Source organism: Lactuca virosa, chromosome 3 (assembly GCF_052849685.1).
Source record: "Lactuca virosa cultivar CGN04683 chromosome 3, Lactuca_virosa_CGN04683_v6, whole genome shotgun sequence".
NCBI lineage: Eukaryota > Viridiplantae > Streptophyta > Magnoliopsida > Asterales > Asteraceae > Lactuca > Lactuca virosa.
In genome coordinates this window covers 24,901,022-24,973,110 of record NC_136428.1, presented here as the reverse complement: position 1 = coordinate 24,973,110, position 72,089 = coordinate 24,901,022, and the positions used below count along the sequence as shown (strand labels likewise).

General features: G+C 38.1%; 1 protein-coding gene and 1 long non-coding RNA gene across 4 annotated transcripts; one reads left to right on the top strand and one right to left on the bottom strand.

Moving 5' to 3' along the window:
• Nucleotides 1-26,359: 26,359 nt before the first annotated feature.
• On the top strand, nt 26,360-28,986 carry KLCR1 (Tetratricopeptide repeat (TPR)-like superfamily protein). Of its 2 annotated transcripts, XM_079084112.1 has the most exons (4): nt 26,375-26,449; nt 26,585-27,239; nt 27,507-28,415; nt 28,509-28,986. In XM_079084112.1, the coding sequence occupies exons 1-4, from the start codon at nt 26,440-26,442 to the stop codon at nt 28,744-28,746; spliced, it is 1,812 nt and encodes a 603-aa protein (XP_078940238.1). In that variant the 5' UTR covers nt 26,375-26,439; the 3' UTR covers nt 28,747-28,986. The 2 variants fall into 2 exon arrangements, with proteins under 2 accessions (XP_078940237.1, XP_078940238.1); XM_079084111.1 differs by having other exon boundaries at nt 26,360-27,239.
• Nucleotides 28,987-50,912: 21,926 nt separating this feature from the next.
• On the bottom strand, nt 50,913-52,277 carry LOC145162245 (uncharacterized). 2 transcript variants are annotated; one of them, XR_013738980.1, is made up of 3 exons: nt 52,213-52,277; nt 51,343-51,459; nt 50,913-51,139 (listed from the first exon to the last, which is right to left on the bottom strand). It is a non-coding gene; the product is annotated as an uncharacterized LOC145162245 (long non-coding RNA). The 2 variants fall into 2 exon arrangements; XR_013738979.1 differs by lacking the exon at nt 52,213-52,277 and adding an exon at nt 51,956-52,005.
• Between the last annotated feature and the right edge of the window lie 19,812 nt (nt 52,278-72,089).

Genomic DNA, 72,089 nt, shown 5'->3' with positions numbered 1-72,089 from the left:
ATCTGTAAGTTCTCAATGGCCCGTCGGGTGATGATGGTCCAGAAACGACCACACGAAATCTCTGAATGTCTCGTTGAGGAGTTGAGACTTTGCACCAGTTGCGACCAAATAATAGAGCCATAATCCAGGTTAATACCATTGTAGAGACCATAGAGAATGGTCATAAAACCCTTACTCGTACCATCTGACCCAGCTACCCGTTCCGCCAAACCCTTGTTGATAAGAGTAAGTAACCCATTACATTGCGGAGGCAAACAGGACTTCTTAAACTTTGTCACTGTTGTAAGGACATCAGTATACCCCATCTCATAAAACATCATAAACAACTGGGTTGTGGTGATGAAATCAGGAGAGATGACAGAAGCATCGACGGCAAGCCCTAACAGGGAGCAGAATCGGGCTTTCGAAATAGATGCCTTGTGATTGAAGATTTGAAAATAGATCCTCTCCTTGTTCTTGTCGTAAGACGTAGTAGAGTACACTTGTGACAGCAGAGACATGGGAACAGATTCCACCTGCGTAAGAGCGATAACCAGTGGGGAGTACTTGAGACATTCGACAACGTGGAGCATGTACGAATCATACAAAAAGGGGTTTAGTTGAATGATCAGGTTCTGATTAGGTTTGATCATAAGCAATGACGATGAAGCAGTTTGATCTTGAAAAGATGATGATTCCTCCATTGTTGATGTAAGGAAGAAGATGAACAGTTGAAGATCGCCTGTTGTATTTGAGAGAGTTTGAAGAAGGTAAGAAGGTACAATAGGTGCGAGAAACCCTTTATATACCGTTGCCAGGAGAGAGAAAGAATCTCCATGATGATGATACGATCACTTAAACGTCGCCTGAAAAAGCGTGATTTGACAGCTTGGTTTCCCCAGATAGACGTCATCAAGCGTGGGTTTAGGAACCGTTTCAAATTCATGCGCCCAATACGAATGGTTATCCGATGACGTGATTCAAAATCTTATCCACATATCGTATTTTCAAATTCACTTTCGCTCCATATGTCAAAATAACCACTTTCGCTCTAAAAAAAACTTTAAACGGGCCATAAGGAACATCAACCAGAATTTTGGAAAATCACAAAGAATTTCCGTGTAAGAGTGTGCCAAAAATAAAGAAATAAAGCAAAATGTGTATAGGATGTGAGTGATGTCTTTAATAAGACATGAAGCAGATGATTCCGGGCAAGAATCTTTTCCTTCAAAGTCAAGAGAGACTTGAAGTGCTTGTGTGGTTCCCCGAGAAAATACGATCGAGTGTTTGTAAAGAAACACTGAAAGGCTTCTTTTCAGATAATGGGTCTAAAGGGTGGCTTATCTTCAACCGAACATCGATACTTAACATAAGACCGAAAGTTGGATGAAGTACTTGTGAGACCGATGTGGTCTGTTGAACAAGTAGGTTGGATAGAATTTGTTGTGACTAATGACGTTATAAAAATCTCAAAAACAAAAACCAAACTGGATCTTTTTGGGAAGAAATGCCTTGGTGTTAGAAAATTTCATAAAGACCACTCAAAAAATATAATGAGATTTCGTTAGGTAACAAGTGAGATCTTTATAAATATTCACCGTCAATTCATTATTGGTGTTGGATTTTGGGTCTCACTTAGCACGTGGTGTACGCATCTAAGATCATAAACACAGATTTTGTGTAACCGTAAACCTCAGTGGTAATATTTGAGAGTCTCAAGGGTTACCTTGGTGAGACGAAAGTTGATGGAGAATGTAGAGGAGGTGGTTAAGGAACCGAAAGTACCCCTGCTATATAAAAGTGACAAAGCAGAAAACTCTTAACTCATTTGAGAAGAGTAAGGTAGCTCATGACTTGAGTGAATTAGCAGCCTGATTGGGAAGAAACGATAGGTATAGATCGAATCATTAAGGCCTTACTCATAGTCTTAGAGGCTTCGGTATACATGCAACAGCATGCTTCTAGGGACACTTAACTTGTTCAAATTAAAATGGTCGTACCTGCCCTAGCTCCAATTTATGTAGCAACGATGTACTTGGTACCTAGTAAAGAGAATAAACAAAGACAAACAAACCACACACACAAACAAAACAAAAAAAACAGAAGATAATAAAGAGATAAATAAAAGATAAAACCTTTTGGAATTTTGAATTTTCTGAAAAATAATAAAAACAAAATATTTTTGGATTTTTGAAGTTTCTGAAAAATAATGAAAACAAAATATTTTTGGATTTTTGAAGTTTCTGAAAAATAATGAAAACAGAAAAAAAAATTTGGATTTTGAAGTTTTCTGAAAAATAATAAAAACAGAAAAAGAAACAAGAATAAACGAAATTAATGTTAAAAACTATAGGAATAAAGATAAAAGAGAAAAAGATTTAAAAGAGAGTTTACAAAGTATACAGCCGAAATCAAACCTTAAAGGAATGAAGCGACATAAGCCGAGCGATCGGTTCATTTCGGTTCCCTAAAATTCTGGAGCTGAAATAGACCGAGCGTTCGGTTCATTTCGGTTCCCGAAAAATCCGAAACCGAAATAGACCGAGCGTTCGCTCTATTTCGCTTGTCTAATTTTTAGAGAGAGGTTTGAGGGTTCGGTACCGACTCTGCTTCCATCATTCCCAAATCTTGTAAAATTTTATTGAACCTTGCTTCTGGTAAGGCTTTAGTGAAGATGTCAGCTAGTTGATCAGAGGACCGAACGAAATGAACTTCCACGTTTCCATCTTCAACATGGTCCTTGATGAAATGGTATCTTAGTGCAATATGATTTGTCTTTGAATGTTGCACTGGATTGTGACATATTCTTATCGCGCTTTCAGAGTCACAATAGAGAGGTATTTTCTTCATACTCAGTCCGTAGTCTCTTAGTTGGCTTTGTATCTAGATCACTTGTGAGGTACAGGATGCTGCAGCTATGTACTCAGCTTCGGCTGTTGAAAGAGACACACAAGTTTGCTTCTTGGACTGCCAGCTAACAAGTTTACCATCAAGGAATCGGCATCCTCCAGTTGTGCTCTTTCGGTCCAGACCGCATCCTCCAAGATCGGCGTCAGAAAAGGCTTGAACAAAGAATCCGGATCTAGCAGGGTACCAAATACCGAGAGAAGAGGTTCGCTTCAGATAACGGAAAATATTTTTCACTGCCACCATGTGAGGTTCTCTTGGATTTGCTTGAAACCTAGCACAATAACAAACAGAGAACATAATGTCTGGTCTACTAGCTGTTAGATACATAAGAGACCCTATCATTTGACGATAGAGTGTTACGTCAACGACAGGTTTTTCCAGAGATGGTGTTAACTTTGTGCCAAACGCCATGGGAACCTTCACCTTCTAATCTCCCGTCATACCGAACTTCGCCAGCAAGTTCTTCGTGTAGGCCTCCTGGTTGATAAAAATGCCTTCTGGTCCCTGTCTTAGTTTCAATCCAAGGAAAAAGTTAATTGAACCCATTGCACTCTTTTCAAATTTAGTCTCCATCAACTTCCTGAATTCAGCCGTTAAGCTAGGATTCGTGGAGCCGAAGATGATGTGATCGACATAAATCTGAACTATCATTAGATGTTCACCTTCTTTCTTTCGAAAGAAGGTTGGGTCAACCGAACCTTGCTTGAATTTTGACATTTTAAGAAAGCGAGTTAATGTTTCATACCAGGCCCTTGGTGCTTGTTTCAGACCATATACAGCTTTATCCAACACATAGCAGTGATCAGGGTATTTCTCGTTCACGAACCCAGGTGGTTGCTCAACATACACCGTTTCTTCTAGTTCTCCATTTAATAAAGCACATTTCACATCCATCTGGAAAACTTCGAAGTTTTTATGTGCAACATATGCCAGAAAGATTCTAACTGATTCCAACCTTGCTACAGGAGCGAAGGTCTCCTCATAGTCTATCCCTTCTTCTTGGCAATATCCCTTCACCACCAGCCGAGCCTTATTGCGAATGACGTTGCCCTCTTTATCCAACTTATTTCTGAAGACCCATTTTAAGCCGACCACAGAAGCATCCTTTGGAGTGGGAATCAGCCTCCAAACTCGATTACGTTCAAACTCATGGAGTTCATCTTGCATTGCTTGTACCCAATCAGCGTGATCAAGTGCAGCATTAACCGTCTTCGGTTCGATTTTCGAGACAAACGAATTAAACATGCAGAATTCAACATGAGAGAATAAGGCAGTTTGTTTCGCTTTCAATTGAGAACGAGTGAGAACTCGCTCAGGTGATTCACCAATTATTTGTGTTTTGGGATGATCCTTAGTTCATTTCGTTAGAGGAGGGTAATTAGGGTCATAGACAGGATCCAACTCTTCATTTACCTCTTCTTCAAATTCTGATTGATCACCTTCGTCATTTGTATTCTCATTCTCCCCCTCAAATGGCGAAGCGTATCCCATGTCAGGTTCAAGATTCTCCCCCTCGGTTGGAGTTGGATTCTCCCCCTCGATTGGACTATCATGGGTTGGGGTTGGAGTTGGATTCTCCCCCTCGAAAGGAAAATCGGTTGTTTTTGGTACAGATGAACCCTCCCCCTTGAACATTGAGCTGTTGTTTGGAGGGTCAGTTGAGGGTTGACCACCAGTCGGCTTAGGAGGTTCATTTTCCATATCTTTTGCACCTTCATCGATGATCTTTTTCAGATTGTCAATTTTGTTGTCTGCTGCTTTCGCCTCTGAGTGTATAGCCTTTTCTGGTTCATCAAATAGCCTTATGTACTCTTCAAACAAGTTGGAAATGGGAACCGAGACTTGTCCTGATTCTGGAAATATTTCCCCCATGGTACTTTCGCTTGTTTGAACTTTCTTCATGTAGTTGTCATCAAAGGTTACATAGTAGGTTTCTTCAATACGCTTGGAGTGTTTATTCAAAACCCTATATGACTTTGAAGTGAGTGAATAACCAAGAAAAATTCCCTCATCGGCTTTGACGTCGAACTTGTTTCGGTTCTCTTTGGAGTTGAAAATGAAGCATCTTGAACCGAACACGTGGAAAAACTTAACGTTGGGCTTCCGATTGTTCAGAATCTCATACAGAGTGATGGAGAATCGTTTGTTAAGTAAGGATCGGTTCTGAGTGTAGCATGCAGTTGCAACTGCATCAGCCCAGAAGTATAGCGGAAGAGAAGCGAAGCTCAGCATGGTTCGGGCTGCCTCACATAAGGAACGGTTTCGTCTTTCAACAATTCCATTCTGTTGTGGTGTGTAGGGAGCCGAGAAGTTGTGAGATATCCCTTTTTCAGCCAAAAAAACTTCAAATCTTTATTCTTGAATTCAAGCCCATTGTCGCTTCTAATATTCCTCACCATCTTTCGCAGCTGCAGTTCCACTTGCTTGATAAACGCCTTCAACTTGGGAGTCGCGTCTGATTTCTGTTTAAGAAAGAAAACCCAGGTGAAGCGTGAAAAGTCATCTACTATGACAAGAATGAACTTACTACCACCGATGCTTTCGATAGCCGAAGGTCCACATAAGTCAATATGTAGAAGTTCAAGAGCTTCAACAATCTTTGTATTGATACGTGTAGGATGGCTCTTTCTGCTTTGTTTGCCCATCTCACACGCTGCACACAGGTGTTCCTTATCAAACTTGAGAAGAGGAAGGCCTCGAACATAATCACCAAGCACCAACTTATTAATGTCTTTGAAGTTCAGGTGCGATAGGCGTCGATACCATAACCAGCTTTCATCAGAGTTCGCCTTTGACAGCAGGCATATTGTTGGTTTTCCTCGAATTGGGTTGAGATTTACAGGATACATCTCTCCCTTGCGTTCAGACTTCAGCATAACTCTTTTGGATTGCTTTTCAATAATTTATGATCCCTCATCATCGAATGAAACTTTCAAACCGGTTCCCACAACCAATTGAGATACACTGATGAGGTTGTGCTGCAATCCTTCCACGTAAGCCACTTTTCGAATTTTGAATTCTCCGTTGGTTATCATTCCATATCCTTTGATTGTGCCATAAGAATTGTTTCCATACTTCACACATCCACCATCCTTAAGGGACCGAAACTCCCTCAGCTCTTCCCTTCTTCCTGTCATGTGACGTGAGCAGCCACTGTCTATGTACCATTAGTCATCGAACTGCTCGTCACTTATAACCTGCAAATTCAAGCAGATTTAGGAACTCAAACTCTCTTGGGCCCTGGTGAGTCTTTTACAGAAAAAGGAATATGTAACGCCCGTGTTTCTGGGCTAGGCATTAATGTTGTTGTAATAGTCTAGGTTAACCCTTGTAACTCATTTTGAAATAATAGAAGTGTATTAATTGAGTATTATGTGTTTTGTGCTTAATTATGTGTCTTAATTGAATTAAGAATAAAAATAAGCGTCAAAATGAAATGTTAGATAAAGTCGATATCTATGGATAATGTTGTAGTAGTTCAAAACGAGGTTTCCGAATATATAAAGAATGCCGAAATCCGAGTTATAACGAAGAAGTTATGACCTGTCGAAGTTTCACGACGGAACCGGCACGACGCTGAAGGACGTAAAATATGAATTTAAGATAGAGCGATATCTAGCCTTAGTTATCTAAACGGAAGTTGTAGAATACGTTAAACCGAGGGCGTGCATAAAAAGAACGTCTAAATCTGACTTCACATTAGGAAATTATGATTTTTCTAAGTTTCGACTTAGCAGAATGCAGCCCGAAATCTCGAAATTGAGATCGAGTGACTTTTAGCCGAAGCGATCTAAACGAGAATCGAAGATCTCGTCATTAGTATTGCAACGATAAAAAGACAGACGAAAACGGACGTCAGATGAAGAAGTTATGAATTTATAACGGAGTTTTCCTGTCCCGGCCTACTAAAAATAAATAATAAAAATAAAATCAAAATTAGCTGACGGAGTCTAAACGAAAGTTGTAGAGCATAGTCTCACCTACGCGTGGATATAAAGAACGTCGAAAACGGAGTTCATATGAGGAAGATATGAATTTCGGAAGTTTTATAAATAATTAAAATATATATTTAATTAAGAATTCCGGATAATATCCGAAGGAGTCATAGATCCTATCTGAAGGGTACGACCCGCGTAACCTTTAAGTACGCCCATCATACTTCGGTTTTGTGCGGTCCAAAGAAGAGACGCGTAGCACCACCGAAACGTCGCCACCTGGAGGTCTGATCCGGAGTACGCCCCGCGTACCGGAGCATTACGCCCAGCGTAATGCGAGGACTCAGCCTCTATAAAAGGCATGCGAGGGCAGCCGCCTTCTTTTGCCAAATTTCTTCCCTTCTCTCCCGTTTTGCATCGTTTTTCGTGCAAGAACTATCCCGCAGCCCCGGTATCATTCCCGACACCCGAAGCAAGTCCCGAAGCCCCGAAGATCCCGAGAAGTAAAGTTTCCGAGCCGAAACTCTGCCCGTGAGAAGCCCGGTTTTCAAGAAAAGCATCCCGGTTTTATCGGAAAATATTATTTTAAGAGACGAGGTGCTGTCCAATCATTTTCTTATCAAGTGAGTGTATATTCGTTTTCTTCTAACACATAGATATGAAGTATTCTTTATAAAATACGTGCTATGTGTTTATATATTATTTGTATTATTTGAACTAGTTGTTGAACGGATGTTTTATACAGGTTTTAAACTGTATATAAATGCATATATTTTATCTACTAATATGTTGGGTAGAAAATGGGTAGACAGTTGGTGTGTGATAAAATAAAATGATGAGAGGCCTCGTTGTTGTTGCTGATTCAGTCATCTAGCGGAGACTTTTCTAGACAGTCCAGTAGAACGCTAGCAGGCTCATTACCTGTAGGTGTTAATGAACTTGGGTGTTCATTTGCTGTACTCCATCCCCCTCATGGTTTCCTTTAGGACATCTATTGTTAAGGAAACCCCTTTGCAGTAATGTCCATCCCGATGAAAATCCTAGATTAGGTCCCTTGTAAGAGTTGTTGTTTTAGGGACATAAAGTGAGGATAACGGGAATGGGTAATCGGGTTATTGTTGGTTGATGAACTAAATATATTTATTTATTGTGGGTTGAAAACCCTATATGCTCACCAGGCTCCCAAGCCTGTCCCACTCAGTTTCTTTGTATTACAGGTAGTGGCGCGAGAGCATAAGTTGGATGACATTGTCAAGATATTTTTGGATTATAGACCAGTAGTTATATGTAACTGTTGCAAGGTCTATATTGTATTGTTTATGCTTTTGGTCTGTATCGGAACATGACATCCCGAGTTTTGATATATAATGAAAATACATTTCTTTAAGAAATGCTTTGATAAACTTTATTTTATCATGTTTTGTTTTGGGGACATATTTCCGCAACTCTTTTAAATCAATGGATTTACTCTAAAGTTATTTTTAAAAGCATAAATGAAACCGGTCTTTTCTGGCCGTGATTTTGGGGATGTCACAGAATAGCAACAGAAAGATCAACCAAATAAGTTCTTTTTATTAGAGTGGTTTCATCTTTTCTTTTGATGGTATACACCTTGATTTTGTTTTTATCTTGTTTAAATTGTGGTGTATCAGATGGTTTGTTGTTAGATGGTTTTGGAATATTCTTTTGAGTCCTAGGGTTAGCTGACTTTTTCTTATTATTGATGTCAGAATTCGAATCAAGCTTTCCCTTTCCTTTGACGTCCTTCACTGAATACAGCTTCCGTTGGCAGCAAGAAGGACCGAAGCTAGACTTTCGGTTTTTAGCTTTGACGATGTGACCGAAACTAGATGTTCGGTTTTGAGCTCTGGTGTTGGAACCGAAACTTGATGTTCGGTTCTGAGCTTTGGAATAATAGGAGCTTGGACTAAAACTTTCCTTTCGGTTTGGCTTGTCATTTTCTTTGACATTTGACTCTTTCTTGGAAGGAACGTGGTTAGGGTTTTGAGACTGCCAAAACCGTTTTCGCTCATTCAGATTCTTCATGTATCTCTGATTTCTTTGGCGTTTCTGTTCAGCCAGCTGCTTTTGAGATTTATGAATATTGAAGCTTGATTTTGGCTTCTCCTTTTGAGTTTCGGTTGTCTTGGAAGATACATTGGATGCCTTCTTTGGTTCTTCTGGTATCGCTTTTGTTCCACTCGAGCTTGGTTTATCAAAACTTGAGGGTTTGTTGATGGGTTCAGCAACGTATCTACCTCTTACCCTCCACGAGGTTCGCTCCGATAGCCGACGGTTTCGTCTGCATTATCGATAGGGGCGGACCAGAAGTAATCGTCGCACCCTTCAGCATTGTCTGTGTCGACCAAGATTTTCAATTCTGCTGTTTGTTTTTTAGTGATCCCTTTAACATCATATACTTGATTTGGCATTGTTTGAACTTTCTGATAGACCATTGCTTTCTCTTTGAGTTTCTTCGACTTGTCCTTTGACAGGCGAGCATATTCAACCGAGTTCTCATATATGAGTGGTTTTTCATTCTCGGTTTCGCTCTTCAAAAATTCAGAGCAATCAACCACATCTTCCACCGAGATTTCGCTCATCTCACTTTCCTCATCAAATTCAGACGTGTTTTCTATAATCATTTTATGTTCTGAAATTAATTTGGCGTTAGACGAGTCAATTGTTTGAATGATCTCGGACTTAATTTTCAACCTATCATTTTCATCTAAAAGATTTTTGAGCATACATTTATGTTCCTTAGAGTCAATAAAGGTCTCTATCTTGTCTAGTCCGATTTTATAAGTGATGGAAGTCTCTTCTGAGGACATTATGGATTCACACTCAGCGATGACCTCATCCTCCTTAAATTCAAGGAAGGGTAAGATCATCTTATGAATCTTTTTCCCTATTTCACAATTTAAGTGCAACTGAGTAATATTCGTATATAAGCGTTTAGCAATCAAGCAAAAAACATTTCGTTGTTTCAAAAACTTTAAATTGTCTCGTTGCAAATAAATAATCTCATCCCTAGCCATAGTTAACTCCGTCTCCTTCAGCTCAATCCACATCCTTCTCTCCTCACTCTTCGAAGACACCCTGCAGAGTTGGTCAATTAGGTTAGAGTTCGCTAAGCGAGTTTGCATGAGACTACCACTTAAGTTAGAAAATTTAAATTTTAGTTCATTTAATTCTTCTTTATAATTTGTTACGGGAACTTTAAGTGATTCAAGGATGGATTGTTACTTTTTGATCAGCCGATCACAATCATTGATCCTCTCACTCACAGGCTTGGCTGCAAAACACTTGTCCTCAGTCAGGTTCGGCTCCTTATGCTCACCTTCGGTTGGTCTTCCAGCAGTAACCATCAAACATTTCCCAGCCGAACTCGTAGCTTCCTCTCTCGCCACGTAAGCTCTTCCATGTGCGGGTTTTCTCACTTCTTCATCCTCAGAATCGGTTGATCAGACTTCAACGCCACCGAACTCATCTTCATCCACATTTTCCTGCACAATCAAGGCATTCATTAAACTATTAGTTGCCTTCTTTTTCTTTATTTCTTCCAACTTTCGCATGTAATAAGTCTCATCATCTTCACCATCCCTTTTCTCATCCATCTTCCTCAACATGCAATCTTTGGCAAAGTGGTTCTTGCCATGACAATAATTGCAGTCGAATCCAGAGTCTCCTACAAGCTTGCTTTCTTTCTTGCCATCATCCTTTTGAGAGGTGTTCTTTGTTTCTTCTTTCACCTTCTCAGAGCTGTAACTTCCTTGCCAGTTTCGGTTCTTATTGACAGGGAACTTCTTTCGTGCAAACTTCTTTGGGTTGGTGACCATCATTGCATATTCTTCGCCAGTAAGGTCACACTCAGACATATCTGAATCCTCCTCTTCTTCTGCTACACTTTTGCCTTTTGAGACAAGGGCCAATGATCCCACACCCAAAACTACCTTTGCCTCCTTGGTTACCACACTTTCATGGGATTTAAGAATACCCATCAGTTTCGCTAGCAAGTATGATTTAAACTGTTCATGAGCTTTCACCGTTGAAACCACTGCCATCCATTCTAGTCTTAAACCAATCATGAAGGTCACCTTTTGCTCAATCAATTTTCTTTCAATGCCATGCTTGATCATCTTGCTGAGGAGATGATTGAAGCGATCGAAGGTCTGTATCTGTTTCTCTTCAGGTTTCTGTTCGAAAGCTCCAAATTCTGAGAGCAACAAGGTTTGGATCGAGTGTTCTAGATCCTCATCGGTTGAGTACAATTCTTTTAACCTATCCCAGATTTCTTTAGCCGTCATGCATGAACCGACTAAACGAAAAGTGTCAGATTGCAATGCGAATATGATCATTCTTATGGCTTTCACGTTACATAGCAGCTTATCCTTTTCATCTTGTGGAATCTTCTCTACGTCCACCAAAAGCTGATTATATTCTTTTTGAGTCTTCACTGTCCTGTTCATTCCAGAATGAACAAACAGCCCAATCGTGATAGCTTCCCAGATGAGATAACCATTATCTTCAGATCCAACTACGTAATCTTCAAAGTGATGCGCCCACACTTCATAGTCTTGAGTGTAAAGAATGGGAACCCTTGTAGTGGATCCAATGCTGTTGGAGATGTTGATGGGATTAGTTTGAGAATCGTCGTGAGACATGATGAGCCTTTCCTTGGAACTGCTAGAATCAGACCTGTAAACTTGAGATTAGGGTTTTATCAAACACAAGAGTTACCGTCGACAGGAAGAAGACGGCTTCTTTATATTAGATAAAAGCGGAAACCCTAAAGAATTCTTCAAACAGAAGGAATGTGTATTGATTACACAGTCTCCTGCTCTGATACCAATTGTTAGAACAAAGTTCTAGTAGGACCGATTGATTCTAAGCAGAAAAGCAATAAATAACGTAATAAAGAACACATGAATGGTTTAACTGATGTCGAATGATTAAGCTTTAACACCTCAGAAGAGCTCGATTAAGAACTTCGACTGTAGAGGTGTTTAGGGTTACAAAGCAATAATAATAATAATGATGATTGTCTCTAAGGCATACATGAATGCACTATAAATAGCTTAACCCTAATCAATAATCACGGATGGACAGGCCCAATCCGGATATACAAAAACAAAGCCCATAACGCAACACAAAATACCCAACAATCTTTTTAATCATTTCCCCAAAGTTATTTATGGTATCTAAAATACCTCCATGGTATTTTAATTATAAGTTTGATTCTTGGACTTCTAGATATAAGAAGTTGATAAGTTTTTAGTTTTCTTGTTATGGCATCCTAAAATACTCCCATAGTATTTTAATCTTTATGTTTGATTCTAGAATTCTTCTGGTACTTAGGTAAGTTTTAGACCTGTTGCAACACTACAATCACTCCCCAAACACATGTTGGTCATATCTCAAATGAATATAGTTGATCAGGCTATATTGATCCCAGATATGATTACGTCACTGTCTAGGTTTAACTGCAATGCCCAACATCCAAATACTTTTGTTTTGTTCTTCTTGTGATACTCATTCTAGTATATATATTCTGCATGTACTTATACTTTTATAAAATATTGTTATATTTTTAAAGTATAACTCTTGGTCAGAGTGTTTTTATCCCAATGGGTTTATAGTTGTATATCTTTTATGATTGATATATTGAGTTCACTATAAACACTGCTCTGATACCAATCTGTCACACCCCCAAACCAGAACGGCGGAAACGTTCGGGGGCGGAGGACTTCATGTAAGTATCACAACACATGCAATATAGTAATCAAAGTACAAACAACCATTTCATTAATAAGTATAAGTTTTACATAAGTGTTTAAACATTACATATTCAAACACCAAAGTAGGTACAGTAGAAGACAAGAGTTGCGGTACGGTACTAGGTAGTCTTCTCAAAAGCTTCGGGAGTGTACCTGTCTACTGGATTCCTGAGAATACAAGTTATTTGGAAAGAGTAGATCAGCATTTAAGTTGGTGAGTTCATAAGTATTTTAGTTCTGTTAAGTATACCCTAAGTTCTTTGGATAAGTTCACTGGTTCCACCATAAAATCCTATATTTCCTGAGGTGATTAACTGATAACCTCAATAGTTTCCCTCTGTAATTACTTAGTTTATACTAATTATTTATAACCCAATATCGAATGGACAGTTAAATGGGTGTATCTACCCTAAGCCCACAACCAAACAAGGAAGAGGAAGTAAGGCGGAAGTCACACATTTCACTGTCAATCAGATATTATTTATGTATAACTCTGATGTAAAAACTAAGAAATTATAGAATTAACCACTAAAGGTCCTTTATGTTATACTAGTTGACTAAGTTCCAATTTGTAAAAGTGGTTTAATCCCATAAACCGTTTCATTTGTAAAAGTGGTTTAATCCCACAAACCGTTTCATTTGTAAAAGTTGTTTAATCCCATAAACCGTTTCATTTGTAAAAGTGGTTTAATCCCATAAACCGTTTCCTTTGTAAAAGTGGTTTAATCCCATAAACCGTTTCCTTTGTAAGAGTAGTTTAATTCCATAAGCCGTTTCATTTGTAAAAGTGGTTTAATCCCATAAACTGTTTCCTTTGTAAAAGTATTCTTAGTTATATCTGTTCTACAGTAAAACATTAGTATTAATCCTGGAAAATATTATATTATCCATAATACTGCCTTGTGGTTTTAAATGTTCCAAAACCAGAAGTACAAGTATATTTACCATATTTGATTTCATGATACGTAGTTTTTACTGTAAGTAAAAACTAACCGAAGGTATATTTGGTCAGGATGTAGTTATCTTTTCTTACTGTTTTAAGAGAAGTATATTACTCAGTAATTTACTCGTTGTTTTATCCATGTGAGTTCTATTAACCAAACTGATATGACTGATATGCCTGCTGCGACGTTCTTCAGGCGTCGGAAACGATATGATATTTGACACCCTAGGCCTGCCAGCCAAACTGTAGCGAACAGTAAAGGTGCGGGATTGTCGGTCCCATATAGATCTATACACAAGTTTACGCTCTCCCTACAAGAGATTCTGGTTAATAAGTCAGGACTTAAAGTCGTACTTAGATAAGTACACCATGAAGAGTCTCACAAATTTATTGTTTCAACGAGATTTACGATGTATTATTACCCCGTGATTGCTAACCCTGGTACTCTGTATCGTACCTTTGTTAATGCAAACCCGGTATGATGTATTATTACCCCGTGATTGCTAACCCTGGTACTCTGTATAGTACCTTCGTTAATGCAAACCCGGTATGATGTGTTATTACTTCTTTAATATATTATCCTTATATTAAAAGTATTATACATATCTTGGTATAGATAAATGAATTGTTGGTAATTTCCTTGGAAAGTATACAATCGTGAATCATACTTGTATATTTAGTATTGAATCATAAATTATACCTATTATAATTTATATGTTCTATTTGATTAGCATGATTTCTCATGGATGAACACCTTTGCTCAACATGATACAAAGGTAATGATACCGAAATGAGTAACCTTTTATACTCATATATATATATATATATATATATATATATATATATATATATATATATATATATATATAAAATTAAGAAGGAAACGACATTCGGACAAGTAATCCCACCTTAATTCCACATCCAAACAAGGAAAAGGAAATAAGATAATTCATTAGTCCTAAGCCCTTCAAATCTTATTTATATATTTATACTTATATAAACATGATTTTGGCGATTATAATTTAAAATAGTTTATAAAACCTTTTTCAAAGAATTTAACGGAGTTTACATGACTTTAAAGATTTAACATGGCTTTAAGTCATTTTGGAAGTATTTGGTAATCCTTAAAAACATAAGGAAAGCCTTTGTGATTATTATCACATACAGTTATTAACACAATTTAATATTGTGTTAAACTTGTATTCCCCCCCCCCCTAAAAAGCATTTAAAAACCATTAAAAATGTAAATTATAGGGGTATGAACTCACTTTGATGAGTGGTGATTCGGGCAGCGTTTCGTTTCTATAGATGATCTTTCTCGAAGAAACCGCGAGTTTTTGAGTAAAAACCGGCTTTATGCGGGCAACACTTCGACTGGAAAGAGGTTATCTTCTCGAGAATTTCGGGGCTCTGGGGCTTGCTTCGGGTTTTAGACTTGATACTGAGGCTTTGGGTGTTGTTTGTGAAGTTATGGAAGTGAAAGGGGTGAAAAAGGAGCAAAAATGGTGTAAAAAGGGGTTAAGAACCGGAGGGTCTCGCATGCCTTATATAGGCCGAAGCCTCGGATCCGAGGCTATGCGAGGCTGTGCGAGGCAGCCACGTGTTCGAACAGGTGGCGAAGGAAGGAGTCAGCAGCACACGCGTCGGTCATGCGAAGGGTACACGGGGCGAGGCTTCGGACATGGTGGCTTCTGAGTGGGCCGAACTTCGGTCCAATGGGAAGAGGGCATGTGTCCGAGGGGGTGTCCGAGGGGTGTCCGGGGGGGTGTCTTATGCGAAGGTGTCGGCTGCTTACTGGACCTCGGCTGCGGTCCAATCAGATGGTGACACGGCGAACTTCAGTCCTATCAGAAGGTGACACGTGGAGGCTCGCATGCGAGGGTGACGTGTCCGAAGGTCACCCATGCGAAATTGCCCGGTTTTCAATATTTCTTGGTTTTTGAGCCAAAAACTTGCGAAAATCATAACTTTCGCATACGAGCTCCGTTTTTGGCGTTCTTTATATGCACGCGTAGGTAAAATTATACTCTACGACTTTCGTTTAGACTTCGTTGACTAATTTTGATTTTTTTTAATATTATTATTTTTAACAGACCGGGACAGGAAATCCGTTAAAAATTCATAACTTCTTCATCCGACGTCCGATTTCGTCTGTCTTTTTACCGTTGTACTACTTTTGATGAGACCTTCGATTATCGTTTAAGTTGTTTCGGCTAAATATCGATCGATTTATATTTCGAATTTTTAGATGTTTACTGCTAAACCGAAACTTAGAAAAATCATAACTTCCTCATACGAAATCAGATTTTTACGTTCTTTTTATGAACGTTCTCGGTTTAACATATTCTACAACTTTCATTTAGATTGTTAAGGCTAAAAAACCTTTTATCGAAAATTCACTTTTTACACTGAACAATGTTTTGTCGGTTTTGTCGCGGATTTTCGATTAGTCATAACTTCTTCGTTATAACTCGGATTTCAGTGTTCTTTATATTTTTGGAAACCTTGTTACAATATCTACCACTTTGTTTATCCCAATTACGATTATTGATCACTTTATTTTTGACCTAAATTTGACTAGTGTCACAGTTGAGCACTGTGTTATGATATCTGATGAAACATCCCAAAATTACAGACCAAAAATTTCGTTTTTAATTATTAATAAAACCATAGTTATCCATATCACATGTCATAATATCTCAAACACCATATCAATGTATATCAAAATATCAGAGTATAAACATCTCAGGCTGAACAAATGGTGTGTGCACTGCAATCATCCCGAGCCCTTCCCCTTGCTACCGGAAGTACCTAAAAGCAAAACTGAAAACTGTAAGCACGAAGCTTAGTGAGTCTCCCCAAACTACCACATACCATACACATAACATGCAACTAGGAGATACGGGCCCCAACCACACTCATGGAGATACGGGCCCCTTCCACACTCCGCTAACTGGGAGATACGGGCCCTGTCCACACTCCGCTGACTCTGAGATACGGGCCCCGCCCAAACTCAGCTACTACGAGATATGGGCCCCGCCCACACTCGCCTACTATGAGATACTGTCCCCGCCCACACTTAGCTGCTATGAGATACGGGCCCCGCCCACACTCAGCTACTAAACATACATACAAGTATCACACAGACAACAAGTATAACTAATTTCTATCAATCAGGCATATATCCATAATCAAACTAAGCTATGAGATACGGGCCTCGCCCACACTCGACTAACTGGGAGATACGGGCCCCTCCCACACTCAGCTACTAACATAATCATACTACAGGCCGACCTTGGTGTCGTAGACCCGTTCCTACTGAAGGAAACTCACCTCGCAAGGCTGACTACTGAAAACTCGAGTGAGGAATCTCTGAATGTTGCTCCGGCGACTCCCCGACTATCAATTTCATAATAACACTTAATCAAAATATGATAATCCTTCCTATGGTAAAATGACCATTTTACCCCTGGTCAAAGTCTACGCTTGGGTCAAAGTCAACCTTCTGGTTGACCCAACTCGTCGAGTTGCTCCATCAACTCGCCGAGTCCTATATCCGGAAATCGCGATCTAACTCGTCGAGTCCCCCCTGACTCGTCGAGTTTCCAGGCTACTCACAGTTGCGATCTACCGATTTAACTCGTCGAGTCCCTTCACCGACTCGTCGAGTTCTACCTTAAGCCAAAACGGGACAAACCACATCAACTCGTTGAGTTCCTATATGGACTCGCTGAGTTCCCTTGTCTGGTAGAGCCATCTCAATGGATTAAGCTCCTACCCTTCAGATCCAAGCTCCAAACTTCATCTACCCACTGGGAATACACTTTTAAGGGTAAAGTTTCCAACTTTACCCGCTTTTAGTCCTTCTTAATGGGTTTAGCTCAAACCCTAACTCTATAGAACATAGATCTTGGCCCACAAGCCATAATACCCTAAACCAAGGCACAATATACTAGATCTAGGCTGTGAACATCAGTTGGACACGTAAAGTTCCTAGCTTTCCTTCCATGCATGGCCTCGTAGGGCTAAAAAGGCCATATAAGTGCTTATAAGCTTGCATGAGGGCCTCCATGGTCATAAAGTTTGCACCTTTATGCCATGGAACCCCTCCTAGATCCCAGATTTGAGATATAAGTCAATTGGGACGTCCAAATCCCAAAGACCAAGGTTTTTGAACCAAAACCCTCATAAAATGGAAGTAACTAGATATAAGAAAAGAATGATCAAGTTAGAGACTTGATTACCAGAAAATGTAGCCAAAGAAGTGTAGTTTCTGGATCTACTCTCTTCCACTTTAGCCTTCTAACTCCTTCTTCTTCTCCAAGCTTCAAGAACATAAACAATTATTTACAAATGGCTCACACACTCACAAGATGTTCTAGGGTTTCGTGGATTAGGGTTTAGGAAAAGGAGGCTGTAAATAAGGCCAAGGGGTGGGGATTAAGATGCTTAAATAGGGTGAAAAACCCTGAAATTAGGGTTTCACTCTGCCAGGCCTACTCGCCGAGTCTAGAGCTCTTGACTCGTCGAGTAGGTGGCTGAATCCCTCGTCCAAGACTAACTTCTGCTCGACGAGTCTGGGGCTTCCAACTCGTCGAGTATCCTTTCAAACAAGAATAATTTGTAAATAAATGTGTACCAGAGTCCGGGCGTTACATCTGATCTGTCCTTGGTATATTTTTCAGTATGGCGGCTATTGGAGGTTCACGATTAGGAGCTGGCAGCACTGGCAGAGCAGGTCTGAGTGGAGGAGCAATAACTTGGAAAAGTTCCAAACATGAGACTGTAGCTGATTCAACGTGCAAATCAGAGTACATAGCAGCAAGAGAAGCGTCGAAGGAGGCGATATAGCTGAAGAACTTCATCGGAGACCTTGGAATTGTACTAGCTATAAAGGAGCCTATGGAGATTTTTTGTGACAATGAGGGTGCGGTTGCCTTAACCAAGGAACCAAGGGATCATGGTAGATCCAGGCACATCGATAGGAAATATCACTTCATAAGACATCGGGTGGAAGGACTCCTCGACTCCTCGTGGTAAAGAGGGTATCATCAGATGAGAACCCAACAGATCCCCTCACGAAAGGACTGAGTAGGGTTAAGCATTTGCAGCACGCGAAGAGCATTGGGCTGAAGGATGATATTAGTTTTAATAATTAGATAACTATTTTGAAACTTGTAATAGATAAAATGTAATTGACATTTGATGATTAAATAAAAGGTGTTTTATTTATGAGTAAAGTTACTATCTTGTGTCAATTGTTTACTATTGTTTCATTTTGCATGCTTTGGAAGTAGGTATTGAGGCAAGACTGTCATGAATTTGGCTTGTAGATTGTCTGAAGTGTTTTAGACATAGCAAGAGATTGCTACAACATTCATGAGTGCTCATAAGGTCTGAGTATTGGATTAAACCCACACTCACCTGAATCACTTCATGGAATTTATCACGAGTGATCGTGAGACGATAATATTATATAAGTCTTCCAACCAAGATATATGAGTGGTTGACTATGAGTTGGTTGTACATTGATAGTGCGAAAACGCATCAGTAACTTGATGTTATAAAACGCACTGTTGTGTATGATTTAACAAATAGTTAGTACAAGCATATAATGTCGAAGTTTATCTGTTCCTTTTAATTCTTGGAGGATTAAAAGCGATATCTTGGGCCCCTCTATGATTTTGTTTTGACTTATGTGTCGGGCCCGGTCGGGACTAAATTGATGTGTTTAATTAAGTTCTCTGTCAAACAAATCGGAAATCGAGAAACAAACTACTGGACAATAAGTATGACATTGTTCCATGTATTTGTCCAGCTGATATCTTGAAGAACAGAGGATTATATGATCCCTTATCTAAAGGACGCGTCACTGACTGGGTCAAAGTTCGGCGGAGGTTTTTTAAGAGCTACGATTGCTAGTCGGTTGTTTAAGTCGTACTTGCAATTATAGTTATTAGACTTATCCAAGTGGGAGACTGTTGGATTAGGTGTCTAAGCCCATAACTATAATTGGTATGTACTTGACCCGAGAGTAACATGGTCCTTTTGGGTTGCCTTCACCAATGCAATTTGATAGGATGGACTTTTGATAATAAGGTTATTTGTGATTTGTTAATATATTACAAGTATAATATATTAATGTGAAATCATATTATTTAATTAGTATTGATCAAGAATTAATTTGGAATTAATTTAGTGATCAAAAGAGACTAATTAAATATACGGGGACTGATTTGGTAAATCAATGATTCTTATAGTGTGGGCCAATGATCCATGGTTAATTAGGATGGGCTAAACCAACATGGATAGTCCATGGAGGTTTAACCCATGGAGCCTAAGTAATATGAAGGATCATGGTGCATTAGGGTTTGCATGGATGTAACCCTAGCACTTGTCACACTATAAAAGGAACTCCCTAAGCTAAAATCGGTTGTCAATACATTCTTGGAGAGTGTGAACCGATTTTGTGCTAAGTAACTTATTCTCTCAAGCCTCCTTTTCCACTTGGTGTTTGTGACACATTAGAGGCATCACATTTGAGGTGCTAAAGCTTTTAAAGGCCAAGAACTACAAGTTCTACTAAGAGGTAAGTTATCTAACTAGTTATATTGTTCAATTGTCAAATTGTATGCTAGTTAGGATGTGTGCTTTGGAAAATCAAATTGCATGTATAATTAGAGAAAACATAGAGCCAAAGCATCTAGGGTTTCATGTGCACAATATGGTTGTTAGAGTTCTCAAAACCCTTCAGTTTCTTCACGTGTTCTTGTCCGGGTGACCAGAAGGTCAAGTACGCTCCGAACCTTCTCAGGTTGGGGTAAGGGATTGGTGGAGACTAGTGATTGGTTCTTATACTCCTGAGTAGAGGGCCACAATGACTTGGGAGCAGTTCTCGGAGATGTTCCATATAAGGTATGTTCCCCTGGTAGATAGGGAGAGACTGTCCCAAGAGTACTTGGATCTGAGACAGACGACTGAGTTTGTGACAGAGATCACCAAGATGGTCACTGAGAGGGCTTTGTTCAGTCCTGAGTTTGTTGCTTCAGAGCAGGCTCAGATGACTCATTATTTAGGCATACTCAAGACGAATATTCGACAATTCATGTGCACCCAACGCTATGTTTCTTTCGCTGAGCTTCATGATGCCGCCAGGAGGCGAGAGATTGAGATAGAGACCTAGGTGAGGGAGCAGTGTCAGGTTCTGGATCAGTCCCAGCTTGCAGCGAAGCGGTTCAAGTCCGCCGGCCAGAGTTCAAGATCAGTTGGAAGGAGGCACAAATCTTTTGTTTGTCATAGGTGTGGCGAGGAGGGCCATTTTGGTAGAGATTGCAAGAGGAGTGCGCGAGTTTGTTTCCATTGCGGCAAGGAAGGCCATATCAAAGCTCGTTGTCCTTTTCTCAGTGAGGTGTTGGATCCTACACCATTATCTTGGAAGTTACCTGACGGTCGTCATGGGACCGCTAGAGTCCCGAGGATCGAAATTGTGATGGTATTGGTATTCATCTGTAATTTCTGCTTATGATTTGAAGTTCAGTTGCAATTTTTGGATGATCAGTTGAATGGAATTATCTTATTTAGCCCTGTTAAATTGATTTCTTGATTAAATGAAGTAATCATCGTTGTCATCGATTGTATGTGTATTGGGATTTATGAAGGATGTGTGTGTGTTTAGATCCTCCTGTGTAACAGGATATCAGTGGTTGGAATCAAGTGGTAGAGTTCGAGTTAGTCTGGGTATCGAAGGATTGTGAAGTCCTCAGATTCTAGCATATTTCAACTGGGGGTGAGTGGAACCTCGCAGTTCTCTAAGTTCCAAACTTTCGCGCGACTGCTGAATCTTCTGATTTCGTGGCAAGATCATCGTCAGCTGTTGGATTTTCCCTTCTATTTGTATTAGTTTTAGTTGTGATATCATCTATAGGGATGCTGGTGCTTTATACCCTAGGGTGTTAGGAGCTCTGGTTGAGAGTTTCCTTGTCTGTTATCGTATGGTTGGGGCTTGGAATCCTGAGTGTTGTTGTTGGTTAGTGGATCGGGGGTGAGCCCAAGTATTGATAGTGGATAGCTTAGATGGGCGTTCGGAGCCGAGTAGGGGTGTGGTCCAGTTCAATGTGTGATCGGTTAGTTTTCATTGCGGTGGTGCCATTTTGTGCGGGATTAGCATGCTGGCGTTTGGCAGAGAAGCTCTTGGACCAATTAAATCTGCGGGTTTTCGTACATCTTGGTTGTTGTGGGGGTGTGCATCATGAAGTAGAAGCGAGAGATGATTTCGAGGACGAAATCTAGTTGAAGTGGAGGAGAATTGTAACATCCCGTTTCAAAAAAATAAATAATAAATAATAAATAATATAAATAAATAAATAAATAAATAATAAATAATAAACCCTAAATCCCCGAGATGTATTTTTATAATTTTCTTTTAGCCTTAAATCTGTAATAATTTATCAGAGTGTTAGCCACAAGGAGTTAAATGTTATAAATTCTGGAAATCGGGGGTTAAAGTGTAACTTTCAGACTAGTTATGAATAGAGTTGTGGAAGCTGGGGGGCTGTTTGATAATTAATGGATTTAATCTGAAAATGATTTTGTGGCAGGGGCTAAATATGAATAAAATGAATAAAGTTTGAAAGATGGAAGTGGGACTAAAACCCGACACTCCCCTCCATTGTCCTCTTGTTTAAACCAAACCCTAACCCTAATGTTATAGGAGCCGCTACCTTATCCCTCCAATCTCCAGCCGCTGGCATCCCCATTGTCGCCGCTTAGAACCACCGTTGCCCCTGCTGCCAACGAAAATTAGGATCAACAAAAGGACTTCATGACCATTGGGGAGGTTGGAAGAACTAGAAGCTCGTGGCCAATGCTTCCATTCTTCAGGGAAGGCGCAAACCCCCCCCCCCCTCATCTTCTCCGTCTTTTTGTTGCTACACCGCATCCCATGCTGCCGCCACCGCCACTCCATGCAGCTATCATTTTGCTGCTACCTCCGACCGTCGTTCTCCTCCAAGAGAGTGGTTACAATTGTGTTTGTGTTTCACGTGTGCGTGTGTGCTGCTGTTGTGAGTTTGTGAGGCGTGTGTGTGTGCTTTGGTTGGCCGAAAAACGAAGAAAACCACCATGACAGCCAACCATGGTGGCTACTGCCTTGCTGCCAATTTCTGCCACCACCAGCCACCGTGTAAGGTGTGTGTGTGTGCATTTAATATTGTGTGTATGTGTGGTTCTCTGTGTGGTTGTTGTAGTGGGAGTTATTTGGTCAGATTCTAACTCGAAACCGCCACCACCGCTGTGAGTGGGTGGCTGCCGCCATGGACCGCTGCCGACCACCACTGCCCGAGGTGGCAGTGGGTGATGTCCGACTTACTAAACACTAAATGACCTAAACATTTAACCTTAGACCTAGTGGCACGTGTTTGGGTTGGAAACCCTAACTAGGGTTTAGAAAACCCTAATATCAAAATCCTTAGTTTGGGACTTATCAGGACCCGCATTTTGGACCACTAGTTAGACTTACAAATCATATTCGACCATATTGTATAATTGCCATGTTCTGGTGTTGGACTCAATGGATTAATTCCCTAAGGGGTTAAGTGTGAAACACTAACCCTAGTTATGATTTTATGAGGAAACCCTAGAAACGGGAAGCCCTATTTTGGACACGAAGATTGGGGTGCGTATTTAGACTATTTCTTGGACTATTATTGCCCCTGATATTGTTTAGGTCAAACGTTAATTGATGATGCTATTAAGGGGTTAAATCCTTAATGGATTAAGTGTCCCTACTTAACCCCAATTGTCATTTTATGTGAACCCTATTTGTCATTTCATGTGAGGTAGTCACTGTTGCAAGTAACTATGACATGTGATCATGTATTAACTCAAGTATCTTCCTGTGGGTGATTGGAAGTGAGTTGAAGCTAGTGGAGTTCTTTGTTACTACTGTGGTGACCTACGCGCATATTGATGTGAGTTTCGCCTCACTGTACCCGTGGGTCAAAGACACCAATGCTGGCTGACTAGTTTTGGTTATTTGTTAGTAGAGGGATGCCTAGGGACTGTACGTAGTCATGTAGGATAGACTGAGGACTCTTGATCTAGGCTCTTTTACCTGTTCCTTGTTTGGTTGTGGTTCTAGAGTAGGATCACCTGTTCCGGTGTCTATCTCACCTCTGATTATATACGGTCATGCATTCCTTGGAATGTTGATATTTAGTATGATGCTATGTTATGGTGATCTGTTAGATGGGTATCCTGGTATCGAGTATGTTGTTATGCTGTGGTGATCTGTTAAATATGTATTCTGGTATCGAGTATGTTTCATTGCTGTAGTGATCTGTAGAACTGTATGTTATCTGTACTTGTTGGTAATCGTCTGGTGAAGTGCACTAGGGACTGTCTGTGGTCATGTAGGATAGCCTGAGAACTCTTGATCTAGGCTTTCTTGCCTGTTCCTTGTTTGATTGTGGCTCTAGAGTAGGATCATCTGTTCGGGTGGCTATCTCACCTCTGGTTACTTATGGTTACGTATTTCATGGAGTTTAGATGGTAACGGGACTGTATCCTGTGAGAGGACTAGTAGGCAGTATTGAGTTGTATGATTGATGTTTGCCTGTAATATGTGCCTACTTGATCCTTGATTGTTTACATGTCGACATGTTGTGTTTGGTTGGGTTGAGGTCGTCCTGCTTTGTGTCGAATGCCAAGATACCTGGTGCGGGCCGGCTGTAAGCCGTATGCACGAAGGCTCGAGATGAGCAGTTGGGTTGAGGCAGTAAGGCCAACAAACCCGATACAGTTGGGTATTCCAGCCCGATGACTGATTGGGCCCGATGTTCGTTCTAATTGTTTGGTTATGTGTGGTATTTTGGTTGAAATTCTCTAAGCTTTATGTTTATCGGTCATCAGGGGAAGACGAAGGCGTGACTGTACACATTCATCAGCAACAATGAAGATTCCTCGCTTTAATATTACTCTGACATCTTTTATAAATGTATTTGGAATAAACGGTTTTCTCCATAATGGATTTATAATTGGGAAGATTTACTTAAATAAAAATGTAAAATTTTTGTTATGAAAATGCGACATTACATTACTCCCACAATTCCTCTCTCGTTTTATTCACAATCAAACACTTGTTATGCTTGATCTTTCAAAACCAGTGGCTCCCAAAATTATGAACTGGTCAGAAGAGGAAGATGAGAACTTAGCACTAACATGGGTGATGGTTTCAGAAGAGCCATATACTCGAATGCTTGGTGATTTTTGGGTAAAAGTTGGAAACATTTTCCATGATTTAATGGGTTGCAGAAGTCGTAGTCTTGATCAAATATGTTTAAAGTTTCGCGATATGAGGGTTAAATGTCGTGAGTTCGATGGAATTTATAATTTTGTTATAAACAACGTACACGAAGGAGAACCGTTTGGTGTGGCCATGCATCAATATGAAGACACAAATCACAGATCGTTTAAACACATCAAAGCTTGGCTAAAACTTAAGGATTTCCCAAAATGGATTGCTTAAAAAAATAGGGTATTTTTATTTTTTTTATTGAATAAAAAACTAGTTTAAATTAATGTAATGTTTTTTTATTGTTGTTTTTATTTTTTTATTTTAATTAATGTAATTTTTTTAAATGTAATGTGGTATTTTAATTTAATGAAAAACTATTATTAAAAAATATATTTTTAATTATTTTTGAATTAAATTTAATTAAAAAAATAAAATGGAGTGGTGTTTAGTGGTAGGTATCTCATTATTAATGATAATGAGTATGGTGATGATGTGACATCCACCACTATAATGATTAAGTCATTCGGTATGGTCGAGTAATCCACGCGTGAAGGCCGACGTGGGAAGGTTGGCTACGCGTGAACACCGCCCTTGGTGTGCGTAGCTGCCTTATGGCGTGGTTCTGGCTACGGGCGAAGACGAGAAAGATGATTGGTTAATGCCCTATTTGACCATTTCTTCTTTTTGTGTGAACGTTGGTGGATTTTAAAAAAATTACTCTTTTTTAAAGAGTGAAGAAAATGGAGAAAAAGAGCTCCAAAGGAGCTGATGAAGAAAATGACGATGTGCTTGAGGAAGAAGATAGTAAAATGAAGACTTGAAAACTTTGGTCCAGAGTCTTGGCTGATTACAATTTCCACCTTAAGTCAAATTTCTTATACTTAAATGATTTTTAGAAATTACAGATCAGACCCTTAACTTATATATTTTAATTATATTTTTTTAATTTCTAATATACCTTTAAATATTTATTGATTTTTAAGATTATGTTTTTTTATTTAATTTATTGTATTTTTTTTATTACTAAAATATTTATTATGTTTAATAACTATGTTTTTTTATTTAATATAATGTCAAAAAAAAAGATAAATAATGTGGAGTGATAATTATTTCCAAAGGATAATAGACTGATAGTAAACATGACGTGGAGCTGACATGACAACATTTTTCTAGTGGGTTGGTGGTAACAATACATTTTAACGATGGATTTAACAAATAGCTTAATAAGTCATTAATATTAAAGATACAACTGCAATTCAAAATTATATTACGGTATCCAGGCACCCTAATTCGTTTAGTCGAATTGTTAGTTTGTCGGGAACAAGCACTCTAAAACCTGATGAAGTTGATCTTTAACGAAGCTGGCTGGTCATCCCATCGCAAGTGATCTAACCCACAATCCAAATATGCTGTGCCACTGCCATCTCATCCACCTGTGGGGTCCATCCCACTTTATTTGAGCTGTATGACGATGGGTCCCACTCCACTGATTTTATTGTTGGTTAATATTATAATTTATCACCACTCTGTCTTTCTTCACACACCCCAAAACCCACACACACACAGCAGCTACCGAGTAACAGTCACCAACAACCATTCTGAATGCCTCCAGGTTCTTATCTGTAATTAAGAATCTTTCTGGATCTCCATTAATGCTTTCTGCATAGCTGACGATTATATGCATCGGTGAGTTGAGATCTGCATTTTCTAAACTCTTTCTCATAGATCACAGCCATGCCTGGTTTAGTTTCAGTTAAAACGCCGCCACGAATCACCATACCTGAAGACAGCCCGAGCCAGAATCACCAGATCCGCCCGACCCCCGAACGTGCTGACTCGATTAACACCAAAACAACCTCACCGGCGCAACGAAGGCCTCCGTCTCCGTCTCCTTCGTCCTCACGCGCGAAGCCGTCGCCAGATCGGGGATCTGGAAAGAAGAAATCGCCAGAGAAACATTCTTTACTTGATGAGTCGTCGCTGGACAACCCCGATCTAGGCCCCTTCCTGCTGAAGCTAGCGCGTGACACGATCGCGTCTGGAGATGGCCCGAGCAAGGCTCTGGATTATGCGCTCCGAGCATCCAAGTCGTTTGAGCGCTGCGCTGTCGAGGGTGAACCGAGCCTTGATCTGGCTATGTGTTTACACGTTGTTGCAGCTATTTACTGCAGTTTGGGGAGGTTCGAGGAGGCGATCCCGGTGTTGGACAGGGCAATTAAGGTCCCCGAAGTTTCAAGAGGTGCAGATCACGCTCTAGCGGCATTTTCGGGGTATATGCAGTTGGGTGATACTCATTCGATGCTAGGGCAGCTTGATCGCTCCATCGAGTGTTACAAAGAAGGATTAAAAATTCAGATGGAGGCCTTAGGCGACACAGATCCAAGAGTTGCTGAGACTTGCAGGTGAGATTAAGATCACAACTCTCATTTTTGATTTCAACCATGCCGTTTTCTCTGATTTCAACCACTTCAACTACACTATGTGCTGTTCAATTCCTTTGAGTTCCATCTATTGCTTAGCTTAGCTTATTTTAATCACGAATTATTTGAAAACACAATTAGAATTCAAATTGCTGGAGCTGTTTATGATTCAGATGTACACAAATTGTGTATACTTTTTGAATGCTCCAAATTTTTTGAACTCATGTTTTTCTGACTTGAATTCTGTAGATACTTAGCAGAGGCCCATGTCCAAGCAATGCAATTTGAGGAAGCAGATACCTTATGCAAAAGAACCCTAGAAATCCACAGGGTACACAGCCCACCTGCATCTCTAGAAGAAGCAGCTGACAGACGTCTAATGGCACTGATATGTGAAGCAAAAGGAGACTACGAAGCAGCTTTAGAACACCTTGTTCTCGCCAGCATGGCCATGATAGCCAACGGACAAGACAATGAAGTTGCAGCAATCGATCTGAGCATAGGCAACATCTACTTATCCCTCTCCCGTTTTGATGAAGCCGTCTTCTCATACCAAAAAGCACTCACAGTCTTCAAAGCTTCAAAAGGCGACAACCACCCATCAGTGGCCTCTGTTTTCGTCCGCCTTGCTGACCTGTACTACAAAACCGGAAAGCTAAGAGAATCAAGATCATATTGTGAAAACGCCCTCAGAATATACGCAAAACCTGTCCCTGGAACAACCCCAGAAGACATTGCTAGTGGAATGACTGAAATCTCAGCGATATATGAATCTTTCAATGAACCCGAAGAGGCTTTGAGGTTGTTGCAGAAATCAATGAAGCTTTTGGAGGATAAGCCAGGTCAGCAGAGTACGATTGCAGGAGTGGAAGCGCGTATGGGTGTCATGTTTTACATGGTGGGAAGATATGAAGAGGCGAGAGGAGCTTTTGAAAGTGCTGTTGTGAAACTTAGGGCTAGCGGTGAACGAAAGTCTGCTTTTTTTGGAGTTGTTTTGAACCAGATGGGTTTGGCTTGTGTGCAGTTGTTTAAGATCGATGAAGCTGCTGAGTTGTTTGAAGAAGCGAGAGAGATTTTGGAACAAGAATCTGGTCCTTGTCATCAAGATACACTTGGAGTCTACAGCAATCTTGCAGCAACTTATGATGCTTTGGGGAGGTAAGTATAAAGTATTCTACTCATTTTTTTTTCACATTTGTTACAACAGATGATTGGTAAATAATATATATTTGAATGTATATGCTACTACAGAGTGGAAGATGCGATTGAGATATTGGAGTATGTTCTTAAACTACGAGAAGAAAAGTTGGGAACAGCAAATCCTGATTTCGACGATGAAAAGAAGAGGCTGGCAGAGCTTCTGAAAGAAGCAGGTAGGTCCCGCAACAAGAAAGCAAAATCACTGGAAAACCTGATTGATCCAAACTCCAAGAGAACAAAGAAAGAGACAACTTCCAAGAAATGGTCTGCTTTTGGTTTTAGAAGTTGATCAAATCAAACAACAATTCATTTCTTTAAAATATTCTATCTAATTACACTCTACTATTATAGAAGATTGTGTTGTGTCTGTCATATTGTGTATAATAGTGTTTCTTCTCATTCCCACATCATTCGATTCACGCCTTTTTTTTTTCCTTTTCTTTTTTGTTATGGTTGTTGTTGGGGATTTGACTCTTTGAGTTTGTTTTCTGAATTTGTTGTAAGGAATGGAATATATCTTTATTTGTGATTTCTGTCTCTATTAATTAATTCTATCTTCTTTTACTTATGTAGAAAACACTTTTTTTTGGGGCAAGGATCTTTAAAGACAATTTCACACCAAAATAAAGTTTCATGTTACAAAGAAAATAATATAGTTTTAGGTTGAGATATATTTTACAAAAGAAAATTTGGTGTAAACATTATATAAAAAGGATAATGACTTGAAATGGTAACCAACTATACTCTTTGTACATATTTGACCACTTAACTTTTTTTGGTGCACTCTTAACCCTTAAACTTGTTTTTTTAAACATACCATTATGACCGGCCATTGTAGGTTTAGCCGGTCAAGTTGAATTTTCTGGCAAAAATATGAATTTTCTGGCGAAGCTACGGACACATCTAACGAACGTATTCATGGAATGCAACCTGAAATCGAACCCTAGGTTTGTGTTTTTGTTCTTCGAAAGATTTTTGAAACCCTAGAAATAAAAAATCAAAGCCGATGAACAACTTGAACTCAAAGCTGCTATGGAAATCGATTCAAGGAAAAGACCTCATCAAAATTCGGAGTTGATAAAAGGGGATGGTCTCGATTTTCTGTTTGGACAACCTTATCAAAGGCAAATTCTTTTTGGTTGTTTGTAATCTGTCAAAAACAAAGCATCATTGTTCATCATCTCCATTAACGAACCTGCAACACCTTTGAATACCATCACAACCATCAGAAATCATCACCACTACTGCCATCAAGCACCACCACTTATGCCTTCGTCTTCAACCTCAATTATCGGAACCACCTTTGTTTTCCACAGTCGAGAACACCACCCTCAATCTCCACCCTTATACCCGTCGTAAACCACCACCAAACTCCACTTGTTACCTCTCACACCCCCATCACACCTCCATTTCTATCTTTATTTACCATCAGTCAAACACCCGCCATCATCTTACCTTCACCGAATAACCATTGCCCTCTTGTTCAAACAAAAACCCTAAAAAACGATTTCAGTTTTTGATTTCTCACACACAAACACCATGTGAAATCAAGTTCATCCATGGCAGATTTCGAGTTCATCCATGGTAGTTTCGACTTCACACATGGTAGATTTCAGGTCTCGTTCTAGAACCATTCATCTTCATCGAGTTTAACTCAAACACACATCTGATGAAGAATTTTGTTTTTGAAAAAACCCTAAATTGAACCCTAACTCATTTCTGATGATGAACAAACTCTAACAAGAATCAAATATTTGAATCATTTTGTGTGTTTCTGTTTTTCAACCAGGAACACATCCAAAAACCCACGAAAAATGTATCAAGAGAGAGAAAGAGATAAACAAGAAATCTGAAAAATGTATCAAGAACTCATCTCATCGGAAAATCTATTTTGGCAGAAGAAGATGACCGAAAAAATCATAATTGGCCGGAAAAGACGTCGGAAACCGGAAAAAACCCTTTATTACCGGTCATAATGGTATGTTTTAAACGAAAAAACAAGTTTAATGGTTAACAATGCACAAAAAAAGTTAAGTGACCAAATATGTACACATGATATAGCTGGTTACCTTTTGAAGTCATCATCCCTATAAAAAATGTGTTAATTGTGATTGACCAATTTCCGTATGGATAGTGCATTTCATAGGGATTGTTTGTTTTTTCGGAAAAAACCACTTTTGGCTGCGTCGCGCAACACACACGCAACACTTGGCTTTGCGCAACTGTTGTTTGTTAGAAGACTTGTGACTTAAAAAAACTGTTGCGTGTGTATTGCGCAGCGCTGGACCATCCTCTTCAAACCACTTCTTACTTTAAGTTATATTATTCAACATAAATTTGTTTTAATTTTTTTTAACAACATATTTATTATTTTAATAATACTGTATTACGAAGGATATTATAAAAAATTCGAGTATATTTTACATAAATTCATATAATTTCAAAACCATTTGGTAAATTCCATATAAATATTTTTTTGTGTTACATTGTTTATAATCAAATATTAATAAATTATAAAATTAACCACTATAATTATCAAATCTATTGAAGCTAACCGGAAAAATAACCGTCTTATAAAATTTAACAAAAATAAATATGTTTTTCGCTAAATTAACAAATTTATTTATTTTTATTTAGCAAATATATGTTTAATTATTTTATATAAATGTCTTTAAAAATCATATCATCACAATGATCTTTATATTTTATTTGCATATGATTAAACTAAATAAAATTTTGATTTAAAATTATTTTAACTATTATAGAGTTAATTTCAGTTTATTGCAGCAACATGTAGACGTTAAAAACAAACAAACTTCTTATTATAGAGTGCAACGGTTTGGTCTACCTCTTTTTCTACAGAGGTTGTAGATGTGGTCCACACATTGTAAGAGTTTTCGCTTAAAAAAACAAATAGAGCATCTTAGAGGGCTTACTTTGAGATGCGTGGCTATAGAATGAAATTTTTTATAATATTTTGGTTATTTCTTAGGCCCCGTTTGATAGTTGCTGACTGAGAAAGTGCTGACTGGGAAATGTCTGTCTGGGTAAGAAATCCTGACTGAGTAAGCAATCCTGTTGTTTGATTGTACATCTGACTGAATGTGCTGAGTGATGAAAAATGACCATTTTACCCTGCTGTTATATATAGTGATGGATTAAGTTGCTGAATAATTATAAAAACGTACATATTGTCATAACATTAGACCAAGAACATTTTTTGATTACAAAACCAATTTTTGATTTCTGATTTCACAAAAAGGGCAACAACTCAAAACAATAATAACAATCTACTACGATAGAGTTATATATTTCAAACTTCATTTTTTACTCACAGTCGTTTCAACATCAAATTATTGTTCAAGGTGACCGGGAACGTGACAGCAGGAGGCTGAAAACGTGAACAGTGTTGCTGTCGTTTCTATACCATGGTTTTTATTCCCAAACTGCCCCTAGAATGATCCCTTTGAATGGTTGGAATTATTGTTCTTGTTCATTCCTTCTTTATCTAGATTTTCCAAAGATACATGTAATTAATTTTTAATTCCAATTTCAGATTTATTAGAGTTGGGTTAATTGGTTTGAGATAGCTGCTGAAACATTGAATTTAATAAGTTTTATGTTTTTTATTTTTGTTTTAGTTAATAGGTGATTATCTAGAATTGATATTTGGGTTGACCGGATTTTATGGAGGTGTACTTGGTCATTATCTAGAATTGATATTTGGGTTCATTCCTTCTTGAGGAGGAGTACGTAGCATGGCTTCAATTCATGATTCACATGGATATTTTGAAGCCTATATATATAGGTTTTAGTGATAATGAATAAAGTATGAGTTTTCTTTTTCCTTACTACTTTCAGTATAATGAATATTCAATTCATGTGATCAGAAAGTTTCTTTTCTTCTTCTTCTTCTTCCTGTCATCGAATTTGAGTATTAAACAAGAACAAACTCTTATTTTATTTTTTATATTTAACAGATTCTAATTTTATGGATTTTACATCAGATTGCATAACATCAAAGATAACCGATTCTAATTTCAAACATTATTAGCATAAAAGGAGAAGAATTACCAGTTTTTGATGAATAGTGAATGATAGGGAAAGCGAGAGAAATTGATCGGAGATGGCGACTTCTCTTTAGCCGGCGAGATGGTGGCGAGACGGCAGCTAGATGGCGGCAACCGGCGAGATGAACGGTGACCTGTCGATGGAGGAGGCGTCGATTTTTGTGCGCTGCGTTTTTTTTAGGTTACGATTGAAGAGGGTAACGAGGGAAGAAAGAAACAGAGGGGTAGGAGTGTCCTTGTTCCCAGTCAGCATATGTTACAAAGCTGACCGGGTAAGATATTTGGGCCAGACGGCTGACCGAGAAAGCATATCATCAAACAGCCAATGTCTGACCGAGTCAGCCCATATGTCTGACTCAGACCTAGTCAGACAGTATCAAACACAGCCTTAGTATATAAAAGGAAGATGAGGAATTGAGTCATATATTTTTATTTTAAGGCAACGAAGGTTTGATTATTTAAATCGTAGTAGTATGTAAATCCCATGGAATTGGACCTTATCGGATATGATGTTTTAGCTAAAGGTCTATTTTTACCGACCATAGTTTTATAGTAAAGGTTAATATGTATGATGAAAGTTGTATGTTTCTTTCTAGTTTGATCAAATAGCAGAGAAAAAGACTGATGCTTTTTTTTTTTTTTTTTTTATATTATCATTTATCTATGCAACAAAGTTATATTCTTTTTCTATTTTATAAAGTGCAGTTATTTTTTTATCAGTTTACGTAATTATCTTTTAATTTCTTAGAAATTCTTTGACCAATTTATTCAATCAATTGAAGTTAACACATGTTTATATGAATTTATAAGAAACGATATACTTTCATTGTGGACTAAGCAACCAAGGGACTTGGAATTTGTACAAGGAATGAAGAAAGGTTATAATATATACAACCATTACTTAATTTTTATTTGAACTACGACGAATTATACTATATTAATAAACTATAAGGGAGACGTTAGATAAAAAACTCCAATGGAGCGGGTACAACTACTTTAGTGGGAGAACATTTTAATAAAATATTGCTTTTAAGAATTTGAAAATATAGAATCTATCTCCGGCCTATTTTTAAGCCACAATGAAGATAATGTCTTATCAATCACCCGAGTACGGGAGATGTGCTTGTTGAAAACCTGATCGCTCTTTACTCTCCAAATACCTCTTCGAGTAGCAAAACAATGACATGAATGATCTTAAGAAGTTTGGGAGATTTGTTGACCTTATTGGTAGCCGTAAACAAGTTTGAAACCTTTTGGTTAGGGATCAAATTCTAAGCACACCAATTTACAATATGCCCCGGTACATCTTTAGTAGGGATGAAAAAAAACTCATACCCGATGGAAACTCGAAACCCACATCAGTTATGATCGGAGAATTCTCAAGTTGATCGGGGATGGGAATCCCCGAATAAAACAGTGGGGTGGGGATGGGGTACCCCTAGTCCCCGATCCTCTCCGGCCCCGGTATATATATTATGTTGAGTCTAATTGTGTTGCGTCTTGGGCTTTTTGTTTTGTATCTGGATTGGGCCTGTCCATCCGTGATTATCTAGTAGGGTTATACTATAAATATGCATGCATGTATGCATTAGACTGTGTTGATTATTACGTTCATTGTTTTGTAACCCTAAACACCTCTACAGTTGAAGTTCTTAATCGAGCTCTTCTGAGGTGTTGAAGTATTAATCATACGACATATTCAAAGCTATTCTTGTGTTCTTGATTACATTCTTAACTGTTTGCTTGCATAGAATCTAACGATCCTAAAAGAACATTGTTCTAACAATTGGTATCAGAGCAGGAGACTGTGTGATCAATACACATTCCTTATGTATTCAGAATTCTTTAGGGTTTCCGCTTTTATAGTATAAATAGAAGCCGTCTTCTTCGTATCGACGGCAACTCTGTTTCAGATAAAACCCTAATCTCAAGTTTACAGGTTTGATTCTAGCAGCTCACCATGTCTCACGAAGATTCGCAAACAAATCCTATCAACATCTCAAACAGCATTGGATCAACAACCAGGATACCCATACTCTACACTCAAGACTATGAAGTATGGGCGCATCACTTTGAAGACTACGTGGTTGGATCTGAAGATAATGGCTATCTCATCTGGGAAGCTATCACACTTGGGCCGTTTGTTCATTCAGGAACGAACACAACAGTTAAGTCCCAAAAGGAATATAACAAGCTGGTGGCGGATGTAGAGAAGATACCACATGATGAGAAAGAAAAGTTGCTGTGTAACGTGAAGGCCATGAGAATGATCAGATTCGCCTTGCAATCTGACACTTTTCGATTGGTTGGATCATGCACGACGGCCAAAGAAATCTGGGATAGGTTGAAAGAACTTTATTCAACTGATGAAGATCTGGAACACTCCATTCAAACCTTGCTGCTGTCAGAATTTGGAGTTTTCGAACAGAAACCAGAAGAAAAACACATACAAACTTTCGATCGGTTCAATCATCTTCTAAGTAAGATGATCAAGCATGGAATAGAAAGAAAGTTGATCGAGCAGAAGGTGACCTTCATGAACGGTCTGAGACCAGAATGGATGGTTGTGGTTTCAACCATGAAAGCGCATGAACAGTTTAAATCTTACTCACTAGCGAAACTTGTGGGAATACTTAAGTCCCATGAAAGTGTAGTAACCAAAGAAGCGAAAGTAGTTTCTGGTGTGGGATCGCTGGCCCTTGTCTCAAAAGCAAAAAGCATTGCAGAAGAAGAAGAAGAGTCTGATATGTCTGAGTGTGACCTTACAAGCGAGGAGTATGCTATGATGGTCACCAATCCAAAGAAGTTTGCGAGAAGAAAATTTCCTGTCAACAAGAACCGAAACTGGCAGGGAAGTTACAGTTCTGAGAAGGTGAAGGACAAAGCGAAAGTCTCTTCTCAAAAGGATGAAGACAAGAAGGAGAGCAAATTTGCAGGAGACTCTGGGTTCGACTGCAACTACTGTCACGGCAAGAACCACTTTGCCAAAGACTGCATGCTAAGGAAAATGGCTGAGAAAAGAGATGGTGAAGATGATGAGACGTACTACATGCACAAGTTGGAAGAGATCAAGAAAAATAAGGCAACTAACAGCTCTATGAATGCCTTGATTGTGCAGGAGAATGCGGGTGAAGATGAGTTCGGTGGCGTCGAAGTTTGGTCAACCGATTCTGAAGATGAAGAGGTGAGAAAGCCCACTCATGGAAAGGCTTATGTGGCAAAGGAAGTAGGTTCGACTGGAAGGTGTTTAATTGTCTCAGCTGGTTCATCAACCGAAAGTGCAAGTGAGGAACCGAACCTGACTGAGGACAAGTGTTTTGCGGCCAAGCCTGTGAGTGAGAAGATCAACGACTGCGATCGGTTGATCAAAAAGGTACAATCCATCCTTGAATCACTTAAAGTTCCAATAACAGATTACGAAGAAGAATTAAATGAATTAAAATTTAAATTTTCTAACTTAAGTGGTAGTCTCATGCAAACTCGCTTAGCGAATTCTAACCTAACTGACCAACTCAGCAGGGTGTCTTCAAAAAGTGAGGAGAGAAGGATGTGGCTTGAGTTGAAGGAGGCGGAGTTAATTAGGGCTAGGGATGAAAGTATTTATTTACAAAGAGACAATTTAAAGTTTTTAAAACAAAGGAATGTTTTTTGTTTAATTGCCAAGCGTTTATACTTTAATATTGCTCAATTGCATTTAAGTTGTGAGATAGGAAAGAAGATTCATAAGATGATGTTACCCTTCCTTGAATTTAAGGAGGATGAGGTCATAGCAGAATGTGAATCAGTAGTGTCCTCAGAAGAAACGTCAATTCATTACAAAATCGGACTGGACAAGATAGAAACCTTCATTGACTCTAAGGAACATAAATGTATGCTCAAAGATCTTTTAGATGAAAATGATAGGTTAAAAATAAAGTCCGAAACTATCAAATCATTTGACTCGTCTAACGCAAAATTGATTTCAGAAAATAAAATGAACTTAGAAAATACGTCTGAATTTGATGAGGAAAGTGAGATGAGCGAAATCTCAGTGGAAGATGTAGTTGATTGCTCATAGTTTATGAAAAGCAAAACCAAGAATGAGAAACCCCTCATTTCTGAAAATTCGGTTGAATTCGCTCGATTGTCGAAAGAAACGCCACAGAAACTCAAGGAAAAAGCTATGGTCTATCACAAGGTTCAAACTGTGCCGAATCAGGTATATGCAGTTACAGGGGTCACTGCTAAACAAACAGCAGAATTAAAGATCTTGGTCGACAAAGACAATGCTGAAGGATGTGACGATTACTTCTGGTCTGCCCCTATTGACAACGCAGACGAAACCGTGGGCTTATCTGAGCAAACTTCATGGAGGGTTAAAGGAAGATATGTTGCTGAACCCATCAACAAACCCTCAAGTTTCGACAAACCAAGCACAAGTGGAACTAAAGAAATCCCTGAAGAACCGATGACAGAACCAACTGTTCCAACAAATACAACCGAAAGTAAAAAGGAGAAGCCAAAGGCTAGATTCAATATCCACAAATCACAGAAGGAGTTAGCTGAACAGAAACGCTTAAGAAATCAAAGATACGCAAGGAATCTGAATGAGCGAAAACGTCACTGGGAATCCCAAAATCCCAACTACATATCTCCTAAGAAAGAATCAACGGATAGAGGAAAGGAAAAACTGAAAGGAAAAGAAAACTTCAGCCCAAATTCCTACTATTCCAAATCTCAGAACCAAAAGTCAACTTTCGGTTCCCAAACTAGCGTACCGAACCGAAAGACAAGTTTCAGTCCCCACATGGACTCACAGAACCGAAAGACAAGTTTCGGTCCAACCGCCAAGGCTAAAAACCAAAAGCCTACTTTCGGTCCCAACAATAGCACTCAGAACCGAAAGTCGAGTCTCGGTCCTAAGTCTAGTTTCGGTCCTTCTAACTCCCAAAGAAAATTAACTTCAATGAAGGATATCAAAGGCAAGGGAAAGCTTGATTCTGAGTTCAATAATAAGAAAAAGTCTGCTAAACCTAGGATTCAAAAGAAAAGTCCTGAACCAGCTAACAACACACCAACTAATGCACCAAAAATTAAACAAGATAAAACAAAAATCAGGGTGTATACCATTAAAAGAAAAGATCAAACGACTCTAGTAAAAAGAACATATTTAGTTGATATTTCTTATGTACTTCCTTTTTCTGTGAAAAACTCACCAGGACCCAAGAAACTTTGGGTTCCTAAATCTGCTTAAATTTGCAGGTAATCAGTGACGAGCAGTTCGATGATGAATGGTATATAGACAGTGGCTGCTCGCGTCACATGACAGGAAGGAAGGAAGAACTGAGGGAGTTTCGGTCCCTAAAAGATGGTGGGTGTGTAAAGTATGGAAATAACTCCTATGGAACAATCAAGGGATATGGTATGATTACCAATGGAGATTTCTCGATTCGAAAAGTGGCGTATGTGGAAGGATTGCAACATAACCTCATCAGCGTGTCACAATTAGTTGTGGGAACAGGTCTGAAAGTATCATTTGATGATGAGGGCTCTGAAATAATAGAAAAGCAATCGAAAAAGGTTCTGCTAAAGTCTGAACGCAAAGGAGAAATGTATCCTTTAAATCTCAACCCAATACGAGGAAAACCAGCAATATGTCTGCTGTCAAAGGCGAACACTGATGAAAGCTGGTTGTGGCATCGACGAATATCGCACCTGAACTTCAAAGACATTAATAAGTTGGTGCTTGGTGATCATGTTCGAGGCCTCCCTCTTCTCAAGTTTGACAAGGAACATCTGTGTGCTGCATGTGAGATGGGCAAACAAAGCAGAAAGAGCCACCCTACACGAATTAATACAAAGATTGTTGAAGCTCTTGAACTATTACACATTGACTTATGTGGACCTTCGGCTATCGAGAGCATCGGTGGTAGTAAGTACATCCTTGTGATTGTAGATGATTTTTCACGCTTCACCTGGGTTTTCTTTCTTAAACAGAAATCAGATGCAACTCCCAAGTTGAAGACATTTATCAAGCAAGTGGAAGTGCAGCTGAGAAAGACGGTGAGGAATATCATAAGTGACAACGGTCTGGAATTCAAGAATAACGATTTTGAGGACTTTCTGGCTGACAAGGGGGTAACCCACAATTTTTCGGCCCCTTATACACCACAACAGAATGGGATTGTTGAAAGACGAAACCGTTCTTTGTGTGAAGCAGCCAGAACCATGCTCAGTTTCGCTTCTCTTCCGTTATACTTCTGGGCTGATGCAGTTGCAGCCGCGTGCTACACTCAGAACCGATCCTTGCTCAACAAGAGATTCTCAATCACTCCATACGATATCATAAACAATCGAAAGCCCAACGTCAAATTTTTTCATGTGTTCGGTTCAAGGTGCTTCATCTTCAATTCAAAGGAGAACCGAAACAAGTTTGACGTCAAAGCAGATGAAGGAATTTTTCTAGGATATTCACTCTCTTCTAAAGCCTACAGAGTGTTGAACAAACGCTCCAAACGAATTGAAGAAACATATTACGTCACCTTTGACGATAATTATATGAAGAAAGTGCCAATGACTTAAGTGAAATATTTCTTGAATCTGGACAGGTCTCGGTTCCAATATCCAACCTGTTTGAAGAGTACATTCGGTTATTTGATGAACCAGAGAAAGCAGCACACTCAGAGGCGAAAGCAGTAGATAACAAAATTGATAATCTCAAAAAGATCATAGATGAATCTGCCAAAGAAATGGAAAGTGAACCTCCTAAATCTATAGGTGTTCAATCCTCAACTGACTCTCCCATTAACGGCTCAATATTCAAGGGGGAGAGTTCTTCAGTACCAAAGACAACCGAAATGTCTTTCGAGGGGGAGAGTCCTATTCTATCCCCAACTCCTAAAGGTCCAAGCGAGGGTGAACATATTGCTCCAAACCCACCCAATAGTTGTCCAATCGAGGGGGAGAATCCTACTCCCACAGAGGATGCAAATTCTGATGATGCCACAGGTTACACTTCGCCAGTCGAGGGGGAGAAAGAGAATGCAACTGATGAAGGCGAGGGTGATCAATCAAAACTTGAAGAGGAAGTGAATGCTGAATTGGATCCAGCATATGACCCAAATTATCCTCCGTTAATCAAATGGACCAAGGACCATCCCAAAGCTCAAATTATTGGAGAATCATCTGAAAAAGTACTCACTCGCTCACAGTTGAAAGCGAAACAAACTGCATTATTCTCTAAAGTTGAATTCTGTATGTTTAATTCGTTCATATCCAAGATCGAGCCGAAAACAGTTAATGCTGCACTTGATCATTCTGATTGGGTTCAAGCAATGCAAGATGAGCTCCATGAGTTTGAACGCAACCGGGTTTGGAGGCTGATTCCTACACCAAAGGATGCTTCAGTGGTAGGCTTAAAATGGGTCTTCAGAAATAAATTAGATAAAGAAGCGAATGTCATTCGCAACAAGGCTCGGTTGGTGGTGAAAGGTTATTGCCAAGAGGAAGGGATAGATTATGAGGAAACCTTCGCTCCAGTAGCTAGGTTGGAGTCAGTTAGAATCTTCCTGGCATATGCTGCTCATAAAAACTTCGAAGTTTTCCAAATGGATGTCAAATTCGCTTTCTTGAATGGGGAACTAGAAGAAACAGTGTATGTTGAGCAACCTCCCGGGTTCGTGAATGAGAAATTCCCTGATCATTGCTATGTGCTGGATAAAGCGGTATATGGTTTGAAGCAAGCACCGAGAGCCTGGTATTAAACTTTAACTCGCTTTCTGAAAATGTCGAAATTTAAGCAAGGTTCGGTTGACCCAACCTTCTTCCGAAAGAAAGAAGGCGAACATCTAATGATAGTTCAAATTTATGTCGATGACATCATCTTCGGCTCCACGAATCCTAGCTTAACAGTTGAATTCATGAAGTTGATGGAGACTAAATTTGAAATGAGCGCAATGGGTCCGATTAATTTTTTCCTTGGTTTGAATATTAGACAGGGACCAGAAGGTATCCTTATCAACTAGGAGGCGTACACAAAGACCCTGCTAACAAAATTTGGCATGACAGGAGACTCAAAAGTGAAGGTTCCTATGGCGTTTGGCACTAAGTTAACACCTTCTCTGGAAAAACCTGCTGTTGACATAACACTCTATTGACAAATGATAGGGTCCGTTATGTATCTAACAGCTAGTAGACCGGACATTATGTTTTCTGTTTGTTATTGTGCTAGGTTTCAAGCTAATCCAAGAGAACCTTACATGGTGGCGGTGAAAAATATTTTTCGTTACCTGAAGCGAACATAATCTCTCGGTCTCTGGTATCCTGCTAGATCTGGATTCTTCATTCAAGGCTTTTCTGATGCTGATCTTGGATGATGTGGTCTGGACCGAAAAAGCACTACAGGGGGATGCCAATTTCTTGACGGAAAACTGGTTAGCTGGCAGTCCAAGAAGCAAACCTGCGTGTCACTTTCAACAGCCGAAGCTGAGTATATAGCTGCAACATCTTGTACTTCTCAAGTCATTTGGATTCAAAGTCAACTAAGAGATTACGGGCTAAGTATGAAGAAGATTCCTCTCTATTGTGACTCAGAAAGTGCAATAAGGATATGTCACAATCCAGTACAACACTCAAATACTAAGCACATTGCACTTAGATATCATTTCATCAAGGATCACGTAGAAGATGGGAACGTGGAAGTGCATTTTGTTCGATCCTCTGATCAATTGGCTAACATATTCACTAAAGCCTTACCTGAAGCAAGTTTCAATAAAATTCTGCAAGGCTTAGGAATGATGGAAGCAGAGTCGGTACCGAATCCTTAATTCAACACCTAAAAATTAGACAAGCGAAATGGAGCGACCGCTCGGTCTATTTCGGCTCCATAATTTTCGGGAACCGAAATGAACCGACCGCTCGGTCTATTTCGGCTCTGGAATTTTGAGGAACCGAAATGAACCGACCGCTCGGTCTATTTCGGCTCCATAATTTTCGGGAACCGAAATGAACCGACCGCTCGGTCTATTTCGGCTCTGGAATTTTAAGGAACCGAAATGAACCGACCGCTCCGTCTATTTCGCTTCATTCCTTTAAGATAAGGTTTCGGTTGTACATTTTGTTCAAAGAGTGTTTTATGCAAAATTATTTTCTTTTTCTGTTTTTATTATTTTTCAGAAAAATTCAAAAATCCAAAAATATTTTCTTTTTCTGTTTTTATTATTTTTCAGAAAACTTCAAAAATCCAAAAATATTTTATTTTTTTTTTATTTTTCAGAAAACTTCAAAAATCCAAAAATATTTTCTTTTTCTATTTTTATTGTTTTTCACAAAATTTCAAAACTTCAAAAAAAAATTTGTGTGGTGTGTTTGTTTGTTTGTTCCTTCCATTAGGTCACACGTGTATAAGTGCAACAGAATTTGGAGCTAAGACAGGTATAATCATTTCCATAAGAACTAGTTAAGGGTCCCTAGAAGCATGCTGCTGCATGTTGACCAAAGCCTCTACGACTTAGAGCAAGGCCTTAATGATTCGATCTCTACCTATCGTTTCTTCCCAATCAGGCTGTTCAGATCCACTCAGTCTAGAGCTACCTTACTCTTCTCATATGAGTTAAGAGTTTTTCTGCTTAGTCACGTCTTTATAGCAGAAGGTACTTTCGGTTCCTTAACCACCCTCCTTACCTTCTCCATCAACTTTCGGCTCATCACTGTAACCCTTGAGACTCTCAGTTTTTACCACTGAGGTTTATGGTTGCACAAAATCTGTGTTTATGATCTTAGATATGTATACCACGTACTGAGTGAAACCCACAATCCAATACCAACAACGAATTGACGGTGAATTGTCATATTCAAGATGTTACTGGTTACCGAATGAAATCTCATTTTTATTTTTGAGTGATCTTTTATGAATTTGTCTAACACCAAGGCTTTTTCTTCCCATAAAGATCCAGTTTCTTTTTGTTTTTGAGATTTCTATATCTTCTTTAGTCAATATAAAATATATTCCACCTACTTATTCAACAGACCACATCGGTCTCACAAGTACTTCTTCCAATGTTCGGTCTTATGTTAAGCATCGACGTTCGGTTGAAGATAAGCTACCTTAAGCATATGACTTAAAAAGAAGCCTTTCAATGTTTCTCTACAAACATTTGATCGTTATTTCACGGGAACCCACACAAGCACTTCAAGTCTCTCTTGACTTTGAAGGAAGCGATTCTTGCCCGGAATCCCCTGCTTTCTGTCTTATAATGAGACATCACTCACATCCAATACACATTTGCTTTATTTCTTTATATTTTGTCACTCTATTGCACGAAAATTTTAATTTTCCAACATTCTAGTTGCTGTTAGTTCGATTTGTGTTTATCTTTTGGCGAAACACAGGGGTAATTCTATATCTTGGAGCGCAACTGAATTTCAAACGACGATTGAGGATAAGGATTTAGGCGCGTGAATTTGAACGGTCGAGCTACCCACGCGTGCTGACGTATACCTGGGAGTAACCAACCTGTCACATCGCGCTTTTTCAGGCGACGTTTTAGTGACCGCGTCATTATCATGATGTTTTTTCTCTCTCCTGGCAACGGTATATAAAGGGTTTCTAATTTTATTTGTCTTTTACCGGCCACAAATTCTCTCCAATTACAAAGCAAGTTCAAACTGTTCATCTTCTTCCTTCGATCAACAATGGCGACTTCTTCATCCGTTCATGATCAGACTGCTTCGTCCACATTGCTTTCGATCAAGCCCAATCAGAACATGATTATTGAACTCAATCCGTTTCTGTACGATTCGTATATGCTGCAGGTGGTTGAGTGTTTGAAGTATTCTCCATTGGTTCTAGCCCTAACACAGGTGGAATCCGTTCCGATGTCCCTTCAATCACAAGTTTATTCTACTGCCTCATATGACAAGAACAAGGAAAGAATCTACTTTCTAATCCATTCTAAAAAGGCTTCTATTTCAAAAGGGAGATTTTGTTCCTTGTTGCACCTCGCTGTGGATTCATCTGTGATTTCACCCGATTTCATCACCACTACTCAGCTTTTCTCGATGTTGTACGAAATGGGATACACTGACGTGCTTACAACAATAACGAAGGTTAAGAAGTCCTGCCTACCGTCCCCATGGATTGGACTGCTTACTCTTCTTATCAAGAGTTTGGCAGAGAGAAGTGCTGGATCTGATGGCACCAGCAAGGCTTTCCTAACCCTTCTCTATGGACTTTACAATGGTCTCAATCTTGATTATGGGACGATCATCTGGTCTCAAGTGGTGCAAAGCCTCAACACTACAACGAGGCATTCTGAAATTTCATGTGCACGATTCTGGACTCTCATTACCAGAAGGGAGATAAATTCTTTGGAAATTCCGGTGATGAAGGATGCCCTAGTTGCGTCTATTTCTACGTTTTCACACCAAGAAAATCATAATTTATGATCCTCTGAAGTTCCCTCACATTGGCTCTATCCCTGAGACAATGTATAGATGTGTTACAGCCGAAAGTAAACTCATAGCTGATTATCGAAAACTTCCTCCCAAGGAACCGAGAGTTCTATCTCCTGAACAGCAGGCTGCCCTAGATGCTGTTGACAAGCCGAGTAATCGAGGTAAACAGATTTCTACCAAGAAAGAGCCAAAAGAGGATGATAAGTCTAAGACTTCCAAGTCCAAGAAGTGAAAGTCTGATAAAGGGGATTCTTCTAAACCGAAGAAGATTAAAAAGATGGCAAAAAGGTCCAAGAGTCCTACTCCTCCTAGCTCAGAAAATGACGAGGAAGGTGAAGAAGAGGAAATTCATTGTGCATCACCGAGAGGTAACACTCCTCCCCGATCTCCTACTCCAACCGAATCTCCTCATAACAAACTTCCATCCCCACCTCCATCACCGAAACAGACAGTTCCAATTTCGGTTCCTCCTATTCCCCCATCTACTACATCTCCAACAACATCTTCCTTACCATCACCACTAGTTTCGTCTATTCCTATTTCTACAACTCCCATCTCAACTCCTATTTTTTCCCAATCCACTACCACCACTATTCTTGAACCGACAGTAGGAGTCAACGTATCTGATACGGGGGCGACTACTGAAACAGAACCCCCAGTTACTTCTACACCCCTTTCACCCTCACCTTCAACCGACTCCGGTGCCACTCTCGGTGGTGCTAATGATGAGTATGATTCTACATACTTCAGTCCCTATCGGCTTCCTACTGATGAGGATGATGATGCTCCCGTCACAAGACAAAATCTGCAGAGCATTCACGACAAGCTTGATAAATTGCTTGAGGACAGCAAGTCATACAGTGGTGTTGTACTCAAGGCTTTTCTGGATACAGCTCTAGAACAATACACCGATTCCATTGAAAAATCCACCAAAGCTGTAAATGAGTCTACCTCCTCTTGCAAAAAGGCCACCACTGATGTTACTGAAATTGTACATAGTACTCAGATTTTTCTTGAGTCACTTAAAGGGTATGCTGATACAAATGCAGCAAAAGTAAATGCTTCTGTGGATTCTTTCTCCAAGTCTCTTCAGGAAGAACAAACTAAGTTTGAGGCTGTGCGTTCCTCTATCCAAGCCGAGAACTCTTCACTTATCAGTTCAGTGAATTCTCGACTTGAATCTCTTCACGCTGATTTGGCGAAAGAAAGTGCGTTGAAGGAAGAACTTGCTCGCCAAACATCCATGGTTGAAGTACAGAAAGTGCAGCTAGCCCAAGCAGAAAAAGAAATTTCTTTGTTAAAGACCGAAAGAGCTGTTTTTCGCAGCTGTGCAGGGGATGTGAAGGATATGCTCACCAACATTCTTGGTGCTCATGATCCTATCCTCACTTTGACCATTCGAAATCATCTTACAACAAAATTTCTTCCCGCCCTTGGATTGTTACACGAGATGAAGGGTGTTTCGGAGAGATTTATTGCTCCAAAACAAGGGGGAGAGGGTGCTCCTCAATCGAAGGTTAAGACTGAAACCGAAACTGCTCAACCGAAGGTCAAAGTTACAACCGAACTGAAGGATAATGTAGCTTCAGGTTCTAGTCGACAAGAAAAGCAAAAGGAGATTGATGATGATAGCAGTAACGAATCCGGTGAAACTATTGTTGAGGCTCTTAAGCGAAAGAAGAGAGATAAAGAGCTTGATGAAACCTTGAAGGTTGCAAGGGACGCAGAGGAGAGGGAAAGGAGAAACAAGGAAGAAGAAGAAGCCTTGAACTGCAAGAAGGCCTTGTTTCCCTTATGGACTAAAGAGGCACTTATCAATCAAGCTATAGAGTTTCCAAGTATTTATTGGTTGGAACCTGTTGCTTCTTTTGACAGTGATAATTCTAAGGACTCGCAGTTCGACATGCAAATCACACGAAAGGCATTCACGTTCCACTGCTTTGATTCGACTGCTGAGGTTCCTTTTCCTCATCCAAAGGTTGACCGAGAGCTTATTGATTTCTATCTGAAGTATGGACAACCTCAGTACTTGACATGGAGCGCACAGAAAATAATCACTGTCAAGGTACTGAAACCTACGTCTGCTGGGAGATTTGTAAATGTCAATTTCAAAATCACACGAGGTTCTGCAAACTCGGTGTCGATTATATCTCTAGCAGATCTTCCGAATCTAAATCCTCATGATTGGATTTTATTATTCAATATTCTGCTTACAAATCCGAGGGAATATGAACCAATTTTGGAACACTTGAAGAGGATGTTGGCTTCTTACATCCATGAGGTCGCAACTATGGATCAAGAAATAGCGAAAGTAATGAACAAGAAACCGACCATCAAGCCAACATCGAAACCAGGAGATGTGAATAAGATGAAGATGGGCCAAATAGATTCAAAACATCTCACTGTGATGTTTACAAAAGGCGAAGCTCACAAATTTTTGTTCGCTCTTGTTGATAAACATTTATTTTCAACTGACTGCTTGGAGCACATCATCAACATTATACATCGGTGCAAGCAAAACTCAGAAGCTGACAAGAAGAATTTTACTGACATGCTTCGGTGGTACATAACGTTCCGTCATCATTTGCTGGCTATTATTCCGAAGGTGTTCAAAACAATAAAGAAGACTTCTGCAGCTCAACCGAAGTGAGCTTTCGGTCCCATTGACGCAAAGGGGGAGATTGTTGAATCTAATTGTGTTGCGTCTTGGGCTTTTTGTTTTGTATCCGGATTGGGCATGTCCATCCGTGATTATCTAGTAGGGTTATACTATAAATATGCATGCATGTATGCATTAGACTGTGTTGATTATTACGTTCATTGTTTTGTAACCCTAAACACCTCTACAGTTGAAGTTCTTAATCGAGCTCTTCTGAGGTGTTGAAGTATTAATCATACGACATATTCAAAGCTATTCTTGTGTTCTTGATTACATTCTTAACTGTTTGCTTGCATAGAATCTAACGATCCTAAAAGAACATTGTTCTAACATATTAATACATAAAAATAATACAAAAACATATATTTATAGTATAATTTACAATAGTTAAAATTTAATCTAAAAAACCAAACTTATTAGTAATTACTTGGTTGAAATTGTACTTTTCATTCTTTTTTATCTAATTTAACCTAATGTATAATTTTTTTCTCCTTAGTTTATATATTTTACCTCAAATATCATTTTGATAATTTTACTCTCTACTTCATTTTTCATGTATGTATTTACATTTGGGAGAAAATTTGTTTATAGTTTTTATACAATCTATGATTTTTTTTATATATTTTAAAATCTTTAAACTTATGTTGGTAAAATTGAAATTTACAATTTTTTTACGTAAAAGTTTTCATAACAGAAGAGAAAAAAAAATTCAATTCCCCGTTGGGGATCCCCGGTCCCCAACAGGGGGTGGGAGGGGGAGGGGGGGTTGACGATGATGATTAATTTATATTTTACGATGGGGATAAGGATGTGGATATGGATTGCATGAGGATTCGGGGATATGGATGGGGATGGGGATGGGGATGGGGTCCCCTGTATTCCCCACCCACGTTGTCATCTCTAATCTTGTAACGTCCCAAATTTTAAAATAAAATTTTCATTTTTGAACTAGAATAAATACACATTTTCATAAAGATATGTTCAAGACAAAACCCTTTATTCGTAAATTGTAGTTTAAAATCAGAGTTATAAAGAAAAGTATTGCGGAATCTCCGTTCATTAAATTGTTGATGGGTGTGTACAATCACACATTCGCCTTCCCACGAACTGATAACTGAAAAACATTTAATCTAAAACTGTAACCCAAAACTTAGTGAGTTTCCCAAAATACCTCACATAACAATATGCATACAATGCATGCACACAAGGCCTACAACACAAGGTTGGATCACCACCAAAGCCTATAGTATCCAAGCTATGCCGTGCCCCGGAGCCTATAGCATCCAAGCGGGGCCACTCCCCTTGGGCCTACAGTATAAAATGGACATCCCGAGTCTCTTGGCCTACAACACAAAGCATGTACGCCTCAACCCAACCACAATATTGTTGGATTAGGTGTCTAAGCCCATAACTATAATTGGTATGCACTTGACCCGAGAGTAGCATGGTCCATTTGGGTTGCATATCACCATGACTATTTGATAAGATGGACTTTTGAGAAGAGGTTATTTATGATTTATTAATATATTATAAGTTCTAATATATTAATATGAAATAATATGATTTAATTAGTATTGATCAAGAATTAATTTGGAATTAATTTAGTGATCAAAAGAGACTAATTAAATTAATAGGGACTAATTATGTAAATTAGCTATATATATATATATATATATATATATATATATATATATATATATATATATATATATATATATATATATATATATATATATATATATATATATATATATATAGTTTGGGCTTATGATACATGATGGACTAAGTTTATGGATGAATCCATAAAGAGTTAGCATGCTAGTTGTAGGCTTAATGCTTTGGAAACAATATTTCATGTATAAATAGAGAAAACATAGATCCAAAGCATTTAGGGTTATATGTGCACCATAGGATGTTGTAGTATACAAAACCCAACAGTGGTATCAGAGCCATGAGTTGTTTTCTGTTATATTGATGCAAATGTTTGATTTTCAAAGTTGAAAAAAAAACATGAAGTTTGTCAAATTTTAAGATAATTACTTGATTTTATGAAAAACTAATTATTTGTAAAATTTGAGTCATTTTACTACAAGAGTTGAATTAGGTCAATTTATTAAAAGATAGAATGATATGATTATTTTATTTGTTTTAAAAGTTTGATCTAAATATTTTTAAGGAGTTACAAATTTTGTCATAAAATTTTGGAACTCAAAAGTCTTTTTTAAAAGTTATGATCTTAAGAGTTTTGAAACTTCCATAAGTAATGGATGTGAAAAGTCTCATTCATTAACTCTTTAAGTTATGAATTCTAAAAGTCTTCAAAGGTTACAAAATTTGTTATAAATGGCTTTGAAGAGTTTCATAACTTTCCCTCAAGTTATGGAACTTGGAAAGTCTCTTTTATGTAATTTTAAAAGCTTTCAAGAGTTACAAAACTTGACCTCAAGTTTTGGAATTTAAAAAGTTTTTTTATGAGACATTGAATTCTAAAACTAAAGTTATTTGAAAAGTTTTCAAAAGTGTAACTCATGGGTTCGTAACTTAATAATAAATTAAATACTTTTAATTTTGTTTTAGCATCTTGATGTTTTGAATAATTCATATTACCTCTTTATGGACTTTATTAATAGTTAATTAAAGTGTTTAATTAAAAGAGAATTAATAATTCCATAATGACATGGTTTAAGTTTAATTAAATTAAGAGTATAGTTTAATTAATAGATTAAACCACTTAGTATTTTAAAAATTTAAAATACACCCTTATAGTATTATAATATTAAAAGTTTAATATATTATATGTATAAGTAAAAGTCGGTCTTACCGTTAGTAGGCCTCATTCACGAAGCCGGTCTATAAGGGGGGGGGGGTATAAGGTTACTGCCTATAAAATGGCGGTTTAATGGGTGTCCACTCTCACCCACCGCTTCCTTGACTGGTGGAGGGTCGTTAGCCGAACGGGTAGGATAGGACATTAATTCTCATTAAAAGTATAATGAAAATACCAAGTAACTAAACACTTATAAATTCCCAATCTTAGTTACTTAGGAAAAATATGAATTTGGTGCTAACCCATGAAATTGCACTTTGCACCTTGTTAATATGAGACTGACAGTGTGTGGCAAAGGGTAGCTTGATGTTAATCATAGATCAATGGAGTGTGTGTGGTTAACCAACACATTGATTAGGTGATCTGTAACATTAAGTGTACCAACACTACTAGAAAAACAGCCTTTTACGACGCGCAATGCGTGTCGTAAAACGCTCAAACGATGTGCAAATGCGTGTCAAGGAAGGCCCTGTCATAACGAGAGACGAAACGCTTTTGCGCGTCGTCTATAGACGACGCGCATTTATGACACGCATTTACGACGCGCGTTTACGACGCGCAATGCGTATCAAGGAAGCCCCTGTCATAAAGGAAGACGACACGCATTTGCGTGTCGTAACCTTACTACGCACATGTTTATGACACGCAATGTGTATCAAGAAAGCCCATGTCATAAATGTGGATGACACGCATTTGCGTGTCATAAACTTCAATAACCATTTACGATATGTATTTACGACGCGTCTTTACGATACTAATTTACGCATAATACAAAAATATTTAAACAAATATATACCAAAACAATCAATTTCATCCAATAACATCATGCCAAAAAGTTGTAATACATTCATATTAAGGGGATCTAATTGTACATTGTTATTAAGAGGTTTTCCCTAACTATATAACCTAATACTACATTGCGTATCAAGGGACACCTTCTGCAAAGTAATGCTATACAAACTAAAAAGATATACACAAAGGTGATAAACATCAAATTCCAACTAAGTAGAGTTGCATCTTTCCTTTCATTATTCTTTAAGACTAATGAACCCTGCTCCGATAATTCTTGTGACCTAATCAAATAAAAGTCAAAAAATTAATATGCTAATATAATTAATAGAAGAATCAAACAAGGAATGTTAGTTGCAAATACTTGTGCCAAATGTGAGTGGTCAAATGAGGGAAAAGTGAACATCTGCAAGCTTTTTGACACCAGCCTACACACAAGCACATATACATATCAATATAAGTGCAAAAATAAATAAATAAATAAATAAATTTCAGTTCATTACAATCGAATACTTGATAAATACATAAAGAATTTGAATAAAAAATGTCCAAAACACCCTTGCAAAAGTAAGAATTTTATGAGTCCCTTATAAAGAATTAGATTAAAAAATGCAATATAAAGTTTTCAAGAATCACCTGTATAAATCCTCCTCTAACAAATCCTCCATATCCCTCGAACTCCAGTTGCATGAAAAACCAAGGGTAAATTCTCTCTAAGCTCCTCTGTCTCCTTTTGGGCTCTTTCTAGATTCTCTCTAAGGTTGAAGGGTAATACTTTCAATTTCTTTTTGTTTATTAAAGCATATGATAATTAAAGATCAAGATTCGTTACCTTGGCAAGGTTTTGGCGGGTATCATCATACCGCTTCCATCTAGAAAAGGCTGAAACCATCCTAGACGCCACCTGGATCAAGACAAGGGTAAAATGGTAATTTCAACCAACCCCAGAAGATTCGTATTGTAAAAGAGTTAGATACAAGAATGATGCAATTGCAACATCTTGCATCCAGCCCTATTGCAAAATGCTTTACAAGGGTGTTTTAAAAATCTGATTTTGGTCCGACTCAAATGAAGAAAGATAAAGAAGGGCAATTAAGTCATTTTCACCTGAGGGTTCAGTTTGTCAAGTTGCAGCACATGGTCTCCCAAGAACTTGTAGCCTGAGCCATCTTTAGCATGGAAGTTAACAGGTGATGCACAAAATCCTCCAATCAGTGAATGCACCTATCCAAAATCAAAGTTCAAGAAAATACTTAATATATAAATAATATGTCAAATGTGATCACAAAAGTTATAATCAAAACAATGATTCAGTTTTAATTAAGTTACAATTTTAATATTTCTTATTGTACCCTTAATTTGGTTTTAAACTTCTAATCATCTTTTATTATGAAATTTTTTGTGTATAATTACATCATGTATAAAGTAAATTGACAAAACATATTGTTTCTAAATATAATAAAAATATCCACATAAAAAATCATTGCATTCCTACACGCCAACCAGCAGGATCATAGAATGCAATAACTCATTCCATTACCATGTCCATTCCATTCCTTCTATAATTCAATTTCATCCAACTATACACACCATTAGTATGTTTTGACTTCTAAACCATTTGACCCATTTCTCTTTTTGTCTTTTTTTTAAATTCTACCTAATTGGCCCGTTATCATTCATATATAAACTCAAGTCAACTCAATAAGACTGAAGTTGTGACCTTGTTGGGATTCCTTAGGTCAAATGCTGAGAATTGATATGTCATATTTGTATTCATTCAACACAAGCTCACTCATTTCTTCATCTTTAAGAGATGCAAGATACCCTTTTTTTCCCAAAAAAAAGTCAAAATCATAAACATCAACACTCACCAATATATAAAAAAACGTACTTAAGAGCAAATATATATATATATATATATATATATATATATATATATATATATATATATATATATATATATATATATATATATACCAAGAGCAGTGTTATTAAGAGCACGTCTTGCCATATTAACATGGTCAAACTCATACTTCTCTGAGTTCCTATTTTTTTTCACCTGTCAAAGTCAAACATGTCAAACATTAATTCACAAAATGTTCATATGTGGGGTGGGTGGGGTGGGGTGGGGTGGGCAGGAGGAACATCAGGAACATCAGGAACATCTTCAGATAAAATACTCGAGATCTAGGTTTATTGAATTGGGAATTTCACATACATGTCAATAGAGTTAATTGTGATACAGTCCCTTAGCGCACATGGAGATACCAAAGAAGCATGTATGCAGAAGGCAGAGGAGAGTGAAGGCTGTGTCTTTCCTGGAGAAACCACACATCCCAAGGCAACGTATCCTTTTGGTGCAACCGGAAACCAAATGGAACAACTTTCTTCCCCATCTTCAGGGACAAGCTCAAGGTTGCCAGCACCTTGAGAATCAGAAGGGGGCCAAACTAGTTTGAAGGCCTCGGGCTTCTTGATCTTTACATAGCGAGTATTTACAGCAAGAACTCCTTTTGATGGTGGCTTGTCACTTTAATAAAGAGGCAAATGATGATAATAAGAAAGAACAGTATACAACTATAATATGGAAAACCCAAAATCTTAAAAGATTCACCAACGTTGCTGTCATGTAGTCGCCAAGAATAGCAAAGCCAGGTGGTGCATGCGGTCTCCAAAATGCATATGTTTGGTTGTTATGGGCACCTGGAACACAGTAGTGTCAGAACTTTTGTACGAATGAGGTGTAATTTAATTGACTGATAAACAAGTATTCTTCTCGGAATCAACAAAAAAGCAGAGAAGATCTTTACTTTGAAATGTGCCAAGCTTGTCAAACTCAGAGCAGGAAACCGTTATTTTCCTGGATGTCATCCTCAGGAACTTTAATATATCCTCCTCAACTGTTAAAAATAGCTGTAATGTGCTGAAAGAAAAATTCATGAATATATCTGAAACTGCAACATGGATATTTGTTTTCCCAGAAGCATTTGAGAACTTGACAGAAGTATCAAAAGGCTCTAAAATTCTGATCCCATTGCTCTCCATAGTTAAACCAAGAGCATTTGCACTCATTTCTATTGTATCGCCCTTCAGCACGAGCCTATAATAGACAACAGATAAACATGAAAGATTTTTTTAATAAGTTGATCGTTTAAAAAGTAAATCATAAATCTAGAACAAAAGCCTCAACCTCCAGCTTATAAACATGAAACACAATAAAAAGTTATTCATAAAAGAATCATTCTATCTCTCTCTCAAAATATGAACATAAGAATTAACCTACTCTATTCAGATTTCTCTCAGAATGTACTGGCCTCTTTCCTTCAGTTTAGAATATATTGGATATAGGTTTCCAGGGAGCCAGGTTTTGGACCCATCCACCACATACAAACTAACACACACAAAATGGAATGAGAAAATAGTGTGCTTACTCATTTTATTAAACAAAAAGTGAAGACTTGTTAATCAAAAAGAGAAGATTTATGTTTAACCCTATTTAGAAGACAGACATTCATTTAGGGATAGAAAATAATAAGAAAAATGATAAATAGACTATTGCAAAATCATGTTTGAGTTTCAGTACCTATATATATGCCAGAGAAAGGAACAAACTTATAAGCATTTTTCCAATACCCAAATTATCCAGTAACATGCAACACTAGCTTTAGTATGAAAAGGACCAAATACAAATTTAAGGCACCCATGCAATTTAATCAACAAAATTCATGAAGACAAGAAAGAGAGACCTCCATGGTTGCTCTGTTTTATTTCTAATTCCATCCATATTGTATGCGACAGCAGGAACATCTTCAGAGCTTGCACTCACTGGAGGGAAGCTTCTCATGCTGATGGAAGTCTTAACAGAGCCTTCCGCCTCTTCACCATCATTTATGTTTTTCTCTTCTGCCTTTATCGACATCTCCTTCGCCATCATCACACCATGAGCATCCCTAAAAAACCAAAAAATAATAATAATAATAATAATAAAATTAGCAGACTAAGAAGAAAACAATAATTATAATCTTTCCTAGACAAACAGGAAAGAGAAAAAACTATATGCTCTGACACATGAGAAATAAAGATCCACACAACTCTCAATGAATTCAGCTCGTCAACAAACTGTTTATTTTTAGCATTAACAAATAGAGTACAGAAACAACAATTGTGAATCAATATTTAACATTAACAACTATGTGATTTTCTTTCAAACCTGACGTTTGAAATATCTCAATGCCTCAGTGGCCCCCATCCTTGAGTTATCGGGGATGCAAATACTTCATGAAGCTAATCACTAAATAAAATCAGAAATCACGAAGCCAAATAGGAATTAGAAATAACAAGACATCAGAAATCATGAACCATCTTATCTACAATATGAAAAACTCATCGTTCATCAACAAACTGTTTATTTTTAGCCAACGGAATACGAAATCAAGTGATGATTTTGGGATTTCTTACCTTCCGAAGATGATATATAGTTTTCTATAATCGAAAGGACGCCTACCATCAACTCTAAGTTCAGATAGTAATGCAGACTCGATGAATTTCTTCTCATTCACCGACACTGTTACACTAGGGTTTATAAGGGAGAAGACTGTTGAAGAAGTTGAAACCAATGAGAGACCGAAAGCATACATACCTACCTGCCTGTAGACAGAGTAGTTGTTGCCGGTTGTTGCAGACGTGGGTGGTGGCGGTTTTTCGTCTCTTCGCTTTGAGTCGAGGAGAGGGTTTTGGGAGGGTTTGGACCCAAATCGATGTATATCTAGGCCTCCATGGTTGACTTACTAAAGATGGTGAAGCGGATCGAAGAAGATGGGGGAAGGAGGGAGAGAGGAGAATCGATTGCGGAGATGAAAGAAGAAAGAAGGTAGAAAAGCGGGTTTTCAAAATTTTGAGGATTTCGTTTTCCCCCGTATCTACTAAACATGCGTTTCTTTAAAATTATAAAGCGACACTTATAGAGGACGCACATTTTAGATAAAGTGCCCTCCGTGTTTTTAATTTTTTTTTATATTAGACACTAATTTATGGGCAAGCAATAATGCGTGACCTAAATCCTTAAATTTTTTGAAGAGATGACACTTTTTAATGTCATTCTCTTTTGCGTAACATAAATCAATGAGTGTCGTGGTTTGCGCGTCGTAAAAGGGTCTTTTTCTTGTAGTTCAAGCTAATTTGCATGGTTATTCACACCTTGTTTGTGATCCTCGGCATCCCAGTCACAAAATTGAAGGGCACAATCGAGATTTAAACACGCCATTGAAAAGTTCAATGAATCTCAAAAGATCTAGGAATTTCAATTCATTTAAAAATTAATAATCAATTTCGTTTTTCATGGTGGAAATTGGTAAATCGTCATTACCTACCTTCAAATATTTTGCAATTGGATTACGACATCCCTCTTCTGAATTGTAAAATATTGTGTTGGGTCCTAGCCTTAATATATTTAGTTTTGGTGTTATATTAAGGACTTAAATCAACTAACTTGAATATTCTCCCATTATAGATGTCTAATTCAGAGAACTATGGTCTTCCCGAATCTTATGAAAAAAAAAACTTTCCTCATGAAGATGATATTCCACAAGACAATCAAGGTGAAAGATTAATCCCTTCTTTGTGCTGTAGTGGAACTTCACTTCCTCCACCTCCTCCAATAGTTCTCCTTAACCCACAAGTTCGAAGACTTGAAAAGTTAAAGCTCACTCAAGCCCCATTGGCTAGCAAACACCAAGATGGAAGGTCCGTGTGTGCACATGTCTTGGAAATGAAGTCACACATTGAAAGGCTGGGAATGTTAGGTGTCATCTTCCCGAGGAAGTTGGCTGTTGACTGGGTTCTTCAGTCACTTCCCGAGTTGTATAGTCGGTTTGTTAAAGACTACTATATGACAGATCACGACATGACCCTTATCGATCTTGCATATTTGCTTGTTGCTGCAAAATCAACAATGATTTAGCGCACTGGTAAAGCAAATTTGATTGGAAGATCTACTCCCCAAACTTCCATGGACATTGACAATGGCAACATTGGAAGTCCAAAAAATATTTCTCTTTCCAAGGGAAAGGGAAAGGCTAAGTATGAGATTGTCCCGTGTAACATTCCAAAAGAGTCTGTTTGTTTCTATTTCCAAGAGAAGGGCATTGGTTGCAAAGCTGTCGTATCTACCTTAAGGACCACAAGGATGGTAAAGTCAAAATGTATGACTCTGCTTCAGGTAAGTCCACTGTCTAACTCTATTATGTTACTATTTAGAGATTCTTAATACATGTAATGTAATTACATTTTGATGTTTTGTAGGATCGAAGAAAAGAAAGGAAGCTTAAAGGAAGAGTAAGTTGATTCTGATCGCGAAAACATGGATTTCAATCGCATGGTTCGATGATCAGAATTTTGAGCTGCTACTTAAGAGTTATGATAGATTTCTTAGGAATAGATAACAACATGTTTTCATATGTATTTGCATTGTAAGGATAAGTTTTCTGCAAGTTTTATAAATAAATAAAGTTTTTGTAATTTATTTTATTTTAAGTTTCCTTACAATGGCATTTGTGAAAATTGTTGTTTATATGTTTCCACTGATGGCAATATTGGAAATGGATTTGATTCTTTCGTTTGTGATAGTGTCAAGATTTACCAAATTAGGAAAGGTTCTCATCACCCAAGTTTCAGTTGGATAGAAACTTGGAATCATGCAACTTGTATTGTGTAATGAATGAGAACTTCATCTTTGGGAAATTGAGTCTAATTCCTTGTTCACATGTATACGTGAGTCAAGTGAAGGACTAGGGGATTGGGTACATTTGGTTGTGTGTTGGTCAGATCCACCACAAAGAACGATAAGACTATTCGTTATGATTTACTAAAGTTTAGTAAATATGGTTATACTTACAAGATTAAGTATAATTCTGAACCATTGGAAAAGTTTCAATGTATGGCAGGACGAATAAGAAGAATCAAATTAGGCAGAAAGATAAAAGTTTCTTCAATCTGAGAAGAAGGGGGAGTACTTGAGTATCGTGTTTTATGCTTACCTTAGTGATTATGAAACCATATCACAATTGATCCTCTAAGGACATCTTAGTGCATTTGTATGGCTAAGAATAGGAATCGTGAGTTATTGAAATGGTTAAGTCAAAAGGTGAATCATACTTCCAAAATCAAATCTTAGAGTCACACTCCAAGATTGAGCCTTGAGTGACATAATCTTAAGAATGGTTTATAACACTTATCAAATGTAGAGTAAAATGTTTTCTACTCTTGTACATTTGAAATTGGTAAGTTGTGATGTTTTGGATAAAACAAAGACCAATTAAGGCCAATTGTGTGAAGTGTTTGTCTTGATAAGAAACCCACTCTTGAATATTTGTTTGTCAAGTAGTGTTTCTTGACAAGATAATCTTATATGTCAAGAGGATAGTGGGAGTCTTAAAGATCTTGAAGAGTTTCAAGAACTAATCAAGAGTAAACCAATTGTTAATCACTAGCACACGACTTGAGGTTTATAACCTATCGTGTTGACATATTTCTTGTTTCTGTGCCCATTCCAGTTAAAGTTGACTATGCATGTGAGTTCTATGAGTTCTCAATTGTTTGCATAACAACTTGGAAGCAATAGTAGACACTTGTGTTGCCAAGTGGCAAGAATTTAAGAGTGAACAAATTCAGTCCATATGGGTTTGGATTTGTCACTAACCTTGTCTTGTGATTATGGTTACGATAAATTCACATGGATAGGAACACATACACCATAAAATCTAAGTGTCATAAAGTTTCCCTGCAATTCATGAAAATGATTGTGAGGAAACGCCTTCACTAAGTAGATTTTAAATAGTTAGCAATTGTGATATTTGCATTCTCAAATTCGATTATGATTACGACATCCCTCTTCATAGTTCGAATTGTGAGAAATGGCAAAGGTCTAATGTAACACTCGTGTTTCTAGCCTAGGCATTAATATTAAGGTGATAGTCTAGGTTAACCTTTGTAACTCATTTTAAAGAAATGAAAAAGGAATTATATGAATTTTATGTGAATTATGTGTTTTATGCTTAATTATTAGAGTTTAAATAATTAAGAATAAAAATAAGCGTCAAAAATTAAATTTTAGATAAAGCCGATATCTATTAAGAAACTTGTAGTGGGCGTGACAAGGATTACGGATATATAAAGAATGCTGAAATCCGAGTTATAACGAAGAAGTTATGACCTGTCGAAGTTTCACGATAAACCGGCACGGGGCCGAATGTCGTAAAAAGTGAGTTTTCGATAAACTACTTTTTGGCCTTAGTGATCTAAACGAAACTCGTAGTGTTCGTTAAACCGAGAAGTTCGATAAAAAGAACGCCCAAATCTGACTTCGTATGAGGAAGTTATGATTTTTCGAAGTTTCAGCTTAGCGGTAGACAGCTAAAAACTCAAATTTTAGATCGAGTGATTTTTTGCCGACATGACCTAAACGATAATCGAAGGTCTCGTCATTAGGAGCACAACGGTAAAAAGTCTGACGAAAACGGACGTCGGATGAAGAAGTTATGAATTTTTAACGGATTTCCACTCCCGGTCTGTTAAAAATAATAATATAAAATTTAAAGTCAAAATTAGCCGACGACGTCTAAACGGAAGTTGTAGAGCGTAATTTTAGCTACGCGTGCATATAAAGAACGTCAAAAACGGAGCTCGTATGCGAAAGTTATGGATTTTAGAAGTTTTTGCACAAAAACCGAGAAAATTCGCATAGTCACAATTGCCACGTCACCCTCGCTTAGAATGTGACACGTGTCCGAAATCAGTGACTCATGCGAAGCCACGTGGCTAAGCTGCTGAGTCATCCGAGCACATGGCCTTATCCGAAGCGGTCCAGTAGCCATGCGACACGTACCCTCTTAGCACGAGACCGAACTCTCGCTGACTGCCACAGTGCCTAGGCTTCGGACCAGTAGACCTCGGTCCAATAGGAGACTGCCAGCGAGCCTTCGCAGGTGCGACCCACGTGCAGCCCTCGTGCGAGCCTCCTCTGCAAGCCGTCGGATCCGCGGAGCGTGGCCACTTCTCAGCCGTTGGATCAAGACTTCGGACCCTATATATAGAAGGGGACCTGCGAGCCTTCCCGGTTAGATTTGGATTTTTGCCATTTTTAGCCCCTTTCTTCATCTTTTCTTCACCTTAACCTTCCTCGAAGCCCCGGTATCGATTCTAAACCCCGGAATACGCCACAGAGTGCCCGTGAAGCCCGAAAAATTTATCTTTTCGGTTTTGAAGCCCGACCCTTCGTAGAGCCCTGTTTCTTAATAAAACTCCCGGTTTTATTAGAAACGATCGTTTTAGGAAACGAATTGCTGCCCGATTTTCATTAAATCAAGTGAGTGTGTAGTTATTTTCACCTTACACATAGATATGAAGTATTTTACATAAAATACGTGTTATGTGAATATATATTGTTTGTTTATTTGAGATGGGTGTTGAAGGAATGATTTATACAGGTTTTTAAATAATTTAAATTGTATATGTATTTTTATCTATGAAAAATGTTGGGTAAAACATGGGTAGATAAAATAGTGGGTGTGATGAAAGGTGAGTTGGATAAAGGAGATGATCAGTAATATTGATCATTAGTTGAGGGTGAGTGGTGAAATTTGAGAGAATCACTTACTCAAAATGTTGACCCCCGTCATTCAGCAGAGTATGGATGACAACCATGGACTATTCTAGACAGTCTGTGGAACACTAGCAGGCCCGCAACCTGTAGGTGTAATGAACTATATGTTCATTTGATGTACTCTAAAAACCCATTGATATGTATTGCAGGGGGGGAATACCTGTAAATAATATTGTCGATAAATGAGAGTTATGAACTTAGCATATGTTGAATAAACCTTGGCAGCTATGGACTTAGTGCCTGTTGTATAAACCCTGGTGATGGTGTGACCTTGTGCCTATTCCTTAGGATGAATCCTTAGGAAGGAGTGATAGTTGAATCTTAGGGTAAACCCTTAAGAAATAAATAAGATAATGGGGTTGGGGTAATTTGGTTGATTGTTTGATGTTTAAGTATAATAAATTTATTTATTGTGGGTTGAAAACCCTATATGCTTACCAGGCTTCCAAGCCTGACCCACTCAGCTTTTTATGATTACAGGTAGTGGACCCCGAGCATAGTCGGATGATGATGATGAGTGATTTATGGATTATAGGCCAGTAGTTATAAATTAACTGTTGTAAGGCTTATAATGTCTTGTTTATGCTTTTGATCTGTATCGAAACATGACATCCCGAGGTTTTAATATAAAAAGGAAATTATATATTTCTTAAAGAAAAATTTTGATAAAATTTTATCATATGTTGTTTTGGGGACCAATTCCGCAACATCTTTTAAAAAGATTCTCTGGTTTTATTTTAAAAAGCATAAATTAAATCGGTCTTTTCTGGCCGAGAAATTAGGGGATGTCACAGTTGGTATCAGAGCATTAGTTTAAGCGAACTAAGAAATTGTAGGATTTCTAGACTTAAACTTAGGATGCTAAGCGATGATTGTGAGTTGAGTGTGTCTATTATATTTTAGGTAGTACACCTAAATTGACACGAGCACTAGTTTATTTTAGGAAGGATGCCTAAAATGCTTTTACATGCTAAATGTTTTGTGTTATAGCTATAACGATGCTATTATTTGTTCGGATCTATGGTCTGTTGCCGACCGGATCTGGAAACCTTATGTGTGTAGGATTCTAAACGTATGACTACGATATTAGAACTAACATATAAACGTTTCGGAGTATTAACGAAGACTTAACGTCTAACGAAAATGAAGATCTAAATTCACCTACGATTGGTGTATAGAGCGAAATGACGAGTACTCAAAATGGGTTCGGAAGCGATAATCCACAGCCTAAGCCAATCATGATGGTTGGGGTGCAGGCAATGGTGCGTACGATGTTGGATCAACAGATGGAAGAAACAAAATGTTTACTTCAACAAAGTAAGGATGAACTTACTATGCCAGTACGTCAGGCATCTGTTCTTGAGGCAACTATTAGGGTTGCTAAGTCTATTGAAGAAATGATCAATGATAGGACCGCCAACAAGGTTGAAGTTGGCAAGAAGAGGAAATTTGAGGGGTCTTCAAGGCCTAATAAGAGCAACATATCCTCAAAATCTGGCAAAAGAGGAGGTAAAGGAAATTGGTGCGGGAAGTGCAAAAATAAACACTCTGGGGATTGTGACAGGAAGGTGAAGTGCTTTAGGTGTGGAGAAATAGGGCATTACGCCAATAAGTGTACGATTCCCAAGGAGGTGTGTTATGTATGTAAAGAAGAAGGCCATATTTCTAAGAACTGTCCAAAGAACAATGAAGTAACAAGGCCAAGTGCACCATCAACACCAAAGGAATTTCAGGATATCCTTGACGAAGCGATTAATAACGCTAGGAAGTAGAAGTAAAGACTTGATACCCGAAGATCAAGTTACGAAGTAGTAATGTGAATAGTAACAAGTGGTTTAGCCTATTAGAGGCATAGTATAGGGTAAACTTGAACCTTTGTGTAATCGTTTCAAGGAAATAATATAAACCCTGGTTTTGTCATCTGATGAATGGAATGGTTCGTGTAATTTTTGAAGTTGTCCCAATCGTCTGGAATTTCCATCACCAACCAAGTTGAAGCAAAATTGATGATTGAAGATACGCATGGAAGAAGTCCTAGTGGAGTCTAGGAAAGTTTTATGATTAATTGGACACATTCGTATGTGTTAAATTGTTTTGTGATTTTAGGACTTGGAGACAGCTAGACCGTACTTGGGACGAGTATGAGTAGGTGTGAACAGCAGTAGAGATCTATACTACTGGAAGCATAGGACTCACACTTGGATCAGGGAAAGTCACAAGGTTACCGAGGAGCTATTATTTGATTCCGTCTTGTTCTAGTTTGTCGTTACCATCGTTTCGGTAATGACTAAGAAGATGATTGTTATTCCGACCTTAGAGGTCATATCGAATCGAGTCCGACTAAGATGAGTTTATTATGTGGTTCAGAGAACCAAGTTCGATGTAGTATTTGACTTAAGCCAGAAGATTGAAGTGAGAAATGATCAAAGCGATCAATAGAAGTATCGCACTCATTGTTAAAGAAGTAGGTAGTTAGAAATAATACATGTTGAACTGTGATTGTATCACATTAGAACATGAAGGAAGGTATAGTTTGTTCCGAAATTTGTCCCTAGGAGATCTGAGTCTAAGTAGTGCAGTATACAATGAGAGATCATTAGAACATGACCCATCGGTCTGTTACAATAAACGAAGGAAAATACTTATTCTAAGAAGAAGAAGGAGTCCTCAATAAGGATTTATTTTGTAACTCGAAGGTTACGATTGAAAGTCCTATGGAGATCTGAAGCTTTTTAGGATTAGCTGGATATTATCGCTGATTTATCCAAGGCTTTTCTTCGATCGCGACTCCATTGACAGTTTTGACCCATAAAGGAGTTGTCTATACTCGGAATGAGAAGCATAGGAAGCTTTGAGAAGTTAAAGAAGATGTTGTGTGAAGCACCAATTCTTTCGTTACCTGAAGGAGTTGATGACTTCACAGTTTATAATGATGCCTCTGGAGTTGGGTTAGGTTGTGTTCTGACCCAAAGGGATAAAGTGATAGCGAATGCATCGAGGCAATTGAAGGAGCATGAAAGGAACTACCCCACTCATTGTCTGGAGTTGGCAGCGGTAGTATTCGCCTTAAAGGTATGGAGAAGGAATTAAACATGAGGCAACGACGCTGGCTAGAGTTATTCAAGGACTACGACTGTGAGATACTTTACCACCCTGGTAAAGCAAATGTTGTTGCTGATGCTCTCAGTCGGAAGGTAAATCTTGAAAAGAAAAGGCCAAGAGCGTTGAGAATTGAAGTTGTCTTGACAATTGTGGAAAGTATAAAGAAAGCTCAAGAGGAAGCTTTAGAGAAAAATGACCGAAAGAAAGGAACGTTTGGGAAAAACGTTAGTGTAGATACAAACGGTCAAAGACTGAAGGTATTCAAAGATAGGATTTGGGTACCTAAGGCGGGAGGAGTAAGAGGTCTTCTGATGGAAGAAGCTCACAAAACCATGTACTCGATTCAGCCCGGCAGTACGAAAATGTATAGCGATCTAAAACCCTATTACTAGTGGCCGACGATGAAGCTCGATGTTGCTAAGTATGTGGCCGAGTGTGTAACTTGTGCTAGGGTTAAGGCACAACATCAGAAACCGTATGGGAGTTTAGAACCTTTACCTATACCCATGGGTAAATGAGAAGATATCACTAAGGATTTTGTGACTAAACTGCCCAGAACAAGGAACGGTCACGACATGATTTGGGTGGTCGTTGATCGCTTCACTAAGAGTGCGCATTTCATAGCCGCTAACGAGAAATGGTCTATGGATAAACTTGCGAATTCTTATGTGAAGCAAATTGTGAGGCTACACGGTGTTTCGTTAACGATTGTATCCGATCGTAACAGCCGTTTTACCTCAAGGTGTTGGAGGAGTCTGTAAGAGGAATTGGGTACCAAGTTGTGTTTGAATACAACTTACCATCCACAAACCGATGGTAAGAATGAATGAACAATTCAAACATTGGAGGATATGCTGAGAGCATGTACCCTGGAATTCCAAGATAACTGGGGTAAACACTTACCTCTAGTAGAATTTTCCTATAATGATAGTTTCCACTCGAACATCTAGATGGCACCTTATCACGCTTTGTATGGGGAAAAGTGTCGAATGCCGTCATGTTGGCTGGAAGCTGGGGAAAAGCAGTTTATGGGACCTGAAATAGTCCATCAGACTGCTGAAAAGTTGAAAGTGATTAGGGAAAGGAGGTTAGCTGCTCAAAAGAGCTATGCTGACAAGAAAAGACAATCGATATCATTCGAAGTTGGAGATTCGGTTTTACTTAAAGTCTCGCCGTGGAAGGGACTTATAAGATTTGGTAAGAAGGGAAAGTTGAGTCCAAGGTTTATTGGACCATTTAAAGTTCTTCAGATGATCGGGAATCAAGCTTACAAGCTAGAATTACCGGAAGAACTAGAGGGTATTAGCGATACCTTTTATGTGTGTTATTTAAGGTAGTTCACGGGAGGTGTGCCCGACATAATTCCCATTTCTGAATTAAGGTTGGATGAGAGCAAGAGGTTAATTGGAGAACCTGAGGCAATCGTTGACCGTAAGACTAAGAAGTTATAACGTAAGATAGTCGATTTAGTGCTTGTGCGTTGGAAACATATAAATGGGCCAAATCCCACCTGGGAAACGTAGAGTGACATGGTGTGTCACTACTCGTAGTTGTTTGTCGTTGTGTGATTCTGGGGACGGAATCATCCTTAGGGGGAGAGAATTGTAACACTCGTGTTTCTAGCCTAGGCATTAATATTAAGGTGATAGTCTAGGCTAACCTTTGTAACTCATTTTGAAGAAATGAAAAAGGAATTATATGAATTTTATGTGAATTATGTGTTTTATACTTAATTATTAGGGTTTAAATAATTAAGAATAAAAATGAGCGTCAAAAATTAAATTTTAGATAAAGCCGATATCTATTATGAAACTTGTAGTGGGCGTGAAAAGGATTACGGATATATAAAGAATGCCGAAATCCGAGTTATAACGAAGAAGTTATGACCTGTCGAAGTTTCACGATAAACCGGCACGGGGCCGAATGTCGTAAAAAGTGAGTTTTCGATAAACTACTTTTTGGCCTTAGTGATCTAAACGAAACTCGTAGTGTTCGTTAAACCGAGAAGTTCGATAAAAAGAACGCCCAAATCTGACTTCGTATGAGGAAGTTATGATTTTTCGAAGTTTCAGCTTAGCGGTAGACAGCTAAAAACTCGAATTTTAGATCGAGTGATTTTTTGCCGACATGACCTAAACGAGAATCGAAGGTCTCGTCATTAGGAGCACAACGGTAAAAAGTCTGACGAAAACGGACGTCGGATGAAGAAGTTATGAATTTTTAACGGATTTCCACTCCCGGTCTGTTAAAAATAATAATATAAAATTTAAAGTCAAAATTAGCCGACGAAGTCTAAACGGAAGTTGTAGAGCGTAATTTTAGCTACGCGTGCATATAAAGAACGTCAAAAACGGAGCTCGTATGCGAACGTTATGGATTTTAGAAGTTTTTGCACAAAAACCGAGAAAATTCGCATAGTCACAATTGCCACGTCACCCTCGATTAGAATGTGACACGTGTCCGAAATCAGTGACTCATGCGAAGCCACGTGGCGAAGCTGCTGAGTCATCCGAGCACATGGCCTTATCTGAAGCGGTCCAGTAGCCATGCAACACGTACCCTCTTAGCACGAGACCGAACCCTCGCTGACTGCCACGGTGCCTAGGCTTCAGACCAGTAGACCTCGGTCCAATAGGAGACTGCCAGCGAGCCTTCGCAGGTGCGACCCACGTGCAGCCCTCGTGCGAGCCTCCTCTGCGAGCCGTCGGATCCGCGGAGCGTGGCCACTTCTCATCCGTTGGATCAAGACTTCAGACCCTATATATAGAAGGGGACCTGCGAGCCTTCCCGGTTAGATTTGGATTTTTGCCATTTTTAGCCCCTTTCTTCATCTTTTCTTCACCTTAACCTTCCCCGAAGCCCCGGTATCGATTCTAAACCCCGGAATACGCCACGGAGTGCCGTGAAGCCCGGAAAATTTATCTTTTCGGTTTTGAAGTCCGACCCTTCGTAGATCCCGGTTTCTTAGTAAAACTCCCGGTTTTATTAGAAACGATCTTTTTAGGAAACGAATTGCTGCCCGATTTTCATTAAATCAAGTGAGTGTGTAGTTATTTTCACCTTACACATAGATATGAAGTATTTTACATAAAATACGTGTTATGTGAATATATATTGTTTGTTTATTTGAGATGGGTGTTGAAGGAATGATTTATACAGGTTTTTAAATAATTTAAACTGTATATGTATTTTTATCTATGAAAAATGTTGGGTAAAACATGGGTAGATGAAATAGTGGGTGTGATGAAAGGTGAGTTGGATAAAGGAGATGATCAGTAATATTGATCATTAGTTGAGGGTGAGTGGTGAAATTTGAGAGAATCACTTACCCAAAATGTTGACCCCCGTCATTCAGCAGAGTATGGATGACAACCATGGACTATTCTAGACAGTCTGTGGAACACTAGCAGGCCCGCAACCTATAGGTGTAATGAACTATATGTTCATTTGATGTACTCTAAAAACCCATTGACTTGTATTGCAGGGGGGAATACCTGTAAATAATATTGTCGATAAATGAGAGTTATGAACTTCGTATATGTTGAATAAACCTTGGCAGCTATGGACTTAGTGCCTGTTGTATAAACCCTGGTGATGGTGTGACCTTGTGCCTATTCCTTAAGATGAATCCTTAGGAAGGAGTGATAGTTGAATCTTAGGGTAAACCCTTAAGAAATAAATAAGATAATGGGGTTGGGGTAATTTTGTTGATTGTTTGATGTTTAAGTACAATAAATTTATTTATTGTGGGTTGAAAACCCTATATGCTCACAACGCTTCCAAGCCTGACCCACTCAGCTTTTTATGATTACAGGTAGTGGACCCCGAGCATAGTCGGATGATGATGATGAGTGATTTATGGATTATAGGCCAGTAGTTATAAATTAACTGTTGTAAGGCTTATAATGTCTTGTTTATGCTTTTAATCTGTATCGAAACATGACATCCCGAGGTTTTAATATAAAAAGGAAATTATATATTTCTTAAAGAAAAATTTTGATAAACTTTTATCATATGTTGTTTTGGGGACCAATTTCGCAACATCTTTTAAAAAGATTCTCTGATTTTATTTTAAAAAGCATAAATTAAATCGGTCTTTTCTGGCCGAGAAATTAGGGGATGTCACATCTAAACATTTGAGACTTATTGTTGTAAGTTCTAAAACTGTTTAGACACACTTGTGAACTATCTAAGGAAAGGTGTATGAGTTTGAGAAGCCTAGATAAAGTCTTATCGAAGCATCTCGTATCAGAAATCTGAACTTTGGTAAGAAAGTCAATAAGTATTGATTTCTAGAAGTCCAGCTGATTTCTGGGTACATGTCAAAGCTAGTGGGAGCATAAGTGTTATGCTAATAAGATTGTAATTATTATGCTAGTGGGAGCACAATTATTACGCTAAGTGTTGCAAGTTAGCAATGTTAATTATAGAAAACAAAAAGTTTCAATTCGCAAAGTTGCAGGGCTTGAAAAGTTGTTTTGCTATAATTAAGGGAGAGGAATACATACTTCATTTCAAATGTAAAAGCTTAGATTGAGATTTTAATCAAATTTAGTCAAGGATATATATGAGTGCTATGTTGGAATGGTTCAACATAAGGAAATTCTATATATATGGAAATGTTAATTGCGTTTTCAAATTTGATTATGATTACGGCATCCCTCTTCATAGTTCGAATTGTGAGAACATGGCAAATAGAAATATTATAGCAAAAGACTGATCAAGTATCATGTCTTTATGTTAGACATTATGAATCGTATCTCATATGCTTCGGGTATAGAATCAATTACATATGCTATAATATTCTCGTGTTCTAATTTTTCCAAATGCCTAGGGCATTAAGAGGGAAAAAGGAATAGAACCGGATATGACTAAAGTGGTTAGACAACTGTTAAGGACAATCTAAGTTTCGCCAAAGATTGGTTGCTTATGGACAGTTGGAAGTATATTCTGAATTTTGGAAGGACCATATTGACATACTCTAAGAAGAGGTAACTCTTGTTCAGAAGTGATAGTCAAAATGGGAATATGGAAATGTTTCCATAAGTCGAAGTTATTCTATAAATCTGTGTAAGATTAGAAAACTTAATGCAAGAAGGATGTTCAAAGGAATGTACTTTGAATGTGATACTTCGTTTCCATGGAATTGATCTCCATTGGAATACTTTGTAATGTCTGTTGCCAAGTCTCTGTGACTTTTATGCATAGTCATTACAAGAGGATCATTGCATATAAGTTTAGAATCTAACATATTATAGTAAATGGCAAGAATTTGGTATTCTTACGTTTACAGTAAGGATTTGGAGTTGTGAAATGAGTTTCATTTGTGTTCAATTGATCTATTTCACAAAGAAATGACCATAGGCAAACATAGTATGCACGCTTGGAGCATGGCATAACTATTGTTTTAATTCAAGTATTAAGTTGATTAATCGAAACATTTTACAATAAATAATGTGTAATCAATATGGTGATTAAATAAAATGTGTTTTATTTATATCCATAAGGTAGAGACCATATTGGATTCAATTATTCTTGTGTTTCACTTTGCATGTTTTGACGTCCCGAATAACTAGGTTATTCAAACCATCCACAGTCGATCATACTTCAATAGTAGGTATTGAGGCAAGACTGTCATGAACCTGACTGTAGATTTTCTAGGTGTTTTAGACATAGCACAAGTTTGCTGCAGTGTTCATGAGTACTCCTGGAATAAGATTCGAGTATTGGATTAAACCCACGCTCATCTGAATCACTTCATGGATTTTATCACGAGTGATTGTGAGACAATAATATCTTATATTCTTGAAACCAAGACATGTGAGTTGTAGTTTACAAGTCGGTTACACATTGACATATGTAAACGCACCAGTAACTTGGTGTTATAAAACATATTGTTGTGTGTGATTTGATGAGTAAGTACAAGCAAGCATTTGAGTCGAAGTTTATCCATTCATTTTACCATTGGAGGGATAAAATCGATATATGTGGGCCCCTCGATGATTTAGTGATGACACCCGAAGTGCTTGGCCAAGCATCGACTGATTTGATTTGTTCAATTAGTCAGTTGTCATAAATCGGAAATCGGGAAACAACAGATGGACAGAGAGAATGATTATAATCCATGTCTCATGTCCATATAATATCTAGAATGGAGGAATATATGATCCCTTATCTAATGGACGCATCATTAACTAGGTCAGAATTCGACATCGGATTTTAAAAGCAACGATTGCTAGTCGAGATTGTGGAGTCGTACTTGCAATAATAGTTATTAGACTTATCCAAGTGGGAGACTGTTGGATTAGGTGTCTAAGCCCATAACTATAATTGCTATGTACTTGACCCGAGAGTAGCATGGTCCATTTGGGTTGCATATCACCACGACAATTTGATAGAATGGACTTTTGAGAAGAGGTTATTTATGATTTATTAATATATTATAAGTTCTAATATATTAATATGAAATCATATGATTTAATTAGTATTGATCAAGAATTAATTTGGAATTAATTTGGTGATCGAAAGAGACTAATTAAATTAATAGGGACTAATTATGTAAATTAGTTATATATATATATATATATATATATATATATATATATATATATATATATATATATATATATATATATATATATATGGTTTGAGCTTATGATACATGATGGACTAAGTTTATGGATGAATCCATAAAGAGTTAGTCCACTTGAATCATGGATCATGGATAATAAGCCCAAGTGTATGGATTAGGGTTTACCCATGACTCTTGGATTCCTACACTATATATATATATATATATATATATAGAGAGAGAGAGAGAGATAGGTTCAAGTATTCTAACTAATTATTGTACATCTATCGTATGCTATGAGAATGATAAAGAAAATATGTTGTTTGATAATATAAATACGTTCAATCTTACATAACTATTGTCATTAACACACATTGTCACTAATTAAATCGTCTATAAGGTTATTATACACTTATTATTATTATTCTCATTTCTGTCAGAATGTTTTATTAGGTCGTATTCTGTCAGAATGAAAATGAGTGAAAAACGATGTATGAGAACAAAAAAAAAATAATTAACGAGAATACATGAAATTGACGATATTCTTGTAAGGTTGAACGTATTCGCATTGCTAAACAACTTATTCTCTTAGTAATTCTCATAGCATACGATATATGTACAATAATTAGTTTGAATAGAATAACCTAAGCCTATATATATATATATATATATATATATATATATATATATATATATATATATGACACCCTATAGCCTAAAATTGGTTGCACAAGTTTTGCTAGAGTGTTCTTGGAGAGCCATAACCGATTTTAGTTTGCATAAACTCTCTCAAAAGTCATCCTTTGTCTAAGGTGTGTTGTGAACCATTTGAGGTGCAACATTTGGGGCACTAAGTTCTTAAAGGCCAAATACAACAAGTTCTACAAGCTACATAAAGAGGTAAACTCCTAAATAGTATTTTATGTTGTTTATGTCAATTGCATGCTAGTTGTAGGCTTAATGCTTTGGAAACAATAATGCATGTATAAATAGAGAAAACATAGATCCAAAGCATTTAGGGTTGTATGTGCACCATAGGATGTTGTAGTATACAAAACCCAACAAATATGTCAACATATGCAAATAACAATAGCAACAAACACATGTAATCATAATAGATCTACCAGTCTAACAGATCACTACAACATATCTACAACCTAACACACAAAGGATACATACTGTAGTACAAAGTATAGTGAGAAAACTCACATCGTTAATCTGAGTAACTACATCTCAACTCACAAGGTCGGGAAGGTGGTGAAAAACGTCTCCTCACTCTAAAAAAACATATAATGAAACCCTAATTAACAATTAATGCAATAAATATCTCTTAAAGAGTCTTAGTAACAATTAGTCCTCCTTTGGGCAAAAGACCATTTTGCCCCTCCAAGACTAAATCCCAACATAGCTGACCAAAAGTCAACAGTCAACCTTTATTGGACCTACACTTAGCGTAGAACATTGCTCTACACTCGATGTAAAGCTCCAGGTAGGAAAATAGGGTATTTTCATGCTACGCTCGGCATAGAGATATCTACACTCGGCGTATCCCCCCGATGACCAAAAATCATTTTAAATTCTTAATACAAAAAAATAGCCCCTCAAACTTTCAGATTTGAATCAAATGGATAAATTCCCCAACTTTATCCATTTGCATGGTGTAACAGTTGTTTTCCGAAAGTATCAGGTAAAGACTTAAAGGAACCAAAATAGGGTTTTTGGAGAAAAACCCTCTGCCACGACGTGGTGCATGGAAGCCGTGACAACCTGAAATTTTCATTTGTACGAACTCTACAGTCAAACACGTCAATTAAAAGTCAAATTCATGTCTACTAATTTTTAGCTCGGTTTAAAGTCCGTTTGGGTATTTTTAAATATTTATTCTTCGAGAGAATAAACGAAAGGAAGTATTTTTTTATTTATTGGGGAGCAATTAACACCTTAATAAGGTGTTGCGGCCAAACACGAGGGGTGGGGCCGAAAACCCCCTTTGACCGAGAACTCATGCTTAAGGCATGAGTTTACACCTTCTTTCCTCATTTCTTACTTCCAAACTCAAGAACACCCACTTTTCCTCTCAAGTATCATTAAGAGCTTCTTCCAACTCTTCCAAAAATGTAAGTGTTTCTCCTCTTGATTTGTTGATACAACACTTCATCTAGTAGTTATACATGATTTCATCCATGAAATCTTCTCTTTTTCTTAGATCTTCAAGTGTTCTTCAAGAACACCAAGAACACACACTAGTGTTTTGGGCCGAAAACACCCTTCTTTGCTTCCATATTGTAAGTATCTATCTCCTATACTTGTTATCTAGTAAGGATACTTGATTTAGGGCCTTGAAATCGTTATTTTCCAAGAACAAAAGGAGTTTTCGGTTTAGTGCATCTCCTTAAACCGAAAACCCTAAAGAAAGGTGCCTTTAAGACCTTCAAACCCACTTAAGGCTTCGGATAAAGCTTAGAAACTCTATGCATGTTTGAAAGCCCTTGAAAAACACCACATGCACCAAATATCTTGAGT

Excerpts from the sequence above, each read along its gene's own strand:
- KLCR1 (XM_079084111.1), top strand. The coding sequence starts at position 26,572 with ATGCCTGGTTTAGTTTCAGTTAAAACGCCGCCACGAATCACCATACCT. Across the intron at positions 27,240-27,506 it reads AGAGTTGCTGAGACTTGCAG|ATACTTAGCAGAGGCCCATG; the intron begins GTGAGATTAAGA and ends TGAATTCTGTAG. Across the intron at positions 28,416-28,508 it reads ACTTATGATGCTTTGGGGAG|AGTGGAAGATGCGATTGAGA; the intron begins GTAAGTATAAAG and ends ATGCTACTACAG.